A 72089-nucleotide genomic window follows, 5' to 3' on the forward strand; every position below is an offset into this window, starting at 1 on the left:
TGCTTGTGTTCTTTTAAAAAAAATTGGTTATAAGTCAGAGAGGTGTTATGTGATATCTCATGATTTTCTTTATATAAAATCCCTGATAGATAAATCTATAGATACAGTAAGTGGAGGAGTAGTTTATTAGGGTTATGACAGGGGCAGTTGGGGGAGGGGGATGTGGAGGTAAACCAAATGAGTACAAGTGCGAAAACTGCCCTACAATTGATTGTGGTGATGGTGGCACGACACTTTAATACGTTTAAGCCATTGACCTGTAAGTGATGTGAAATACATGTCAACAAAACAGTTAATTTGGACAATAAATTAGTAAGTATTTGCACTTAATACCCAAACCTCAATAGTTAATATAACTACTGAGGTACTATAACTGCCCATATAGATATATGTAGCCCAGATATAAGTAACATGTGTGGCTTACATTAAAATGGTAGTAGGACCTAAGGGTAACTTACTAAATTTTATATACTTCCCATAATTTCCATTAGATCTTCTTTCCAATGTATATTTTCCCAATGTTATACAAGGTACATTGCAAGCATATCTAGCTGAGCCTCTCTGCCCCGACTCATTCTATATCTTTGTCACAAGTATTGTGTACAGGATCTACTCCAGGAGAAGAGTTGGAACTAAGTAAGGATGTAAGTAAACTTCAAAAACAGTGGTCTAAGTTGTATATCCCCCCACAGAAGGGTACAGGAAGGGATGATTCAACCAAAGTGCAGCATAGCACCGACAAAACACATATCATTCCTCTCGTTCCTGAATGCTTCCTCCCTCCCACTACCATGACCCAGTTCCACCTTACAAATCTGACTAAACTAGAGAACACACCTTGGAACAGGTAAGAGTTCCCAACACATGGCATTCAGGACAGACAGACCCTTCAGGAGCAGTAGTGGAAGTAGTGATATAATGAAGGTAAGGGTATAGTCAGTGAAGGAGCGGCGGGAGGATGGGGAACCCACCACAAGGTTGGATATATAGAGCCCCAAAAGGTGATGAATAACGGACATGTGGGTGAAGGGAGACAATGGACAGTGTAAGATATGAAATAATAATAACAATATATATTTGATCAAGGACTCACAAAGGGGGGGGGAGAGAAAGGGGAAGGAAGGGGCTTATCTCAAGTGTTCAAGTAGAAAATATTTTGGAAATGGAGATGACAACATATGGACAAATCTGCTTGATACAATTGATGCATTGAATATTTTAAGAGCTGTAAGAGCCCCTAATAAAATGATTTAAAAGCAAAATAAACAAAACAAAACAGTGGTCTAGTGAAAGGTGAATATTTTTCTTTGGAAAAATATTGTGAAAAGGTTCAGACCTGATTATACAAAGTCATACTAATTAAAGTCTTGGGAGATAATCTTTCCAGAACATTCTCCCAAGAGAGACTCAAGCCCTCAATTAGCAAAGGTATGGGTCATGCCAACTGCTTCTACCTCTGACCAGCACCTTCAATTTATATTTGTGCAATTTATTAATGATCACGTTTGGGGAAATAAAAATGAAAATAAGCTTCTAGCTATGCACCTCTCAGTCAATCCTTGGTCTTAGTTCTGATGCAGAGAAGAAGGACCTAATGTTTCTCCTCCACGATTTCCAAGTGGCCACGATGACGGGAAATCATGGAAATTAAAAGGTAGCCAACTTTCACATTACTGTGGCACAGAGATCAAAACAGTCACTGAGTGTTTTCTGTATTTCTGAAAAGAGATTACTCATGTTAGCACATTGAAAGTAACATAAATATGATAACATCTGAGATATTCAGAATATATTTAATCATCGACAGCTGCCAGAAACTGCTCGTCAAAAGGGTAAATACCTTCTTCTTTTACACAGAAGTGAAATTGTCAAATGCGACTGCCTGTGTAGATACCCCAATATGACTGCACAAAATGCTAATACACTGACTCCTCTTCTTTTCCTTCTGTGTAAGGGTTTTCATTTAAAGGTATGTTTTTCATGTAACAGTATTGAGTCTCAAATCTAATGGTTCATTTTCTAGGATAATTTATTCTAAAAAAACTGCAGGAAATTATGTGCCTCCACTTATTCAATTGTGAGGATTTACCAGAATTGGATTAGAATTTTAGTCTCACTACCTATGTGCTCTTAAACCTTGAGTAAATAATACACTCATCTCTTAAGGTTGTCACTAGGATAAAATACAAAATTAGAGGGTGTTTAAAGAAATGACCACATAAATGCAGTACTTTGAGTATGTTTAAAGAACTCACCACACAACAAAATTTAACAGTGTCTATAACTTGTTTTATTTAATGAAATATACATTCACAGAATAGTATCAATATCACTTCCTTCTAATTTCATCTAAGTTATCTATTTTATAAAGGGAAAATTAAAACATGAAAAATCTATTAAAACTTATATCCAATAAATTAAAGTATGAACCAAAATATATGTATTTTGAGCATATATTTTAAACATATAATTACTCAATGTGGTAGAAAATAAGTTACTGGGTTTTTATAGCATAATAAGTGAAGCATGCACTGCACTGGCAGTTCCCGCAGAGTTTGCAATCATCCAGCACATCAGTTCTTTTCTGACAGAAAACCTTTGGGAGGGAATGATAATTCCAGTGCTACTCGGGGTGCTATAGCCATATTTCTACTTTATTATTTTTCACTCACTGTCTTAACCAGGAGCCTTGGTGACCAGTGGTTATTAGTTGGGCCGTGGTCCACACGGTCAGCATCTGAAACCACCAGCCACTGTGCACAAGACACAGAGGACTCCCTATTCCCCGGAAGATTTCCAGTCTTGGAAACTCACAGCAGTTGTCCTCTAGGGTCACGAGGAGTCGGTGTGATCTCCGTGGCAGTGAGTTCGGTTCCTTTGGTTTGTCTTATCCAGGAGTGAGGAAAAGTAATGTATTGTCCTTTCTGGAATCGTGGAGATGGTGAGAATTCTGTTTCAGACTGGTTCCTCTGCTTTAGGATTGCTGAGGCTGCTTTGAACTTGAGCACAGGCAAGGCTGTAATCACAGACGGCAAGGACTGGATGGCTGCCACTCGGTGCTGAGCGTCTGTGCCTAAATGCTCTCCTGCTCTTTTTTTTAAATCATTTTTTGGAGGATTCTTACAACTCTTATTACAAAGAATACATCGATTTTATCTGACATATATGTACACACATTCTATCACTCTTTTCTAGACATTTACTTTCCATTAAGCCCTGGGATTAGCTTCTCCTTTTTGCCCTCCCTCCTACACCCTCCAACCCGAAGGGCCCCTGATAGATTGTAGATTGTTAATTATTTTCAATTCTCACTCTGACTGCCATCTTCCTTCTCCTCTGGTTTCTGTGGTTCTTCCCCGACTGGGGTTGTGTAGTTATGTACCATTCATTGCAATGAGTGGCCCCTTCACTCCCCCCCTCTCTCACTTCCCCCTACCTTTTGGTATCTCTATTCCCATTCCTGTTTCTGGGTTCCGTGTGTTCCTTATACCTATGTACATGCCTATACCTATGTACATGCTCCCATCTAGTCTAGATTGGGAGGCGGCACTGAGGTCGTGATAGCTGGAGTTGAGGAAGCCTCCAGAGAACAGAGGTGTACTGTGTGACCCTTTAGTGTGCCCTGATTGACTCATCCCCTCCTTGCAACTCCTCTGTGTGGGGGATGCTCCATTGTCCATAGATGGGCTTTGGTTCTCCACTCCAACCCCCCTCAATTCTCACCAATGCAATTTTGTTTATTTGTTTACTGTTTGTTGTGAATCTTCTGATGCCTGTTTCCAGTGATGCCCATTGCCCAGTCTTGACAGCTCACAGTTGCACTGGCTGGTGTGCTTCTTCCATGTGGGCTTGTTGCTTCATGGCTGGATGGCCGTTTGTTTACCGTCAAGCCTTTAAGACCCCAGACTCTGTATCTTTTAAAGCCGGACACCATCCTTTGTCTTATCCACATCTGCTTATGCATCCATTTTGTCTTCAGTGATCGTGTGTGAGGGTGTGTGTGTGTTTGTGTGTGTGTGTGTGTGTGTGTGTGTGAGGTGGGGCAGGAGTGGAGAGAGAATGCCAATTTCTTAAAACTGTCATTTTGCCAATTTCTTAAAACAGTGTTCTTGTATTGGGAGGTATGAGCAGAAGCGCAAGGCCCATCTGCAGCTTCAGTGTATTGCCTTATAAATATATGTATACAGGTCCATACCACCATTGTTATGGATTTATGCATTTGCATAAGTGTACACCAGTTAATCTCCCTATCTATGCCTTTGCTTCCTAGAGCTTGCCTCTGTTTCCTTTTGCCACCTCCTGCCCCACCATCACTTAATCCCTTCTTCTTCCTCTCAGTGCTTCCTCTCCACTAGCTTGGTGTTGCTCTAATACTTACAGGCTCTCTACCCTCTCCTAGATGCTGGTTCCACTTCCCTTGTTATTCCCCTGTTCCTGGCACTGTCCACTTACCACACCCATCTCCCCACTATCTTCTTCCCTCTCTATCTTCCCGGGCCACTGGCCCATTGCCTTCTCCCTGGGTTTCCCTCCCATGGTCCAACCCATATAATTAGGCAAACCATCCATGTCCAAGTCCAAACAATAAGAAAACCTATGGTTGAAGAAAGAAAAGGGAAGAGAAAAAGATGAGAAAGAGAAAAAATAAAAAATAGCCTAGATAGGCCCAGGTCTGTTTTTTGGTCCCCATGGGACCCTCTCCCCTGATCCTGAGGGAGATATGGAGGCTGAACCTCCTCACCCGAAGTCCATTCTTGGGGCTCCTCAGGGGCTCTGTGGCTCGGCTTTACTCCAATTGCTGATCTGTTAGGCTCCATTCCCCCATGTCTCCCCACCGTGTGTCCCCATCATTGTCCCATCTCCATGCTCTCCTGGTTATTTCAAGGGAGAGAATGCAATACATTAGGATGTTTCATAAAGCTAGGAGGACATAATAATAAGCAGCATGTTTATTTTCAGGTGAACCAACAGCGATCAGGCCATGCTTATTAATCAATTCTAGAAAGATAGTAGGAGGGAGATGTGTGTTTTTCTACCTGGTTCTCTTATCTGCCATCTTCAAGGAGGAGGATCTGGAGGAAGCAGAGATACAAAGGAGAGATTCAAACAAGGATTGTGGTGAGTGAAGAGGTGCCTGTATTCTCTGAAACATGTGCGTAGTACATGACGTCGAGGCATTATGAGTTCCTGAAGAATTCCTACAGGTGTCTGATTTTTGAGAGTCAACCGTTAAAATTCTAGCCTCATCTAAATAGATATTTACTGGAATTCAAAAAATTGTATCTTTTAAATTCTAATATAATTTTGGGAAACATAATTTGTGTAAACTGAGGCACTATAATCAGACTGCTGAGGATCACCTTGTGACTTCTATACCTTAGGGAAATATTACAATTCCTCTAAGTTTCAGTAAAATGGGGAGGCAATTCATTATCACAGACAATTATATAATTACATAACAATTCATATAAAGAATTAGCATTTGATGATTAAACAATTATCATCATTATTATTATTGATGCTAGTATTATTTTGTTGTTAAGGCTCTACCCTTGTGAGCTGTACAAAATAATTTTAGATGAATTTCAGTGGACAAAGTAGTAAATCCAATCGCTGTAACTAAAATACTTTAAATGCTGAGCAAATATTACCATGTTTGGAGTTAATATCCCCAAAATGTCTTGGCTACTAAATCTTACATTGAACAATGACAAACAAATCTGTGGTTCTCTTTGAGTAGAAACGGATCCATGTGATATTGATATATATATATATATATATATATATATATATATATATATATATATATATATATATATATATATCCCTGTGTCCATATATTATATATTTCAGGGTTTTCACCATTTTTCCTTCTAAGTTGAATACTGATTGGTTGACTAAAATCATTAAAACCAGAAAAACATAAACAGGTTCTGTGCTTGACTCTGAGCAGACTATGGCAGGCCTATATACCAGGCCTATATAACCGAGCCTATAATTACAGAGAAGAAGTCAAGGTGTGTGTAAGAGTCAATTTTGGAATGAGAAGAAAAGATGATAACAAGAGGGTGAAGAAAATGAAAACCGAAAGGCATGAAGTTAAGTAAATTTCAAAATATGAATTGACATAAAACAGAGAAATTGGGGGAAAGTAAAAAGCAGAGGTTGCTGTCTGGGCTCCATCTGATTGGTAGATTGAGTAGGTGGCTGCTCACACGCAGATCAGCATGGAAGCAGCCGAGAAGGAGCCGCATTTTCCCACGACTTTGACTCTGGTGCTTGTCATGCTGGCACTGGAGGCCTTTGCAATGTCCTGAAGGCTTTGCCCTTGCGAGTCTGGAATGCCACGCCAACACACCAAGCACCAGGTTCAATATCAGATTAATAAGCGTCACTGGTCCATTGCTGGGATCACATTTTGACCATTATAAAAATAGTCTAGAACCCTGAGTAGCTGAGGTGGGCGGAGGAAACCATCTGAGAAGGAAAGACCCAAACAGGAGTTATAGTGACTTTATTGAAATGGATTAAGTAGGGAAAGTGACCAAGATTATTGCTAGCTGGTTCTCATTATACCGACACACGCACATGCGCGCGTGCACACACACACATACACATGCATACACGCAATCGGAAAACGTAAAGTTATCATGACTGTTTCAGTTGCATGAAGTACAATTCTCTGAACAAGGCACCAATCACTTGTGTTTTGTCCAAAAGCTATGTGAAATACGGTCTCTAGGACTGTGAGACAAACCAGAACTTGGCTACATAATATGTTCACAGAGAAGTATACTACAGATCCTCACCAGTCACCGCAGTGCATGCATGAATTGCATCGATCAGTGCACCTGACATGAAAGTCAGGAAGTCATGAACATGCACTGAACATCTGTAGTGTCCCAAGTGTTGGCTGAAAGTTGGCCTCCTAAAACTGCTATTAAAGCCATTGGCCCCCTTCTCTTTTCAGCATAGCAATCAGCATAGCAATGTGCATTGGCCCCCATTCCCACCCAATATAGCAGTTACTTCCAAGGCTGCTTACTTCCTCCCCATTTGCTGCAGAAATTGTGAGCCACAAACATGTCAATTCACTCCATTTCCCATCTCTATGCTATTCCCTCCTTCATCATACAAGACACTCCTACCAGCGGGAATGCCCACGCTGACCAGAAATACATACTCATCACTTAAGAAACAATTAATTGTCACCTGTACTATGAAGACTTGCCTTGCTGCCTTGCAGTTGTAGGACAAGCCTTTACAGTAACAAATCTGGCATTTTATTGAATTAATGGCATGCCTTTTGCCTTAAAATTACTAAAGTGAGAGGTATGTTTCTACTTATCGCTGAATCTTTATGTTCTAGACTAGAGTTTGACATTGATGCACGCCTCAATATGGGTGTAGAGTAAAAGTAACTGAGTACATGAGTAAAATGAGTCTGGAAAAAAACAGAGAATGAATACACAAATACGTTAACACAGAATTTTGAATTCACATAATAGCCCATAAATATCAGAAATATTATTAGATGTCTGTATACTCTTTGAGAATGCATAATTATTTATGTATCCTGTAAAAGGGGAAGAAACCAATGGAAAATAGTAGCTTCTTTATTTTTCAGGAATAATTTATAATAAAGTACCATATGTAGATCAAAAGACACATCAAAGTTATTCACTTTTTGCCTCTTCTATTGCATGACATACAGCAAGCCGCTTAGTCTCTGAGTCTCATTTCCTGCATTTTTCTTAACTTGTATGATTATATGAATCTGCATAGAGTTAATGGCAGTGAGTTTGATTTGGTTTTAGTTTATCTGCTTATAAAAATCACCTGAAGACTCATTCTGTAGGTCAAGAATCGGGTACAGGAGTACATTAAAATATTTTTGACAAGCATCCCCACATGATTTTTTTTTTCATAAAACAAGTTTGGGTAATTTTGCAGTGGTTTGATTTCATGAACCTTATCGTTCATTATATCTTGATAGTTCATGCCAAGAATATGCACCTTCCAAGTGCTATTGTTTCCAACTATTGTTGTAAAAAAGTTTTCATAGGACATTTATGAAAATGCCTTCTAGAGGGAAAGAGCATTGGCAAAGAAACACAGAAGGCATGTGTTCTTTATATAAAATATGGTATTAATCTTTTGAAATATATAGATCTATAAACATGTCAACTCATAGCACAGTAATTGACTATCTGTCCCCTGATGACCCAGACTAGACAGTCTTGAATGGGGGTTCTATATTTATAAACGAAACAGGTAGAACTCCTTTTCTGTGAGGATTAATAAACTATAGGGGTCAAGGATGAGATTTTAGTTCACAAGCAATTATGATATAAAGCAGAGTGCTACAAACAACTTCACAGATGATAAACATAGGAGAAGAGAAGTGGAGAAGTTAAGTCTAACTGGGAAAACCATGAAAGTGAAGACATTTCATCAGAGTCTTTGAAAGTGGGTAATAACACATTCACAATTAAAACAAAATGAAATGGTTGCTCCTCCATCCACTGTTGTGTGTGTGTGTGTGTGTGTGTGTGTGTGTTTCGTTTTAAGCATCTCACAATCTTATGAATCTACAGCATCAATTAGAACCTCGGGTTACATGAATCACTGGTTTCGAGTTCAAACAGAAAAAAGCAACTTGTGTGAAACTGGTAGTCATAGAACTTGTCAGGTCTCTGAATGCTCATGTCATGGTTTTGTCCTTGTGGTGTAGGGCAGCTGTCATTGTGATCAGAGCAAGAACCAATGGACAAGTAGTCTGAACACTCAGTTCTAAGAATGCATTTCTCTCCTCAGGCCTCTACACCTCCTATGATAAAAAAAAACCTCCCCCAGTATGCCCAAAGCTTCACAAGACCAAGGAAGAATGTTATTCTCACGAAATATAAAATTTTTATGACATATCTACTGCACTTGTTCCTTTAAGTTACCTCAGGTAATAATTGGATTGGTTCATTAATAAATACATATGGTAAATTTTCATCAGATGAAATGCTTATTAATAGGGTATTAGAATATATGTAAGTTCTTAGTTTGCAATTTGCAGCAAAATTTATATGAATTTAATGATTAATTAAGTATATGATTAATGAATTAGTCCATGATGGCTGTTTGCAACAGTAAATATATAAGTTTAATAATTGATCCATGAAAATTTTTTATGCTAAAAAATTATTCAGAGTATTAAGACCACAACAAAGAAAGATGGGAAGAATAAATTCAAAGGAGTCATGGGAGTGAAGGTAGACCAGTTATACAATAACGTCATCTGACAGAACAATGTTTTTGCACTTGCGTTAAGGTGAAGATGGTCAGCCATGGAAATAGATAATGAGACTCTCACCACAGACTTCATCCTTCTGGGGCTCTGGCCTGAACTGAGTCATCTTGTGGTCCTCATCTGCATCATTCTTCTGGTCTACTTGGTGGCTGTGATGGGCAACTCTGTTCTCATTCTTCTCATCGGGTTGGATTCTCGACTCCACTCCCCCATGTACTTCCTGCTCAGTCAGCTCTCTCTCATTGACTTGGCCTTGATCTCAACTTCTGTCCCCAAAATGGTCACAAACTTCTTCTCAGGGAAGAGAACCATATCTCAGATTGGCTGTGGAACCCAGATCTTCTTAAGCTTAACCCTGGGGATTGCTGAGTGCCTCTTGTTGACCCTCATGTCCTATGACCGCTACGTTGCCATCTGTAACCCTCTGCGATATTCAGTCATCATGAGTCACACAATCTGTACACAAATGGTCATTGGCTCCTGGGTAGGAGGAGCAGTTACTTCCCTGATCCATACAGCCTATGCCATGCACTTCCCAATTTGTCGCCCACGAAAGATTCCTCATTTTTTGTGTGAAGGCATGGCCCTCCTGAAGCTGACTTGTGAGGACATTTCAGCCTATGTGAAATCAGTGGTCGTCTCGAGCTTTTTGGTGGTCCTTATTCCACTGAGTCTCATTCTGACCTCCTACACCCTCATCGTCCTCGCTGTACTCCGCATGAACTCCCCAGAGGGCAGGAACAAAGCTCTCACCACCTGCTCTTCCCACCTCTGTGTGGTGAGCCTGTACTTCGGCCCCGCCATATTGGTCTACATGAGGCCAGGTTCCTCTAAGACTCCCAAATTAAACCAGTCCCTCTTTATGTTTAACGCCATCTTGACCCCAATGCTTAACCCTCTCATCTATAGTCTGAGAAACAAGGACGTCATAACAGCTTTGAAGACTATAATCATCAGTAGATGTCCCCAGGGAAAGTTGAAAATCTGTACCTGATTATGATCTCAGGTTGGCAAATTAATTTCCTTTGTTTTATGAAGCCTTTATGGTTTTACAGATTTGGTCATGAGACTCACAGAAACATTAGCGGCTTGTGCTTCCACCCCCTGGTTTAGTAGAAATACACACGAATAAAACTGTGCTAACTTAGTTCTGGCCTCAAGGCACCATCACAAGAACCAGATGCAAAATTCTGAACACACACCATTCCCTTTTAAATAATGATGTCACTTTACCTAAAAATGCCCACATTACAGTTACATGCATGTGCCTGAACACACCTGTGGGAAAAAAAGGTATTGGTTGTTTTTCTGAGCACTAGGAGAACTCACAACCTCCAGGTGGGCTTTAAAGACCAGGATTTTCAATTGACAGTAAATTAGTCTCAACCACCATGAATTATCTAAGACTACTTTAAATTAAGCCAAACACCTGCAATAGTCGTTGGTGTTATATTTCATGAGATGCAAAGAGTAAACCTAACTTCTTTGACTTGGCTCCACACTTTTTCTGCCCCCACCCCACCCCCACACACTCCTTCTGAATTCATACCCATTGTGCAAAGCAAATAAGATTGCAAAATTTCTTCTGATGATCTGAAAAAATGAAACAGTAATTAAAAAATAACTTCCTAGAAGTGCTAAGAGGAGTAAATCAGCTAGGGTAAATAAAGCACTGAAAACCCTGTGGGAATGGAGGCAGGAAGTAAGTGCTATGTTACATGGATACAGGGATCTCACACCCGGAGCACAGACTCCTCTCAACACGGGTGTGAGAGAACACACTCTGTTAGGGCTTCCTTCTAGGCATGCCAAATGGGCCTTTATTTTTATATATCATAAAGTGCTGTTATAGTCACTTTCATATGAATATGTATTGAAATTAGCTTTAATTTAAAGCTACAAAAACCCACTTTCTTCTAGAATAAAAAGGCAAATCAGAAATTTTAGAAGAGGATTATTATTGTTATTTATTCAATTTATTGGTCATATTTGAAGGGCAGTAATTGTGGTGGAGAGCAATCATTCCTCTGTGCTCTCAGTTGTAGGTTTACATTGCAGTCGCTGACTTGGACATTTGTGATTTTAGAAAGAGGCTTTCATTTGAGGGCCATGAAGAACAGGGTGTTTGGGCCTCACTTGACCGGAGTCACACAGAGTAGCAACAATGCGGGGCTTTTTGTGCTTTACTTCCTCCTCTCTTTGAATAATTCTTGCCCTCATGGCTAGAGATCTGGCTGCTTATAGTAAACCTCTTGTTTGTTTGGTTGCTTTGCTTTTCTGGTTTACCATGCTGGAACAAAATGATTTATGTATATGTTTAGAAACAAATATAATTTTAATCACCATTTATATATATTTCCAATATGTGCAGGTGTTTTCTTTTACTCTTAGTCACTCATGAGAAATTTGACCTTCAGTTATGGTACTGTAACTGTGACAGGTAACTAGTTTTCCAATAAACAAATCAACTCTGAATTTCTAGTCATGCTCTAGTGGCATTCTTGTAATGGGATGTCAAATTATATAATAGTAAACCTATGATGTTTAAAAAAAGTGCCTGATCTTGCCCCATCCTCAAAATCACTATTATGTTTCAGCCCCTTTTTTGCAGGCAACCGTGAATCCATTTCCTTGAAGCATTTACTCTTTTTTGATGACGCTCTAACAAGAATGATCATGAGATGAAGTCTTGTCATTCTCATTTCTAAAGACCCTGTGGTTGTTCCTCTTCTAACAGGGAATGGCTCATGCCTCTGTCAGGGCACGATATATTACTACACCTTCTTGGCCAACACCATAATTCAAAAGCACCAATTATTCCTCAGTCTTTTTTTCTCCAGTTTAGCATGAATGTGAGATGACTGCAAACACCATGGTTTGAGTCAGGAGCACAGTAGTCCTCAAAATGGCATCTTTACTTTTTTAACATTTTTCAGAGATTTTTTTTGTTTTTTCAGAGATTTTTTAAGGATAATTAAATTTTCTTTTAAAATATCTTCTTTTTGTTTTTCCCCCAGCAGTTTTATTCCCAAGTAATTTACATGTCATATAATTCAATAGTCCAATCATTCAATCATGTCACAGAGAATTGTAGAATCAGCCCCACATCAATTTTAGAACATTTCCCCTCCCCCGTGGTCAAATTGTCTTGAAGACACATTATGCAATCAGACTCTGATCTAGTAGTCTCCCTCTCCATTCTTCATTAGTTACTCCTGAAATGCCCTCCCCCCCTTATCATCTACCCCTCCACCCCTGAATTCCCAGTATCCCCTTGTCTCCATTATTCTCATTGTACATCCACCCCTCCGGGTGCTTCACAACTGGGAGACACAACAGAAAACAATACAAAATATTGCATTCAACATAACAGTATACAGACAAAAATACTATGTGAGAAAAGGAAAAGACCCCGAACAACAATTGAAAAGCCAGGGAAGAAATTTCTGTCTTGCAATCAGTAAGAGCTACTTGCGCGCTGCACAAATTCAGGTCCTGTCTATATGGTGATCAACTGGCCAAGTAGTGGCTTTGATCCTGCCTAATCAAGGTGACAGTGTTCTTTGCCTGATAGGCAGGCGACTCCTGCCTCTAGGGCAGATCTGCCATTGGCTCAATCTGACCAGACACGCCGCAGATGGGTTTTGTGCTCTGTGAGAGTCTGGGTGCTTTAGAGAAACAAATCCACAGAAACCCATGTATAAGAAAGAATTTTATATAAAAGCGAAGTGCGCATCAAGAAAATATCCGTACTCAGTGCTGGCCAAGTCCACAAGTCCAACAGTAACCCATTAACCCATATGTCCAACACCAATCCACAAAGTCCTCCTCCATCTCACAAAACACATGCAATGATGCCGACTGCAGGAGGAAATCCAAATCAGTGAACATGTGAACATCTCAGTGCTGGCAGGGGTCTCCACAAGGCTGCTCCAGCACCCAGCACTGCATCGGGGTAGGTCCTTGTGGCTTCTCCTCAGGGGTGTCTTGCAGGAAGTGAGCCTTGCCAGCTGAAACAGGGAACTGGCTAAGGCAGCTGCACCCTTGTCCGACCATCAGAAAGCAAGAGACCTGAGAACTAGAAAGGCAAGGCTCACTGAGTCATTTATCCCTCCTCCCTTCAATTAACCCCACATGTGTTTACTGGCCAGATTGGCACAATAAACTAACTACCTCAGGCTCTCACTGTCCCCCTGAGCCCTTCACAATTGTGCAATTTCTTCCATAATCACACATTTTACAAAACATACTTTTTCTCCCTAGACTTCTTGGCATCACCCAGCCCTCTGTATCACCCTTCCCCCAGACCTGTGTTATAGTTCTTTCCCTGTAGGCTCAACATCCCTGAGTTTCATTTACTGAAGAATAAGGCAACAAATAACAGTTTCAAGAGGCTGAGCCCCACTGGTGATGCGCCGCTGAGATGCATCCTAATATAAATAGGCATAAGCAGAATATAAGCGCCTGGCCATCACAGGATTTCCAGGATAATACGTGTCTTAATACAGCGTACAGAGCGTGGATGCAGCGAGATCCTTGTTTGTTCTCAAACCACAGCGCACAGTCTTCGTACTGCTTTCTTCTTCTACCTCAGACACCGTGCGTGTGCCGGCTTAAGTCCTCACACTACAGGTGTGTCTGGGATAAAGCCCAGCTCCGCGCTGGAGTTCCCATTTGGGGTCTCACCAATGCAGCCTCTGGAGCATGACATTCACCCCAAAGATCCAGGATTGAGAGTCCCAGTGTTGTAAGGCACTCGGCGGGGGTTCGAGGAATACCCCCTGAAGCTCAAGGTCAATTCTGCCCTCCCCCTGCATGCCACTAAAGACCGTCGACCCAGTGATGCAAGGGCATACTCAGACTCCCCTTCCCCCACCTGGGGGTCAGCCCTCCTTCCCCTTCACCTACAGACATGCACCTATGTTCTTCCAGACTTGAACATTCCCTCTCCCCTCTCCTGCTCTGCCCCTCCCATCAGTAAGCCTCATCCCTCTGACAGGGCTGCCAGGGAACCTCACCCCAGATGAGCATGGCACCAACTCAGCAGGCTGCAAGCCCCCACCCCCTACCATTTGATCCCAGCTGTCCTGAGGTGCCCTCTGGCCAGGTGACCTACATTATACTTACCTCGAGTAGGTGATGATTGGTTCATTATCACTAGGCCAGCTCTTAAAGTGATTTTTTTGTAATAGATTTGTCCAGTGCATTAGGACATTTAATTTCCTAACTGCTGTTTCCATGAGCATTGATTGTGGGTCCAAGCAAAAGGAAATTCTTGAGCATTTCAATGCAAGGATTTTCTCCATTTATTATGCTGTTGCTTATTGGTCTAGTTGTGAGGATTTTTATGTTCTTTATATTGATGTGGAATACATACTGAACACTGTAGTCACTGATGTCCATTGATAAGAACTTCAAGTCCATTACCATTGCCCACCACCAATTTTAGCAATACGGTGGTTGGCAAAAATGAGGAGGAGAGAAAAAGAGAAAAGATGCTCACATTAGTTCGCTCTTATTTTAACCAGATGGTAATGTTTTAGTCTTACAGCGATAATATATTACACTTATGCTTCAAATGGGAGTCCTGTTGTCAGGTAAGCCTTGTACAACCACAAGGCTGTCAGTCAAAGCCACCAGCTACTTCATGGGAGAAAGATTAGTCTATCCTTTCTATATGTATTTGTGGTAAAAAAGGTATTGGTCTTGAAAAATTCCATCATATGATTTCCAGCTTCATTTCTACCATCAAGGTCATATTTTTCATATTTATTTTTCCTTCCTCTTTGTTTATAGCTTCTGTATTACTATCACCAATAATTATCAATGCTTCTTGAGTGCATCTTTGATCAATTTCAAAGTGTCTGATTCAAAATGTCCAATACCAGTCCCGTTCAGCTCACTAATTCCTAGGATAGCTATCTTTATGCAATCATTTCATTTTGAAAACTTTAAAATTCCCTAGATTCATACTTCATGCATTCTAAATTCCAATGATTAATAGATGTTTGAAGCTGTTTCTTTTCCTTTTGAGTTGTGCCCCATCAACTAATGTAGGTTTGAAAGGTTTTACTTCAAAAGTTTTCTCTGTGTTGAGAAAGCAGCTCTTTCTCAGTCATATTTTGAGTGCATTCTGGCAGTACAGTCTCAAAAGTTCACTGCTATTGAGTCCATTCTGATCCATAGCCACTCTATCCTACAGGGTAGAAAGGAGTCGAAAGTCCAGTTGTTCTCCCACAGATTGGCCGGTGGTTTGGAATTTGGACCTTCAGGACCGCAGTTCAAAGTGTAACCCCTACAACAAGTTGCTGTTCCTTTATTCTAACAGGACCAGTTCTAAAACCTGCATGGTTTACAATCCAGGAAGGTGTGTGTCAGGGTTTTGTCCTCTCACTATAAAAATTCAAACTGTGTGCTGAGCAAATAACCAGAGAAACCAGATTATATGAAGAATAATATGCCATTATCATTAGGGTAAGGCCTATTAGCAACCTTCAATAATCAGATGAAACAACCTGACTTGCTGAAAGTGAGGAGGACTTGAAGCACTTGCTGATGAACATCAAAGATTATAGCCTTCAGTTTGGATTACAACTCAAAGTAAAGAAAACAAACATTGTCACAACTAAACCAACAGGTAACCATGATAAATGGAGAAAATATTGAAGTTGTCAAGTATTTTGCTGCTTAAATTTCCAATTAATGCTCATGAAAGCAGCAGGGAATAAATAAAAAAATGTATGGTGTCTGGTTAATCTACTGGATAAGTAGGCCTAACCCTAGGCCCAACCCAAGTCATGATAATTTCAATAACATCATATGCATGTGAAAGCTGGATATTAAATAAAGAAATCTAAAGAAGAATTGCTACATTTGTATTAGCTGCTATTGAAGACTATGGAGGTTACTGTGGGCTACAAATCTGTCTTGGAGAAGGGTTTCATGCTTGGCAAAGTGCAAGGGCAGCAACAAAGAGGAAGATGCTGAAGAAGATGGATGGACACAGTGGCTGAAACAATGGACTTCAGTATAGAAACCATTTGGAGGACAGTGGGGACCCGGGGATATTTTGTTCTGCTGTACACAGGGTCGCTATGCATCAGAACCAATCCAATGGTACCTAACAATACACGCAAATGACACAGCATTGCTCTGTTTACATATAGGGAAGCTGTGCGAAAGGCACAGGGCCAGGCTGTGTTTTCTACTGTTGTCCTTATGGCTACTGACCTGAAGACTCTGACAATACGGCAAGAAACAACTCAAGGCCAGTCGGTATGGTTTTCATTGCGGTATACATCAGATGACTAATAAACTTTAATAAATTTTAAGATGCAGGAGAAAAGAGTTGAATGATTAAAAACAAAAAGCCATTCATTCTGATCCTATAGGGCAGACCCAAACTGCTTCACACAGCTTTCAAGGATGTAAGCGTACAAAATACAGAGATTCCATTTCGGGTCAGAGGAGTGCTGTGAATTGTTCATTGTTCAAAACAAGGTCATTTTTTTAGAAGAGCACATCTTTCTCCCACATACAAATGAGTTTTCACCACCAACCTTTTAATTCGTGTGCCAAACATAGTACCTCTGAACCCCAATAAAATGATGTTTTAAAAATCTTAGTCTTCTCACAGTACCCTTTGAAAACTTCTACTCAGCTATTTTATTTCATCCTTTCTTTTTTGTTTTGTTGTTTAAGTATAACAATTAAAAATAATTTTATTGGGGCATAAACCATATATCATAGTATTGTAAGTACAACCATGTAAAGAAGAGTTGGACAATTATTATCACCACAATTCATTTCAGAACATTGAACAATTATTTCCTGTACTATGTGTTATTAACTCCCCTTTCCCTCTAAGCTCCCCTGCCCTAACCACAGGAACCCATTATCAATTTAGTCTTTTCTTTTACCACAACTACTCTACATTTGAGAGAAAACTTCAGTCTCCTCTCACTTCTCGTGGGCTTTTCATTCTTTCCCATCTTTTTCACAGCTGTTTAGTTTCTTCATGTGTCGTATGTTTGGTTTCTTCACCTGTGATGTCTTTCTTGCCAGCCCTCAATCTGTCTTGTCTTTAATCATTAGTGTTCAATGCATCGAATCCATTGTTTGAGATGGTCTTTAAATTCAGGTTGCATATACTCTTGGTTGTACTTTGGTTCACGTTGACTTGTTTGAATTGCCTTCCTCTGCGTATTGAACTGGTACTAAGTAATCTACCATCTGTGCCATATCTGACCCTGGTTAATCTCTGATGACATTGACCTTCTATCTTTCCACAAATATAATTGTTTTGATGCCTGTGTATTTCAATGGCAAAATCAACATGTATAGTCAACATTTGTGATCATATATATATATATATATATATATATATATATATATATATATATATATATATATATATATATATATATATATATATATATATATATATATTTGAGAGATAGGAGACAGAAAGCTCTAAGCAGATAGAAGAAAAAAAGTCCCAGCTGGAAACTTTGGAAGTGGCAGGAAGTCTGGAGAGATAGTTTCAACAGCCTAGGATAATTTTAAATCAGCAGGCAACATACCTCTAGGCTGATTTTAAACTAAAAAATCAGCAGATCTCATGACTCTCTTTGGTGACCCATTACCTGTTTACTACTTTGTCCTTATTCATGCAAGACCCCAGCATGGACAGAACATAATGAGGTTAATGATTGAATCTGAGCAATGTGACCAGACCCAGGATTGGTCCATTCATAACTGGCGACCCAGCCCCCGCATCTGATACAAGCCTCTAGACACTCAAAGCTCTACCTGCTGTGCTGGGTGCTTTTCTTTCCTTTCTGAATAAACTTTGCTTCTCCTAGCCATTTGTGGTCTGTGACTCTGTCCTTTGGTTATCCTAACGAAGGACCCTGGACACTCCAAAGCAGGTACAGCACTAGGAAGCTACCACCTTACAGCCATCAAATGAATTTTCACTCAATGTAACCATCTAAGAGAAAATAGAGCTCCTCCTTAGGGTTTCTGAGATTTACAATCTCAGTAACTGCTGAATTTGTAGATTGTAGTCTAACACTAATCCACTATGACACGAGGGGCCTTTTCTTATGACTGATCTTGCAAAACTTTACTATGAGATCTCCAGTGTCATAGCTATATCATCAAAACCATGTTTTCCAACTGCTGAGCTTTTTTCTTTGTTTCCAGTGTTCACATTCCAATCACTAGTAATTGTCAATACAGATTTGTATTGGGGTTTTTTTTCTTGCTGTTTATTGTAAGCTAAATGAAGTTTACAAGAAGATCATCATGTTTACATCCAACAATTCACGCATATTGTCTCTGAGCTCTTCCATGGCAAGCCTCTCCATGGACTGTTGCTTTTCCCACTTCCTCCTAGTGTTTGCTCTTCCCATTCCTCCCTCTTTCTTAATCCTCCGCACATGATCCTTCAGTGAATGCTGCCTTTGGATCTTAAGTTCGGCACTAACCAATAAACATGTTGGTGCGTCAAATGTTAGACTTGTTCTGAGTATATTTTTCCAGTTGATTCCAAAAATAGTACCAGTTTCCACCTATCAGCTCTAGTTTTTAGATACACAACATAAGTCATATCACACTCTTCACTCTGCTGCCCCATGGAAGTAAGGATATTTGTTGTAGTGTCAGCTTTGCTGAGCTAAAGGGAGTGTATGTTGGCTTCATTTAAAGTAGTTTGTGCTCTACTAAGAATTTGGATCAAGTTAGACTTCACATGATGCATCTTGATCCAAAGATATAGTTAGTGCAAATTACATGAACTTAGAATCTTTTCCAATTATTAGTTCACCTTTATTAGAAACCTAATGGCAGGCAGTTACAATTTGTAATATTAAAAAGGGGAAGAAATAGAAGTTCTTATGCAATAAATAAATACCCCTGCTGGTGCAGTGGGTTATGCATTTGACTGTTAACCACAAGGTCAGTTATTCAAGCCTATTAACCACTCTGCAAGAGGAAGATGAGACTTTCTACTCCCGTGATGGTTTACGGCCTCACCAACCAACAAGAGAGGCTCCATTCCATCTTAAAGGGTCACTATGGTCATAATCAATTGAAAGGTAGTGAGTTTTGTATAATAAATGTAGGTGTAAATATTCTGAAACCAAAAATAAGTTTGTTATCGTTGAAACGTCCTTATTAAAATTAAAACGATATTCTTTTATAATGTGGCACAACCTCACTACCTGACCACAGAAGCTCTTAAAACTTATAAAGATACTGGGGCTCAACCTCACCTCTAAAACATTTAACATGAATTATCCATTGACTTCTATATATTCAAATGTGCCCTGAAATCCTTACGGAATAATTTGAAGAAGAAAAATATAGATCTTCAAATTATTTATGAAAGTTACTATGAAAACTCAGAGGGCAGTTGTAGCCTGTCCTTCAGGGTTGCTGGGCATCACCATCTGCTTGGTGGCAGTGCGTGTCTCTGTCTCAGGGAACTGGGAGAGAACAACAGGTGCACCTTCTATGACTTCACATGAGCTTTCAAGACCCCCGTCACTACTGGCAATGGTAGGAGTTAGGACACTGTCATGTGAACTGTTTTATACTCATTGACCATGGCAGCCCTGAGACTATGCCCTTGATCCTGCAGGCCCATTAACGCATTCCTTTTAAATATTTCGCTATATCTAAGATTTTTCATAACATTGCCCCCTGTTCCTCCACCACATGCATGGATCTATTTGTAGTAATGTAAAGTATCCAAATACACTGTTCAGTCTGCTTTTTTTACCCAAGCATCTATCTAAAGATCACCACTATTGCAGGATTGTGTATGTAACATTATTTGCTTCTATTTTCTTTAAATTCTTACAAACTTCCCTGCCTCTATCATTTTTCCTAATCTCCATCTTATTGTGCATTGCCTTCCACTTCACCCAACTTAACTACTGTCTACCTTTGAGCACATGACTTCCCTTCCCATCCCGTTCCTGGTAAGCACCAATTAATCTTCCTTGTCTTTCTGTAGTTGACTAATTTTACTTAACATAATGTTCTCCAGGTTTATTCATGTTACGTGTTTTGAAGATTCATTGTTAATCTTTAATATTGCATATTATTCTACTGTGTGTATGGACCAAGTTTATTTCTCCATTCATCCCTGGACATTATCCCTAATGGGCATTATCAATACACAGTGACTGCTCGTTTGATCAATTTTACCATGTAGACATTAGTAAAAACTTCATTTTTTCAACTTTGTTATTAGTATTTGGTACATAAATTTGAATAATATTCATATTATTTACCTTATAGCCATAGAAATACTATCCAATAACTAACGGTGTCATACCTCAAGCTAGATCTTGAAATGTTCTTTTCATGGTTAAGTTAGAATAAATCAATATTAGCTATTTTTGCTACATTTATCTTCTGATGATGCAACAATTATATATTAGGTCAAGTATGTTGTTCACATATACACATACATCATTTACTATATCCTCCACAACAGCCCTGTGAGGAAGACCTGTGATAATTTATAATTCGTATATGAAGAACCAGAAACTCCGGAAGTATAACCATATGGCCATAGTCTCACAGTAAGTAAAACTCCAGTGTGGGTTCAAGCCTAGCTTTCTTCAGCCACCACACCGCTGAACAGCAGGCCTGAGTGTGACTTTCTCCCCGCTGAATTTCAGCTTGGCCTTTTGACACTTCTCAAAGCTGGCTTGAGCCAGCACACTCCCCAGAGAACCCACATTGTCTCTCACTTGGCAGTCGTGTATATTTATTCTGTGCTTCATCGTCTTTACTATCAGAGATACTCTGGTCTAAGGTGAACTGGCAGTGTCAACATTGCCAAGATCATGAGCAGTAGAGGTTTTTCATGACACACAGAGCCTAATCCCTCACTTGATGAGCTCCAGAAAACAAAAGGAAGTGTAGACAAATCAGACTCGCACCCACGAGCTAACAAGACTGGACTGACACCCAATGACAAGGTACTGAGAGGCAATAGCCATTGTTTCCAGACTCATGCTCAGGCGTACATGAGTTTGAAAAATTCCCTACTGCTCTGTATTCATTGTGGGTTTTTGAGGTTATTATATTTGTGTGCAGTCATGTCATTTTTTACTTCCAGCAACAAAGCAGAATTTCCCACAGACGTTCTTAACTCTGAGAGAAGACACCCAGGTCCTTTCTCCCACTGACCTTCTGCTAACCACTGCGTATCACCAGGACTCCTTTCGATTTGGTAATGTCCTCCAAGTGATTTAGATACAAGCGTCCACATCTCTGTTACAAACATCATTGGGAGTGGAGAAAATGAATGATAATTAAGTGGATGCTCAGATCCCATGGACAGATTATATTTGATCATTATAGAAAGATCATCTGTCTTATCCACATAACATGCTCACATACACAGTTCATAATGGTGCTGAAATGTTCAGATTCTAGTCAATAACAAGTACTAGTACTAGTCAAATGAAGCAAAAAAAAAGAGCAAATTGTGTATAAACATAGATTAACTCTTTGCTTCCTCCAGATGGGTTGTAGAGAAATTGTTGGTATTATCTAGACTCTGGAAAGAGGGTCTAGCCAAGCCAAGATTCAAAATTAAGCATCTCTGATTATTCTATAAGAGTCAGAGTATTTTAAATGTTGACGGTATATTAATATTCAGTAAGTTATGCTCAATTAATATTTGAACTTTTAAATCCAACATATACTTACAGAGACCACTAATGTTCCAGGTCAACAGTACATAAAATTCTCTTCCCACTTACTCTTCTGTGAGTGAACTGAGCTCATTTGCTCTGCTTGACACATGGAAAATATCTCTGAAAATCACTCGTTTCAATCTTCACACTGACAAATCTTACAGTGAGTGGCCACCAGTTCCAGAGTTGGAATAGTTGAAGTCTCCATTTGCACTAGCCACCTTCAGGCCATACAAAGTCTTGTATCTTCTAGCTGAGTTGCAAGACTTCAGGTGTTTGCAGAGGATACAAGCTGGAGTTGAGAACAGAGATTAACATAGCCCTGGGAATTTCAGTAGCACTTGCCAACATGCAAACGGTTTCTTAAGTGTAAAACATCTGAGTAAGAAACAGGTACATAGGATCAAAGTGATTTCTATAATAATATATTTGGTTCAGAGCCCATGGTCTCTGTTCTCTCTTTTACCCACTCTCTCCAGACACATTGAATTTGCATGCTCCCTTATCATTTTCCCACTCAGTTGTTCAATAACCACAGACTGGATACTGTTATATGTCACCCTCTGAGTGCCAAGGACACAGTGGTAAACCAATTCTTTGCCCATGTGGAACCTACATTCTTATGGGCAAGACAGACAATAGGCATATTTACATGCAAATGTATGTTTCATATGATTTCAGGTCATGCTAAAGAGTGTGAAGGAACATAAAACAGAGGTGAGTGCATGAAGACTGCTAACAGTAGTGGTGAAGGAAGGATGCCAAAGACAGACCATTAAAGAAGAGAGTGGGACAATGTGATTTCTCTTTCCTCACACCCCTTCACTGGCGACTCTATTGCTGCTGGTCTTTGTTCCACATTTCCTTCTTACACTTTATTATCTCACCTTCTCTTTTCCTCAACATCCTTCCACATAATTGGCAGCAATTTAAAATAAAATTACGCATTTATTTTACTCAATTTAATAATTGTTGTACTTCTTATAATTTATATTTAAAGACAATTAGTATTTATTTTAAAGGCAGAGCAATTAAAATATCAAGACACCAACAAAAAAGCTTTAAAAGGTTCATTTTGTGCTTATTTATTCCTCATTGTTTTGGGTTGGACAGTTCACTCTTTTTAGAATACAGGTTGTTTTGCTTCATTTGTTTCATTCTAGGACTAGCCAAGCCCACTTCAATGAGTAAGTGTGAATAATCTGGAAAAATCACATTTAAAAATTTCATCATTAAGTTTAGAATTTCTAAAATAAAAAGAACAATCACATTTAACTTATAAATTCCTGAGCAAAATCCACCTTTTGTCAAATACTGAAATTCAGTAAGTTTAACTCAACATTTCCAAAATAATGTTCCAGTAAAAATAAAAGATCCAATACTTGCCTGGCAGGGGTGAGCCCATGATCACTTTGATGGCTTTCCCAGGGCGAGGCTTATTGATAGCACTCCAGATGTGCTAACGCCTGTAATTTCCTCAAATGTGGGAAACTTGACTGCATAATTCGTGATAGTGGGGCACTGTGTTCACGTTAACAACAACAAAAATAAATAACTAATAAAAGATCCAGAGTATTAATTAGTGTGGTGGGGAGAAACAAGCTTCATTTCAAGCAGTAGAGAATTCTAGCTTTAAAACAGAGAATATTTTAAGTACCAGATTTTCCAGAATCTTTAATATGTTAAATAATTGCAAGGATTTAGTAGAGTAAGCAATGTTTTACAAATCTGTACCAAACTATCCTGCAGAATGCCTTCTTCAATAGTTCTTTTCTGTCTTAATTGCTCCAATTACGTTCCTCCAAGGTGATCAGAGAAAAGGGTGACAGCTGAATATTCAATACCATGTATCTAGTTTACAACTAAAGACTGATCAGAATCTTACAGATATTCAGTGCTCTATTTTTTAATGCAGATTACTCAATAGCCTATTTTTTCACGTTGGTTTTCCATCTGTGCTATATATAATTGCTGTATGAGTTACAAATTCTCAAGAACCATATTTCTGAAAAGACATGGTAACAACACAGGGAGGACATTGGTGGTCCCGTGGGAGAATCCCCATCTTCCGTGCATTAGACGTAGCTGTCATCCCGGGCAAGTGCAGGTCATGTGCAGCCACCACCCATCTGTCAGTGGTGGCTGTGTTGCAATGATGCTGAGCAGATCTCAGTGAGCTTCCAGGCAAAGCAGAATAAGAATAAAATCTTGATGATCTTCTTCCAAATATCATTCAGTGAAAGCCCTATGGACAGTAATGATCTGCCCCGCAGTCAGGCACGAGGAGGGCACAAATCATGGCAGCCTTTGTGCTAGTAGGCATGTGGTCACCATGAGTCCGGGGCTGACTCAGTGACAGCTATCAAACAGCAAAAAAAAATTCTATTAAGGTTCTACAAATAAAGATATTCCTAATTCTACACCAATTCCCTTTTAGTGTCATAAATCTTTCTCCTAAATTACTCTTGCATCATCCCTAAGGAATCGTTTAATGACATATCAAAGAAAAAACAAACCAACACATAAGATGAAGTGATAAGGAATGCTAAAGAAAGATTCACTCCAGTTGGTTTATTTTGCAGGGAAGAAAGTAACAAGATGGCAGCTTTGGTAGAACTAATCAGTTCCAAATTGATGTCTGCTACCCAAAAAGTGACACTGTAATTTCCAAAACCAAAACTGTAAAGTCTCTGATGAATCTACTTTGACGACTGTATCATGTGGACCATAAGAGCCAGTGCAAGTCACCTTCAGGGCCCTGAGGAATATGGTCCTAAAATCACACACACGGTTGCTCCTATGAGTCCCCTAACAATGGATCTAGAAACCATGCCATGAAGCTTTCCAAATATGTTGAAAATTTGGAATCACTTAATTAGTAAACATTAAGTTTGAGAAAGTGATTTATAGCAGTGATGCATTTCTAGGGAAAGTAAGGAGTTCTCGTTCTTGTTTCCTTCTGCAGTGCCCCTCCGGTTACAGCCAGTAACCTGAGCTATGGGGCGAAGGAACTTTTCCGCCAGCCCAGACTTCACTCTGCTAGGCCTCTTCGCTGACTCCCAGCATCCTGGTTTCCTTGTTGCCCTTGTCCTCCTGATTCTCATGGTGGCCCTCACTGGGAACTCCATCCTGATGTTGCTGATCTGGGCTGGTACCCACCTGCACACCCCCATGTACTTCCTGCTCAGCCAGCTCTCCCTCATGGACCTGACGCTCATCTCCACCACGGTCCCCAAGGTGGTGGCTGACTTCTTCTCAGGACACAGAAGCATCTCTCACATTGGCTGTGGAGTCCAGATCTTCCTTTACTTGATGCTGGGAGTTGCCGAGTGTGTTCTCCTGACCCTCATGGCCTTCGACTGATATGTGGTCATCTGTAGCCCCCTGAGATACGCAGTCTTCATGACCCCCAGGGTCTGTCTGCAAATGGCTGCCAGCTCCTGGGCTGCAGGGGTTCTTGTCTCTCTGATGCACACCATGTATGCCATGCACTTTTCTATCTGTGACTCCAGGAAGATTCACCATTTCTATTGTGAAGTCATAGCCCTTCTGAAGCTGTCTTGTGAGGACACTTCCACGTATGAGAAAGTAATATTGGTGTCAGGCATTGTTTTTCTTCTTATTCCTTTTGGGCTCATCCTGACTTCCTACATCCTCATTTCCTCACTGTTCTCCACATGAACTCCCCTGAGGGCAAGAACAAAGCTCTGGCCACCTGCTCCTCTCACCTCGGTGTGGTAAGCCTCTACTTTGGTCCAGCCATGATTATCTACATGACCCCAGGCGCCTCTCTTCCTCCAGAGGTAGACCAGCATCTCTTTGTTTTTGATGTTCTCATAACTCCTATGTTGAACCCCTTAATTTATAGTCTGAGAAATAAGGAGGTGATAGGGGACTTGAAGAAAGTTTTGGGGAGACAGTTGATAATTAAACAGAAAAGGTGATAGACATTTGCTTTTTTAAAAAAAACCCTAATTTTTGTATTGTTTTCCCACTAATGTTAATGCTATTAACAAAAATTAAAATTTGCACTTCTTTTTCTCTACCTCAAAACAAAAAATTATTTATTTTTCCTTTTCTTCTTTTTAATTTTCCAATAATGTGAAGTATACCTCAAATGGGGTATAAAATTTAAAATAGTATTCACTGTGAATGTTAGTCACAGGTTTGTAGAAATAATATGAATTTTAACACATCATATGGAGCATTGATGTAGTAAAACCATGGTTGTCTGCCTACCAACAGTTCAGCAATCTTCGTACAGTTGTCGTTTGCTTCCTCAGAAACCATGAATTTTCCGTCTTAAGTCATCAGGTTCAAGTGTGTCTGAGGTAAAGCCCAGTTCACCTGTGGGTTTACCGAATCAGATTTCACTGAAGCAAACTCTGGAGCGTGCTATGCACCTTGAAGATGCAGCATTCGCTGCACCAGTGTTCCACGGCACCTTGCCTGGATCCTCAAGGAGCACCAAAAAGGCCGGGTTCTCCATATTTGCCCTCAGGAAAGGCACACAGAAGATATGAATATGCTGTAGCAAAGGGAGGTGAAGACATTCAATAGTGTCCTTCCATCTAGATAAAAGTGTCTGGGGTCCTGAAGATTTGTTTCCAAATAAGCAGCTGTCTAAGTGAGATGTCAAATAAGTCCATATGGAAGAAGCACATGAACATAAGTGACCAAAGGATTGTAACCCACAGAATTCACAGCTGAATGAGGGAATTGTATCAGAGACTAAACCGTGAGATTTTGTTTTGCAGAAGCCTATGGAAGACAGTGGAAGCACAAGATATGTTTGTGGGATATATAGGAACAAGCCTCCGGTGATTGCCCTCTGTCCACAATGGAGGGATGGGGAGAAACTGGTCACCAAACAGTGCTTTGGAGAGATGACTACAGAAGATCAAAATGACAAACCTGACTTGAAGGGTTAAAACTGTCAGTTCCTCTCCCCTTGGATGCATGCTACACCTGCTCTGGTTTTCAACATTTTCTGTATTTTTTGCTTTTTGTTTGTTCATATTGGGGTTTATATCAGATGTAGTATGTCATTGGGGGTGACCATCTTGAAATTTTATTATATGTTTGTCTGTTTTTGGTATATGAAACTCAGATTGACAGCAAACAGAATAAGGGTTTCTGGGGGATACGGGGTACAGCGGTGAGGTAGAAGGGAGCTGATATCAAGGAGTTCAAGAAGGAAAAGAATGTTCTGAACCTGATTGTGGTAGGAATTATACAATACTGCTTGATGAGATGGAACTATGGAATGGTATTATAGCTGTATTAACTCCCGATAAAGTCATTTTGGGGGGGAAAGTGGGCAGTGGAAAATAAATATATTCCTGATACCTTTGAAGAAGCTCCTGTTTAACAGTATTACCCAAATTTACCCATCACAACATAAATGTCTAGTTTCCTGAACATCCCCCTAAATCTTATGACTTAGACTCTTTGGGAAATGGGTCAAGGTATATGAATTTATGATCCCAATGTTCCTTTCAACCCTGAATTCTATAGTCACCTTTGATTTACTCTATACTATAGCCACACTGGCTTTTTAAACTATTTCAGCTAATTTTATCAATTGCTTTTGGTTGTTGGCATTGATTGCTTGCTTTCAACCTGGATAACATCTGCCGCACACACCCATCTATTGAAATGCTATCTCCTTGATGATCTCTCCATGCTCTTACTTCAGTTTATTGGTTATGTCCTGGTTGCTTTCAGCGAAGTTTCCGTCTACCTTCTTACATGTCACTTTTTCTACTTCAGGTACTTGTTTTTTTTCTCCACATGTAACTCGTAATCTTCCTGGGAAACAAAACTCAATCCTTATCAGCTTTAATGTTCCATATATTCTTTTAGACTTCTTAACCTTTAAATAAATGTTTGTGGGTCTCAAATTACTTTAATTCTATTCATATTACTTCATTTAAAAGGGAAAAAAAACTCTCTTGTCCTCAGTCTCTAAATATGCAATTCAAGACTCTCAGGAGCAGAATAACATCTAAGTTAGCATAAAATCCACCTCTGACTCAGTTTTCTCAGGTTTAGACAAACTACAAAATTAACCTATGATAATTTCATGTATCTTCTTGTTTATTGCAAAGATACCTGGTGATTTAGTGGCCTGCTAATGACCACAAGATCAGCAATTCAAATCTGTCAGTCATTCAGCACAAGAAAGTGGAGGCTTTCTGCTCCTGTAAAGATTTATAGCCTCAGAAAACAAAAAGACAGTTCTGTTCTGTCCTATAAGGTTACTATAACTGCCCTCCCCCGAGACCCCAGGACTCAGAATCTATGGGAAAGAAGTCTAAGCACATGGATTTTAACAAGTTTTAGGTGACTCGACATACTCCAACAATAATAAAATCGCAGGGTTTATTTTCAAACCTAAGTTGTATAGTCATCTTCAATATACTCCCCATTGGGCACCTGGGTCTGAATAGACTCAATGACAGTGAGTTTTTGCGTGTTTGTTACACAACAAAAAACATACTTGTACATCTGTAATACATTCCCAAGTACTAACTTTGCATTTAAGTATATTTTAAATATTTATTAAATTATATCTTGGACAGTTTGCCAATGATGAAACTATATTGGAGACCCAAATTAAAACAGAAGAAGCTTTTGAAAATGGAGTTAGAGAGTTAATTCAATTCAGACACAAACAAGAAATAAAAACCCTTCATCAAAAAATAATATTAAGCCACATAAAAAAATTTTAGAATCCAGAACCAGACTCCAGCGCTCGCCATGGCTCAAAAGAAACCCAAGAAAGGAGTCAAGAATGAGAAAAATGATCTTATTAATTTGAAGGTGGCAGGGTAGGATGGTTCTGGTGTGCAATTTAAGATTAAGAGGCATACATCACTTAGTAAACTAATGAAAGCCTATTATGAATCACAGGGTTTGTCAATGAGGCAGATCAGAGTCTGATTTGATGGACAACCAATCAATGAAACCAGTCACACCTGCACAGTTGGAAATGGAGGATGATGATACAATTGATGTGTTCTAGTGGCAGACAAGAGGTGTCTTCTAAAAGGGAGCCTGCTCTCTACCTCCAGAGCTCTCTTCCTACCGACCAAGAATCCAGTCTCAACAGAAAACCACAATTAGATTCCACCACATCATGACTACTTCTTTCATTTCCACTCGCCATTCCTTTACTGCACATACAGTAACTGGTGCATGTGCGCAGGCATACTGTATTTTTCCTCTGTTTTGATGTTTTACTAAATGGCTAATGGCATAGTTTGATCGCATCGCGTGGAGATGGAGGGATACTGGGTGTTGTGAAAACCCTTCGCCGTTAGCGGTAAGCTTGTTCACCTCTTCTCTTTTCAGTCCAGTGCGTTATTTCGCTCTCGCTGTTTAACAACAACAATAAAAATTTAAAAATCTATACATGCCTTGTCTGATTTGAGATTTTTAATGTTCTTCATTTATCGTTGTAAAATGAAGGACAAGTTTTTAACTTTCTTGTACAGAGCTGTCTTTAATAGGAGTAAATTACTCTCAAAGAAATGAAGCCTAGATAGTTTTCCCTATAAGTCAAGTGTCTCATTGTTTAAGTAAACTTCTTGTTTAAAAAGAGAGAGAGAGAGAGAGATTTACAATCTCAGAATCCCTACAGAGGGTTAGTATTAATTGGAATCAACTCAGTAGCAGTGGGTTTGTAATTATTTGGAGTCAATTCTATGGCAGTGGGTTTGGGGTTCTTTGTAATAAAAAGTGATATCAACGTTTATGAGGCAGTCAGGGTTTTTTGCACAAAGATACTGAATGTATTCATTTAAAATTCATTAATGAATTAAAATTAATTCAATCATAGTTTTCACATGTTAGTTAATAAAAATCACTTAGTGAATGTATTTAATATACATATTCTACGCACCATATTACAAAGGGATTTCAAAAAATTGTGGAAAACTATAATTGAAACATAATGCTGTAGTACATACATACAATGGAGGACTACACATCGCTAAAAAGCAGTGATGGACGTACAAAGCATATCACCACATGAGAAGAACTGGAGGAAATCATGCCAAGTGAAGTAAGCCAAGCACAAAAGGACAAGTACAATTTGAGTCCGCTCAGGGAAACTTAAAAAAATGCAAAAGGGGCATAGGGAAAAAGTTACTGTATGCAAACATTCCTGGGGTGAGGACCAGGTAGTATGGCAGGAGTCAGACCAAATCCAGGGGTACATATGGTAGCCAACTAAAAAGGATGGGGAGGAGAAGAAATGGTTAGCGGGGGAACAGGGCACTAACCCACCCAAGGGAGGGTATTGTTTTATATCGCCACAGGGGAAAAGGGACCAGACTTCAACCCGGTGCTCTAAGATGTGAATGCAACACGCTGGCATGGAGTAGGGAACCACTGGAGAGGTCTTAGGGGTCAGACCTAACCCCAACTACGTGGACAGCTGCCCCTCCCCCCAGAAGAATTTATTTTAGAGGACAGCACTGAAGCTGCAGCTCAGGGAGAGGGACATGTCTGATCAGAGCACACAGGTGCAAATGAAGCGGGAGGAAGAGGGAGTGGAACACATCCTGGCCCACCAAGCCTTTAGGATGATATTCCTGCTCAGAGCAGCCAATGCACAGAGAGAACCATATGGCCGGCCCCGCTATGAGACACGACATCCCTCACTGACCCATAGGCCTACAGGGGACAACACTGGAGACACAGTGTAGGAAGTGCGCCCAATCTGACACCACCTCACCAAGGCAAAACACTAAGGGCGTGGAACAGAACAGCAAGGAGAGCAGAGCAAGACAGTCCCAAGGGAATATCAAAAATAGACTTTGGGGCCAGGGCGTGGCACCGCATCAGACTTGACCTGAGAACACAGACCTTGAACTATTTACAGGTTTTTCTGTTTATTTTTGTCATTGTTTTTGGTTGTTGTTTTCTTTTCTTGCTTTGTTTTGCTCTGTCCTGTTTTGTGCATATTATTATCTCTATAGGTCTATCTAAATAAGATAGGCTGGATAAACCATCTGGGGGAGAAAACAATGAGACTGATGGTTCTGTGGAGAACAACGGAGAGGGGAGATGGGAGAAAGGAAGTGGTGTTAGCTAACCCAGGGACAAGGGAACAACAAGTGGTCCAAATTCTGTGGTGAGGAGGGTGTAAGAGGCCTGGTAAGGTTTGATCAAGGGTAAGGTATCCTAGAGGAATTATTGAAACCCAAATGAAGGCTGAGCATGATAGTGGGATAAGAGGAAAGGAACAGGAAATAGAGGAAAGAACTCAGAGACAAAGAACATTTACAGAGGTCTAAATGCAGGTATGTACATATATAAATATATTGATATATGGTGATGGGGAAGTAAGATCTATGTGCATATATTTATAGGTTTAGTATTAAGGTAGCAGATGGACATGGAGCCTCCACTCAAATACTCCATCAATGCAAGAACACTTTGTTCTATTAAATTGACATTCCATGATGCTCACCTTCTCAACACGATGATCGCTGAAGACAAAGCGGGTGCATAAGCAAATGTGGTGAAGAAAGCTGATGGTGCCTGGCTATCAAAAGATATAGCATCTGGGGTCTTAAGGGCTTGAAGGTAAACAATCAGCCATCTATCTTGGAAGCAACAAAGCCCACATGGAAGCAGCACACCAGCCTGTGTGATCACGTGGTGTTGGAGGGATCAGGTAGCAGGCATCAAAGAACAAAAAAATCATATCACTGTGAATGAGGGTGTGTGGAGTGGGGACCCAAAGCCCATCTGTAGGCAATTGGACATCCCCGTACAGAAGGGTTGTGGGGAGGAGACAAGCCACTCAGGTAGCAATGATGAAACATACAACTTTCCTCTAGTTCTTTAATGCTTCCCCCCTCCCCACTATCATGATCCCAGTTCTACCTTACAAATCTGGCTAGACCAGAGGATATACACTGGTACAGATAGGAAATGGAAACACAGGGAATCCAGGGTTGATGATCCCTTCAGGACCAGTGGTGTGAGTGGCGATACTGGGAGGGTGGGTTGGAAAGGGGGAACTGATTACAAGGATCTACATACAACCTCCTCCCTGGGGGATAGACAACAGAAAAGTGGGTGAAGAGAGACATCAGACAGTGCAAGATATGACAAAATAAAAATTTATAAATTATCAAGGGTTCCTGAGAGGGGGTGTGTGGAAATGAGGACCTGATGTCAGGGGTTTAGGTGGAGAGCAAATCTTTTGAGAATGATGATGGCAAATGTGCTTTACACAATTGATGTATGTATGGATTGTGATAAGAATTGTATGATTCCCTAATAAAAAAAAATTTTAAGTTAGATTGGGGTTTTGAAAACTGCTTAAAAGTATAAACTCCCAAATTTTAACAGAACATCAAACAGTCCAATTAGAATATTGAAAATATATATTTAAAAAAAGAAAGAAAGAAAAAATATATTTTACCAACAAATAATAGAGATGACAAGCACATGAAAAGATGTGTAACATCATTAGTCCTCAGGGAAATATCAATTGAAACTACAATGAGATGCCACCACACATCTTTCAGAATGAGTAACAAAAAGTAATGAGAACACCAAATGCCGTCAAGAATGCAAAGAAAATTGGGTCACTTGTATATTCATTTTTGGCAAATGCTTTGCTTTTTTGTGACTTTATCTTAACTAACATAAATTTTCTTTAACTTTCTCCCTATCATTTTAGCAAAGATTAGTGCTCTGTGTTCTCTGAAATACTTGTTTTAATGAACTTTTGTCTTCTGAAGATATTTGTGATTAGTTGCTAAAAGCCAGGCACAGAAATAATAGTGGTTTCTTGGTAAATGAACCAAATGTGTTAAATTTCCACATACAAAACATGGTCTCTGAGCCTGGTGCTGCCCAGTTGTGAAGACTTTTCAAACCTCTGTCTAGGACTGAATGAGATGCTAAATGCAGTCAGTTTGGGCAAGTTTCCTTTAAAAATGGCTGAAGAACAAGTGTAATTGTCCTGTGTTCCATGAATGCTTTATTTCTAGTTTGGGCCAATGGCATGTGGTAAGTCTGAGATCTTCCCCTACTGAAAATAGAGTAGAAATGACCCAAAAAGTGTGGGTGATCAATGCGCACTGCCACAATAGTGCTGTGGGATAGTCAGCAACAGCACCTCGGCGTTGCAGTTTGAACACGCACTAGAACCAAGGGAAACATGCCTCGTAAAGGCTTAGTGTTGTGTGGTCGTCCTTCCCTCTGCACTATACTCCTGGAGGCTGAATATTTGTAATATCAGATTTGCCTGTCTCAATCCCTCAGACAGCTGCATGCTAGGTTTTCCAATGGGAAGTTGTTAAAAGAACCCATATGAATCCACTTACCTACTTAATACAAGAGCCATTTAGCAGCCAATTGAAGATTACCAGCCTTAATTGTATTAATCGGTGACATGTGAGCTCATAACTCTATACTTCTTTACTGAGTGTGAATAATGCAATGAATCACCCCTCAACTTGTTGCCAAGGAAAAGCTTTGTTTGTGTTCGTGTTTAACTATGCACAAGTTGAAGTCTCTATCCAACCTTGTTAGAACAGGAATTGATAGGCTCTCTTATTTATCAGTCAGAAAGCTAGAATTCCAAAGAACTCATGATTGTCTCCAGCAGGAAAATCTGAAATTAGATGCTACACTAGCAGTGGGTCTCAACCTTCCCAATGCCGCAGACCTTTAATACAGTTCCTCATGATGGGGTGACCCCAAATATAAAATGATTTTCATTGCTATTTCATACCTGTCATTTTGCTACTGTTATGAATTGTCATGTAAATAACTGACATGCAGGATGTTACAAATGGAACATAATTAAAGCATAGTGATTAATCAAAAAACAATATACAATTATATATTGTGGAATATTTATTTCTAATTACAAATTAATGAAATTTTGGCTTGAAGCATGGTGCGGCATGCATAACAGTCTTCACGCAGGGAGTATCATGTGTGGGAGTATCTGCATGTCCCGCCTGGAGACGCATAGAAGAGCAGTGTCTCATATTTCCGATGGTCTTAGGCAACCCCTGTGAAAAGGTCATTCGACCCTCAAAGAGCTTGCGACTCACAGGTTGAGAACCGCTGCTCTACAGGTTAATTGGTCCATTCAAGATTCTTAAACTCCTCTGGCCTTTCAGGGACTATGACTCCCCCCCAAGGGCCGCCCCGCAATGACGACAAGGAAGCCTGAGAGAACCAATTGGGCCCTACCTCAAAACTACCTGTAGCCCTGAATTTAGGACTGAAAACCTCTCATGGGAGATGCGGTAAAGGATGACCACCAAAAAGCTGTGGATGGCAATCATGGGACCTTGGGTGGGCCCTGACTCAGTGGGTGTCCAATGAAAGGGAATCCAGAAACAACATTTATACTGTAATGCTCTCCCTGCATGAACATGACAGGCTTAAACCTGAGAGGCAAGGATCTGTCCTTGTAAGAAATGATACAGGAAACTTTCCCCGAGCAATGTGGACAGAGCTCCATCTGTACAAAATCTGTACAAAGCAGCAACTCGTGGACTGCTGCTCCCAGATTGACTGTACTCGTATAAACTCCTCAGAGTAACAGTACTTTAATTTCTACACCACTGGTTATCAACCCAGTTGTGTTATACCACAGGGTATATTGATGATGCTTTTCTTTTTTGTTTCTTTTGTTTGTTTTTTTGGCCAAGGGGGGGATGTTTGCTTGTTTTTGTTTTTGGTGGTGACTTTTGTTTTTGTCATATATGACTCCAAAAGTAAATCAGAGTAGCTCACAACCCATGGACATGCAGATAGATTACTGGGCTCCCATGTAATTCTAGCCCCAATCCGAAAAGAGTTAGTTCTTCTAACATGGCCCTCCTCGATACTCACCTTTAGACAGTGGTGCTACAGCAAAGTATTGTAAAGAACGCAGATGGCGCCAGACTATCTACTGGAATAATGTCTGAAATCTTAATGGCTTGCAGTCATAAAGCCACCCTCTAAGGGATGCTTCAATTAAGTCTACATGGAAGAAGCACACCAGTTTATGTGATCCGAAGATGATGATAATAAAATCCAAATATGATGAAGGGAAAAGTGTCAGAGTTAAAATTGTGAACACCCAATTTGTAGAAGGCTGTGAAGAAGAGCGGGAGCCCAAAATCCATCTGCAGAGTATGTGGTCCAATTAAGTCTCTGACAGATCCCTTCCAGCCACAGGCGAAGGACTCACAGAGCCTTACTCTCAGACAAAGATTATAGTAAACTTGATTATGGTGGTATAATATTATCGTATAATATTATGATACAATATGTTATTTGGTCAGTTGACCTCCCTCTTGACCCTACCTGAATTTCTCTAGACTCAACTATTTCTCACTTGGTCCATGACAGAAATTTCTGGCCTTTTAAATATTGTTGGTAGTCTTTTCTTACGTACTCTTTATTTTTATCTTTATATTACTATTTTCTTTGTGTATCCATTTAATTTTGTTTTTTATTAGTTCTGTTAGATCTCCCACTTTGTGAAGTTCAGAATGAGTGATGCAGAGAGACAATAACTGCTACAATGTTTTATCAGGAACAGAGAGGAGGAAGGAAATTGGGGAGCAAACAATGAATGTGGGAGTGGGGAGTTAACATTAGAACTGATTGTAATGATGTATATACAACTCTTTTTTTTAAACAATTTAACCACAGAAGTGTATTACATGTGAATATTATATCAAGAAAACTATTTTTAAAACAAACAAAACACCTGAACTATGGTTACCATGGCTGAAAGAGGAAAAATGTTTTTACTTAGGGGGCATTGAGTTTATATTAACAGTGGTGGAAGAATTTGGAAAAGAATATCAATAATGGTTGTGCAACACGAAGAGATGGCACTGATTTATACACGTAAAAATTGTTGAATTGTTGTGCAAATCTTTGCCACAATAAAAAAATAATTTCATGAATAACAATGAGTACAAGGGAACAAATATAACATATTTTTCTAAAATTATGTAACATGTATTTTTACCATTTGTACTATCCATTTATTTCTCTATTTTAACATTCTTCATAATTTTTAGGAATTCTCAAATACCGTATATCACTTTTCTTTCAATAACATTAATTGATATATTGCAGAAAAAAAAATTTTAAGTGAACTAAAAACTTTCTTTTTTAAAAATTACATTTGATATTTTGGTTTAATGGAAAAAAACACAATAGACCTACACAATTAAAGTGAGAAAAATAAATATTTTCCTCTAATTCTGAAATGATCCTGCCATTCAAAATGTACATATCCCAGGTAGGGTCACAGTACCATGTTCTTCATCCGTGACCCTCTGAGCTATGCTAACCAAGGTCATGAAAATTGGCTCTTAGGATGACAGAAAAGTCATTGATATTACCTGGCCAGAAGTAGACTGAATAATTAGATTGAGTAATTTGGTAAGAGACATCAGAAACAAAGGAGTACATACTTAGTGTACAGTCTGCCATTAGTGGTAGTAGTAGTAGTAGTAGTAATAGTATTCACTCTCTGCTCCGTAGTGTAAAGAACAACGAAAAAGACCAAATCCCTATCCTCAAAAACATGACATTTTATTAGAAAGATAGCATCAGCAAATGTAAAAAATATATATATAGTTACATATGGTAAATTTGGGTGAAGTTTAATAATATAGATATAATGTTAGATTCTGTGACAGTGTGCATTGTTTTCAAATAAATTCAACCAGCTCATTAGTGTCCGTATCAAGATTATTGTCCCTCTGACCCAACCAATATTCATCACACTATGGAAGAATTTTCCTTCCTCTCACCTCCTCCCTCTAGGAATAATACCTGGAATTTTTCTCTCCTCTGTAGTTGTAGTGGCATGTAAATTAAGTTGGTAACTTTCAAATAGAGACATAAAATCAAGAAAATATTTTTTAAAATAACACAGACTTTTCAGCAGCTAATTCGGTGGGTGGCCATAGCAAAACAGAAGGTTCTTATTACATATAAGTCATTTTTAGTACAGGGGCATTTGCATTTGTCTGTTGTAAATTGCTCCGTTATTAGTTTGATATGAGTGATATCCCCAGAACGGTCTTTAGAGCCCTCGTTACCTCTTTGTTTCGAAGGCTATAGATCAAAGGGTTCAGGAGGGGAGTGATTATGGTGTCAAATACAAAGAGCTGCTGATCTAGTTCTGGGGAGAGAGAGGAGCCTGGGGTCATATAGATAATCATGGCTGGTCCAAAGTAGAGACTCACCACAGTCAGATGGGAGGAGCAGGTGAACAGGGCCTTGTTCTTCCCTTTGGGGGAGTTCATGCGGAGAACAGTGAGGAAGATGAAGACATAAGAAGCCAGAATGAGGCCAAATGGGAGGAGGATCAATATTGTGCCTGTGACTAGCACCACTTTTTCATATGTTGATGCATCCTCACAGGAAAGCTTCAGGAAAGCCATTACTTCACAGAAGAAGTGGTGAATCTCCCCGGATCCACAGGTGGGGAAATGCATTATGTAGATAGTATGGGATAAGGAAGTAAAAGCACTCCCAACCCAAGATACGGTGACAATTGTCAGGCAGATGCTGGGGCTCATGAGGACTGGGTATCTCAGAGGATGACAAATGGCCACATAGCGATCATAGGCCATGAGAGTCAGGAAGACACACTCAGCTATTCCCACAGTCAAGTAAAAGAACATCTGGATCCCACAGCCAATTTTTGAGATGTTTCTTTTTCCGGAGAAGAAGTTGGAGGCCATCTTGGTGACAGTAGAGGAAGTCAAGGTCAAGTCCATGAGTGCAAGCTGACTGAGAAGGATGTACATGGGAGTGTGGAGGTGGGAATCCAACCAGATGAGGAAGATCAAGATAGAATTTCCAGCAACGGCAGTAACATAAGTTAGAAGGATGATGCAGATGAGAAGCTCAGGATACTTTGAGTCAGTGAAGAGGCCCAGGAGAAGGAAGCCTACAGGTGCAGTTCCATTTCCCTCCCCCATCTCTGGGATCTGATTTATCTGATTTTAAACTGGAAGAGAGGATGAAAGTAAACTGAATTTTATAAGATGGTACAAATACCTCACTTACTAGTTCTCCTTGTGCTCTAGTTAGCAGTAAGGAGCCTTAAATGAAGCAAATGGTCTAGAATGAAAGGAAGTTCTGATGTGGGTTTTTATGTTAAATGAAAGTGAAACTGACACAACAAGAAGTTAGCCATTTAAAATGTGACAGTTAGTACTTTGATGGTGTTATAAAACCACCACCTCTATAGAATTCCAAAATAATCCCAACATTCCACAAGGAACACCTACACTCAATAAGCAACGGCTCTTCATGACTCTCTCCGCTACATCTCTGACAACCACTATGTTCACTAATTTGTTTATATATTTAATCATTATTGAGGGTTTACAATAGATCATTTTATGGCACCACATTTACAATGCAGACATTGAAATTGGGGGTGTTTTGAAGCATTCCACCATTGCTGGGACCCCACTTCTCATCTCCCAACAAAAGATAGCGTGTAGACACTGACTAAGGCAACAAGATGTTGATGAGAAGTCTATAAATTTCACAACTTCTGACCATGTCAGCAATTCTGGATTACTCACTGCAATACAGTTGGTCTACTTTAGGCAGGTAGATGATGTAATAGCAGCCAGATTACAGGAATAGTAGCAAGATCATATTTATAAATGAGTGTGTTGCATCTCATGAACTGCTGAATTTTCACATATAACACATAGCTTAAATCAAAAACTAACGTATAAGGGGTTTGTAGGGTTTGCAAAAACACATAACCCGTGCATTGTTTACATAAAAATATAGTAAGATTTGGAAATATAGCTATGGTAAACAAATATCAGGGAGTAGTTTTTCCTTACTCACAAGAATCTACATGGCATGGTAAAAGAGTATCTTGGGTTTTTGTATTGTTAAGCAAAAATATAAATTTATTGAACTAAATTCATTGAAACTTTACTTATATCTGAGCCTTCTTTTTGTATATGGAGCATATTTTTTCATCCCGTCCCCAATATGTTCGTTTTCTGGCCAAATATTTTTCTCTCTCACTGTCTTATTGGGGCTCTTTGAGTTCTGCTACTCCCTGGTCCTAACCTAAGCCTGAACGTGTGCTTCCCTTAGAAATCACTGACCAGGACTTACACGTTCTGGTGTTGCACAGAGAAAGAGGCATCAAGGGAGAATATGGGTGTCACCGTGCATGATTTAGTATGGCTCTGGCTTATCCTATTCCTGTGCACTTAAGTATTTGCTAGGTGTGTCCAGGTAAATAGATCCTGCCATTTGAGTGTGTCTAAGGGAACCACAATGAAGAAGAGAACTCTATTCACCACCCTGAGTGATTATATTCTAGCAGATAATAGATAATAAGCAAGTCATACAACAAATAAATGATCACCGTTGAGGTAGCTATTATGATGGAAATAACTGAAGGTTTCTGATGCAGAAATGCCCTTACTTTAGTTAAGGAAACCAGGCAAGACTTATTTTAGGAACCATCCATGCTATCACATGAAGGAGGACATAAACTGGTTTTCTCGTGGTCTGGAACAGCACCGAGGCAGGCAAAGGAACTAGGACAACGACCCTGATCAAAGACCTCTGTGACTGATGCCTGGGAATGAGTGAGAGAGGGCCATGCCATTGGTGAGAGCTGTATTCACTAACCAAACATAGCGTAATGAAGTTACTGATCGTTCTAAGCCTCACTTCCCTGTCTGAGAAACAAATAAAACAAAACTGTTCATACAGTATGTATGAACCTTGAAAATATTACTTCGTGAAAATATTACTTCATGAAAGATAATCACAAAAGACCTCATACTTTATAATTCTATTTCTATGAAATGTCCACAAATTACAAACTTAGGTAGAAAGCAGAATAGTGACTGCCATGGGTTGGAAATAGAATAAATTGAGCAAAAATAGGAAGTGATTGTTATGCAAGTGTATGGAGTTCCTCTTGGAGGTGATGAAACCCTGCTAACTTTGCTGATGTGGCGAGGGTTGTACAATTCTGTGAATATACTGAAAGCCACTGAGTGCTTAAATTGTATGGTATAGGTGTGGAAATATCTCTCAATAAGGCTGCCATCATAAAACTTGAGGGAAAATAAGTAATCCAGGTTAAGAAAATTGAACCTCTCTTTAGTGTCGGGTTTGGCTTTGGAACATTTAACACTTAAGTACTTCTTTATTCATCACAAATGATCACATATGAGAACATTAAACTTAAACAGTTTAAGGCACTTAACTAAAGACACAAAGCTCCCAAGCAGAGAGGCAGGATTTGAATCCATTCCATCAGGCTCAGGAGTGCATACATTCTATCACACTACAAAACACCTGGTTAGTTGGTCTGTTTCAAGGACGACATGGGAAATGCACAGGAAACAGTTAACAGAGTGCCTGAAAACTGGTGAGCACTGGATACGTTTAAACAGTTATTGATCATCAATCCCGTCGCTGTTCATTGCTAACACAAGGGAGGTACACATAGATGCCCTATTAACTTTGACCCGGTGTTTAGGATATTCAAAAATGGCCATCACCGTTCATGACACTGCTTATGCAGTCACTCGTCAGAGGTTAGCCATGGCCAAAACTCAAGTGGAGATGGTGACCTCCTCTGTGCCAAAGGGTCTGTGCCTGGGCCCCGACATGGGGTGCTTCAATTTTTTTTTCATTTTTCTTCTAGAAACAAAGAAATAAAATTATAGTGCTACTTTCTTGACACCCCGTTTCTTCTCACCTCTCCTGCCTAAACAGCTGCTCTCTTAAGCATGGCTCCATGCCATCTGACCAGCAGAGCTCAGGGTTTCCTTAATCCAGAACTCCAACAAAGAGCTTCATGTGAGTGAGCCAAAACCACCTGCCTCAAAGCACAACTTCAGCTTTCCGTGGTCAGAGAGTGAATATTCTAAGAGCAAGACAAAGGAGCCTAAAACATCTGACTTCTGGTTTCTCAAACCCGCAGGTGTGACTCATTCTGTTTTGAACAGCTACTACCTTAATATACCAACTGCCCCTTACCCAAGAGTGACTCCACCCAGAATGAGATAGGTGTACTTGTACATGATACAGACCATTATCTCGCCAGTAAATTGAGTTGTTAGCTACATGTGTGAGTCTTTCCAGGATTGTATCTCGGACTGGTGATCTCACTCTTCTCCTCTAGATGTTGCTGGGGTCCTCCAAGCAGTGAGTATGTGGCTTAATTGAAAAGACCACCCAGAATGACGGCCAGGGACTGCTAAAAGTGAAGACATTTCCACCTTGACTGTTCTGTGATGCATGCTTCCAATAAAGAATAGGGACTAAGTACAGGGTAGTGACAAAGTTGGAGACACTGAATCTCAAGGGAGTGTCCTGGTTCTGTGAAATCCCCAGACTTTAATTAATCTGCATCTCCAGACCAGAACAGAGCGCCATCAGGCATAAATATGTAGATCAGTATGTGTGGAGAGAGAAAGAGGAAGAGAGACTTAGACATTTGTAAATCATCATATTGTCAGATTTGAACAAAATCAAGTGTGGCAACATTCCTGGGGTCCTAGTAGTCCTGGGTCCTGTCCCTCTGACAATATCAGATTACTGAATAAGCAAAGTAAGCATGTGATTGATTGTGTTTTCTTTCAAATCTGTAGTGTACAATTACACATTTTTAACACAGTAACGGTTCTGCTTCTAGGTATGGCTGACATCTGTTCCCCTCTCAACCCTATAGCACCTTCCTACAGAATGAAAGTCTTTTCAAATGGCACTCCTTGACAGGGGTGAAGTCCTCATTAAACAAGGCAAGCACGGGTTTACTTATGCTTACTTACTAACCTGTACTAAACAGTCTAGCAAACATTCAAGACAGACACCTTGAAATTTATGTGGAACCTTTCATTACAGATTAATAAGTGGCACAAATAAACCCATGCTTACCTTTCTTTTTAGGTACTATCCCTCCGGTTAACTTTAATCAATATTTCAGACTCCAATAGGGGATACCTGCTCTAAGAAGTCTGGCCTAAAATCTTAGATAAAACTGCTTGGCCCTTTCCTGATTTCTCTGCTGTCCTAAATGCAGTCCCATCCTGACATTGTACATTTTACCCTCTCTGTATGAACTACTTGAATCCACGAGTTAGTCTTCTCTGTATTCCCAGTTTCTCATCCAGTGCCTGATTCTACCTGAATATTCACTAACTCCTTGCCACCAAGTCAATGCCAACTCATAGAAACCTTAGGGGAGAGAACTGAACTGCTTCTTCAGGTTTTAGAGGCTGCAAATATTTACCAGAGAAGAAAGCCTTGCCTTTCATTTTTCTTCTGAGGAGTGGCTGGAGGGGTTGACTATTGACCTTGTGGTTGGCAATGTAGCTCATAAACCACTACACCAACAGGGCCTTAGTACAGTTCAAACTGAAAGATAAACTGATGCCAACACATCAAAGAACAAAAAATCATATTCTGTGTGCTCACCTTCCCATTACAATCTCAGAAGAAAAACGGGTGCATAAGCAAATGTGGTGAAGAAAGCTGATCGTGCCCGGCTATCAAAACATATTGCATCTGGGGTCTTAAAGGCTTGAAGGTAAACAAGCAGCCATCTAGCACAGAAAAAACAAAACCCCCATCGAAGAAGCACACCAGCCTGTGCTATCATGAGGTGTCGAAGGGATCAGGTATCAGGCATCATCAGAATAAAAAATCATATCATTGTGAATAAGGGGAAGTGTGGAGTGGAGAACCAAACCCCATCTGTAAGCAATTGGACATCTCCTTACAAAAGGATTGCCAGGAGGAGACGAGCCCGCCAGAGTGCAGTGTATCAAACAATGAAACATACAACTTTCCTCTCATTCCTAAATGCTTCCTTGCCCGCTGCCCGCCCCTCTCCCCGCCACTATCATGATCCCAATTCTACCTCACAAATCTGGCTAGACCAGAGGATGTACACTGGTACAGATAGGAACTGGAAAAACAGGGAATCCAGGACAGATGATTCCTTCAGGACTAGTGGTGAGGGCAATACCAGGAGGGTGGAGGGAGGGTAGGGTGGAAAGGGGGAAGCAATTACAAGGATCTACATATACCCTCCTCCCTGGGGGACAGACAACAGAAAAGTAAGTGAAGGGAGACATCGGACAGTGTAAGACATGACAAAATAATAATTTATAAATTATCAGGGATTCATGAGGGAGTGGGAGCAGGGATGGAGGGGGGGAAATGAGGAGACGATGCCAGGGGCTTAAGTGGAAAGCAAATATTTCGAGAATGATGAGGGCAACAAATGTACAAATGTGCTTTACATAATTGATGTCTATATGGATTGTGATAAGAGTTGTATGAGCCCCTAATAAAATGATTTTTTTTTTAATGATGCCAACAAGGGATGGATGTCTGAGCTATCAGGGAGCATATCATTTGGCCCAGTCTTCTACTGTGCTCTGCCTTCCAAGAAGGGCAGATTATTCTTCAGGGTGTTCGTGCTTGCCCTCTGCCTAAAGTACCCTGCCTCTTCCCTAACCCTCTTGTTAGACAAATGTTAACCTGCTTGACAAAATTGAACACAAGCCTCCTCTTCTCCAGGAAGAAGCCCCAATGTCAGCATGTTCAATGTTATTCCTCCCCTCAACCAACCCTGTGCATTTCGCCCGCGTGGCAGCTCTAGATCTTAGAATCTAGGACTTGAAAAGTCCTTGCTATTTCTACTGTCATGAGGCTAAGGTCTGCCTCTTCCTGTACACTTCTTTAGGAATGAAATACTGGATAAATTACATTTGCAAAGAGTAAAACTAGACCTCAGAGATTGTGCCCTTAGAATGTTCTTGTGTGGCGAGGAAGCAACATTCTCCAAGTTCATTAACCAAATAAAATAGCAATATAAAATTCAGCATAATAAGTAGGTGATAACTATTCTAATGTAGTTTGTGGACCACATGTGCTGTGGTTGTTCAGAGATGGGATAGTGAGCAGAACTTTATTTTAAAGTATACAAGTAAAGAGAGGTAAGGAAGAATTTGGATTAGCCAAGATTAGTCCAAATTTTCACCTATTACATTCCCATGAAATTGATTAATTACTAATCTCTTCCAGTTACTAAAACCTTTCTGATAACTTTGATTTGGTTAATTAACATAGATAGATGCAAAATTAGAATATTTCACCTGCACGGTTATTTACACAGAGAAAATGGTTATTGAGTAAAACCAGGAAATGTGTGCACTTGGGTTGCACCTTTTCACAATCTTCATATGCTGAGCAAATACTACAAGAAGCTAGGCTGTATAAGGAAGACTATAGCATCAAGATTAGAGGAAGGCTGAGCCCACATGGAAGAAGCACACCTGCCTGAGTGCTCCAAGGACTACATGATGAAATCCGAAGGAAGGAATGGTATCAGAACTTACATTGCGAACACCTGGTTTGCAGAAGGCTATGGATGACAGTGAAAGCCCCCAATCCATTTGCAGGATCCCCACCTGGATTAAACCTTTTGTGAATCCCCTCTGACCATAGTGGAGAGTTATAAGTAGCCTAGCTATCAAACAGAGAGCATTGTAAAGTCAGTTCTGGAATAGGTAGTTAGGTGAAAATGCAATATCTTGCCATTTTATCTCCTTTTGACCCATTCTGAAGTTGTTTCAGGTTTTAATATTGTCTGCTTTCTTTTTCATTGAGGTTTTCCTATATTTTGTCTAGTTAATGTCATTGGGGGCTGGTATGTTTGTTCGCTTCCTATCTGTGCTTTATATGACTTTCTGGATATGAAATCCAAGATAGGTAGATCTATAGATACAGTAACACGGACATGGCAGAGGAGAATAAGAGGAAATGAGAAAGCAACAGCAATAAATACAAAAAGCAACTGTTCTGAAATTGACTGTGGTGATAATTGCACAAATTGTCTTAATATGGTTGATTGATTAAATTGTATGATACATGAGGCATATGCCAATATTTTTTAAATTATTTTTTTAATTATTTTATTTTTTTAAACATTTTATTAGGGGCTCATACAGCTCTTATCACAATTCATACTTATACATACATCAATTGTATAAAGCACATCCATACATTCTTTGCGCTAATCATTTTCAAAGCATCTGCTCTCCACCCAAGCCCTTTTCATCAGGTCCTCTTTTTTTTCCCCCTCCCTCCCCACTCCCCCTCCCTCATGAGCCCTTGATAATTTATAGATTGTTATTTTGTCATATCTTGCCCTATCCGGAGTCTCCCTTCCCCCCTTTCTCTGCCGTCCATCTCCCAGGGAGGAGGTCACATATGGATCCTTGTAATCAGTTCCCCCTTTCCAACCCACTCACCCTCCACTCTCCCAGCATCGCCCCTCACACCCTTGGTCCTGAAGGTATCATCCACCCTGGATTCCCTGTGCCTCCAGCCCCCATATGCACAAGTGTACAACCTCTGCCCTATCCAGTCCTGCAATGTAGAATTCGGATCATGGTAGTTTGGGGGAGGAAGCATCCAGGATCTAGGGGAAAGCTGTGTTCTTCATCGATACTACAGCGCACCCTGACTGACCCATCTCCTCTCCTAAACCACTCTATAAGGGGATCTCCAGTGGCCGACACTTGGGCCTTGGGTCTCTACTCTGCACTTCCCCCTTCACTCAATATGGTATATATGTATATATCTATGTATATATACATATACATAGATATATACATATACACATACACATACATATATATATTCTTTTTTTTTTTTTGCATGATGCCTTATACCTGGTCCTTTGGCACCTCGTGATCGCACAGGCTGGTATGCTTCTTCCATGTGGGTTTTATTGCTTCTGAGCTAGATGGCCGCTTGTTCACCTTCAAGCCTTTAAGACCCCATATACTGTCTCTTTTGATAGCCGGGAACCATCAGCTTTCTTCTCCACATTTGCTTATGCACCTGTTTGTCTTCAGTAATCGTATCATGGAGGTGTGCAGCCAATGATATGATTTTTTGTTCTTTGATGTCTGATAACTAATCCCTTCGGGACCACTTTGCCACACAGACTGGTGTGTTCCTCCATGGGGGCTTTGTTGCTTCTGAGCTAGATGGCCACTTGTTTATCTTCAAACCTTTAAGACCCCAGTCACTATCTCTTTTGATAGCCTGGCACCATCAGCTTTCTTCACCACATTTACTTGTTCACCCACTTTGGCTTCAGCAGTTGTGTCGGGAGAGTGAGCATCATAGAGTGAAAATTTAATAAAAGAAAGTATTCATGCATTGAGGGAGTGCTTGAGTAGAGGCCCAAGGTCCTTCTGCCACCTTAATACTGAACTTATAAATATAGACACATAGATCTTTTTCCCCATCCATATATATATATATATATATATATATATATATATATATATTTGCATGTACATGTCTTTGTCTAGTCCTCCATAAATGCCCCCTGACTCCCAACTCCTTCCTCCATCTCCCTTGACTTTCCTCCTGCCCTACTACCATGCTCCGTCCCCACCTGGGCTACAGCTATACCTCTTCTCTACGCAACCTTACCCTTGATCATTCCCCACCAGGCCTGCCACTCCCCCCTCTACCATTTTGGGTCCCATGTTGTTCCCTTGTCCCTGTGTTTGTTGACACCACTTCCTTACCCCCCTAACCCCCCCACCCCAAATCCCCCCAGAACTGTCTGTCCCATTGTTTTTCCTCCAGATAGTTCATCCAGCCTGTCCTATTCAGACAGACCTGTGGAGACACTAACATGCACGAAAACAAGACAGAGGAAAACAAAGCAACAGTATACAACCAGACAACAAAACAACAAAAACAAACCACTGAAAGAACAAAACAAAACAGTTCACAAGAGAAAAGCTTGTAGTTAGTTCAGGGATCGTTTGCTGGCCCTTAGGAGCGTTTTCCAGTCCAGTCTGTTGGGGCACCACGCCCTGGCCCCAAAGTCCACTTTCAGCATTCCCTGGGGACCTTGCCACTCCATTCCCTTGCTGTTCTGCTGCACTCCCCCAGTGCTTTGCCTCGGTGTGGTGGGATCAGGTCAGGTGCAATTCCCACACTGTGTCTCCGGTGCTGTCCCCTGTATCACCCTTAGTCACTGAGGGGCAACATAAAATTATTTTTTAAAGATGAACAGTCTTCAATATGCAAAGAACAGAACCTTACTTGCTTAAAGCATAGTAGATTTAAAGCATCTACTAATGAAAATAGAAAAGTACAACCTTCAGAATAGATTACACTTCATTGTAAAAAAAACAAAAATTATTACACCTGGACCAATAAAAATATTATGATAAATGGAGAAAAGTTTTAAATTGCCACAATTTCATTTTACTTAGATACACAATCAACACCCAGGGAAATAGCAGTTAAGAATCTGGTTAAGAATCATTCCACATTCCACATATTTACTGCAAAAGCATCTTTAAAGTGTTAAAAAGCAAAGATGTCACTTTGAGGACTAAGATGCACCTGACCCATTTTCAGTCACCTCATAATCATGTGAAAGCTGGACAATAGATAGGAAAGAACTGAGAAGAATCGATGCATTTAAACTCTGGTATTGGTAAGGATATTGATATTTCCATAGAGTGCCAGAAGAGCAAATAAATCAGTCTTGGAAGAAGTATAGCTAGAATATTCCTTAGAGATGAGGGTGGCGAGACGTTGAAAATGCTTTCAGGAAGTGCCATCTACCGAAGGATGGCATCATACTTAGTAGCGTGTCATCCCCAAAGAGAAGGCTCCTCAATCAGATGGACTGACAGAGCGGTTGCAACAACGGGCTGCACACAATACAGTTTGGGAAGGGGGGCGGGGCAGACAGAACTTCTGTTGTACCAGGGCTCACTGTGAGTTGGAACTGACTCAGAGACACCTAACAGCAACAGCAATGGTTTGAACATCTCGATTTTCAGTGCTGTTTTACTGTGTGACAGTTGCGGGACCTGTTCATGCTTTAATTTTTGACTGACTCCATTCTGTGAAAAAATATTTCATTCTCAATTTCCATCATAAACCTCATCAACAGATTATCTAACACCAACTTTCATTATTATGCTAAGTCTGTTGCATTAATTTAAGTATTCAGAAAGAGAAATCCATGGCTAGGATGGTGGGGTAATCAGAGAGAACTTAACTCTGCTGGCATCTTGCACTTGTGACCATGTGATGGGTCAGTAGTCTGTAGGCGGTTCAAACACTTCGTGTGCTCAACTGGCAACCAGAAGCTGGAAGTTCAAGTTCACCTAGAGACTTCTCAAAAGAAAGTCCTGGAAATCGACTTCCAAAGATCAGTCACTAACCCTAACATAGCAAATTTGAGGTTAACTAGAATTGACTCAAGAACTTGTGTGATACACATTATACTGTCATTGTAATATGTAAGGATAAGTAGGCATATGGGAAAACACAAGAATGGATTCAGAACAACAGAATGAGTGGGTGAGTCTAGTGAATGTTATTCTTATCTTGCTCAGACATTTTATATTCTCCCACATTTTAGGAAAAAAACTTATGTAAGAGTGGTATATATCAAAAATTGAATTGTGTCATCTAAAATGCTAAGTGTATACCTTAATTTCTCATACCTGTGAACATGGCCCCATGTGGATATGGGATATTTTAAGATGCTATCAGTTAAGTTAGCATACTGTGTAATAGGTCTTAATCCAACCTGAATGTTACCTTTATAAAGGAAGAGAAGAGGCACAGAAAGATTGACAAAGTGAGAGTGGCCATGTGAAGATGCATCTATAAGCCAATGAATGTCTGGTGCTATCAAATGGCAACTGTGGTGTTGTAGGAGACGATCTTCTAGAGTCTTCAGATAAAACAGCTTTGCTGACACCCTGAATTCCAGCTAGCATCCCAAATTGTGACAGTAAATTTCCATTCTTATAGACCATTCCCTCTGTGGTGTGTTTTGTTGTTCTGGTGGTAGTTGGTTTGCATTTTATCTGTATTTATTCATATAATACTAAATTCTCTTATATATACATATTATATAATTAGAATTTCTGTAATTAAATTTTTGAAATTGTATCATATTCCCTTAATGAAATGAATATACAGAAGTTCCTATCAATACTTTCCTGGTGTTAGATGCTTAGGTCATTTTGTAAATAGCTTTATTGACATGTAATTCACATATAATATGATTCAATAGTTCAATTGTATTAAAAAGAATTGTATAATCATCAATAAGCTTTAGAAAGTTTTCTTAATGTTCGTACTCATTGTTATTAGATTCCCATATCTCTCCAACCTCCCCTGCCATACACTAAGGAACTATTAATCTGGTTACTCTCTCCAGAGATTTTTCTATCCTGGATTTTATAAAGAGAAAAAAACACACACACACACACCAAAAAAAAGCAACAAAATAAAACAGATAAAAATTGAAAAGAATTATCGTAGCCCTAAGAAACAAATACATAGAGGTAAACTGTTACATGGCCTAGGAATTTAGATTTGCTAAAGGATTCTATGTAACAGTAGACAACTACTATAATAATTCAAGAAATTCGGTTTAACAAATCATTTATTTGCCATCTGCAAATACAAAAATCAGTGGGGGACCTCGGGATCATGCAGACTCTGTTGTCAGGAAAAGGCCTAGTGGAGACAGATGGGCATGTGGAAACATAGTTAGGGGCTGGCTATGCAGGAGACACAGATGAGGTCTGTGCACACAGAGAAGAGCTGAGCGATCTAGCAACGGCCTGGGGAAGCAACAGCATCTAGGTGGATGGCCAATGTATTCAAAGGTCATTACAGCCTGAAAGAAAACAAGAAAGAGTACATGGGATACCTCTTGATAGGGTTTGAATATTCCAGTCAGACTGCATTGCAGAATACAGAGAGGAAGACAGAATCAAAAATGCTGGAAGAGTGGATTAAACCATATCACACACCAGGGCTCCACAGCAATGCATGATCATAAAATTGTCCACGTTGGTCTTGTTAGGTGTCATCGAGTCTGTTCCAGACTATAGCAACCTTATGCCCAACAGAACAAAACCCTGCCTGGTCCTGCACCATCCTCACAGTGGTGCTGTGTCCGTTGGTGCAGCCACAGTGTCGAGGCATCTCCTCGATGGCCTTCCTCTCCTTCACTGCCGCTCTGTCAAACACTTGGGAGTTTTCCCACATTGTTGTTTTTTTTTTAAGACTAAATTTTTCTCTAGAGGTTCTGATTCAGTGTGGAGACAATTACAACAGGTTTTTAACAGAATTCCCAAGTGAGTATATTGATAAGGCTCAATATTAAACGGTTCACAAAGAACTTCTTCCTGGGCAACTAGCAAACCATGTATAGAGATGGAAACATTTGAGTTTAATCGCCTCCTGATGGTGGCTGGTAAAATATAAAAGAGAAAGGCAAAAGTTCCCCACTTGTCCTGTGCATGCTTTGAAGAAGCAGTAAATGGGAAAGCCGACAGTATGTCTCCTAACCTAGATCATCTGCTTGCTCTCTGTGCAACTGTGGGCAAATCACTAATATCCTGTTCTCTCCGTTTCTAACTCTGTAACATGGAAATAATAATGGGACCTACCACAATGGACCATGCCTGGTAAAGTCGAAGGGAAGTCAAAAAGAGGACGATCTTTGATGTGGTAGTTTGACACCGTGGCTGCCACAATCATGAGGCTGGCACTGGACCATGCGGCACTTACGTCCTTCTGTTGTTCACGGAGCCACTATGGGGTGAAACTGACTTGATGGCACCTAACAACAACAACGACGACGACATTGGTCATTGCGATGATAAAATGAGTCCATCTTCAGATGGGTGTCCAGTCAGTAGTGAATTACATTTAAACAAGATTGGGTTTTAAATAAGGAGCCCTGGTGGCCCAGTGGATTACATGTTGGCTTGGTAACCTCAAGGTTAGTGATTTGAAACTACCAACTGCTCCTGGAGAGAAAGATGAAGCTCTCAACTCCAATAAAGAGTCACGGTCTCAGAAACTATAGTGGCAGTGTTATACTGCCCCCCAGGGTCACTGTGAGTTGGAAACTTGAAGACAGTGAATATTGTTTGGTATTTTGAAATGTAAAACAATCATCTCCTGTTCTGTCTAACAATCACCTTTCTCCCCAGTGCCTTCCTCAGGGCCCCCGCTACCTCCTTGTTCCGCAGGCTGTAGATTAGGGGGTTCAGCATGGGAGTGATGATGGAATCAAACACAAAGAGACGCTGGTCTACCTCTGGAGGAAGAGAGGAGCCTGGGGTCATGTAGATAATCATGGCTGGACCAAAGTAGAGGCTTACCACACCGAGGTGAGAGGAGCAGGTGGCCAGGGCCTTTTTCTTGCCCTCAGGGGAGTTCATGTGGAGAACAGTGAGAAAGATGAGGATGTAGGAAGTCAGGATGATTCCAAAAGGAATCAGAAGGAAAACTATGCCAGACACCAATATTACTTTCTCATACGTGGAAGTGTCCTCACAAGACAGCTTCAGAAGGGCCATGACTTCACAATAGAAATGGTGAATCTTCCTGGAGCCACAGGTAGAAAAGTGCATGGCATACATGGTGTGCATCAGAGAGACAAGAACCCCTGCAGCCCAGGAGCTGGCAGCCATTTGCAGACAGACCCTGGGGGTCATGAAAACTGGGTATCTCAGGGGGCTACAGATGGCCAAGTATCGGTCGAAGGCCATGAGGGTCAGGAGAACACACTCGGCAACTCCCAGCATCAAGTAAAGGAAGATCTGGACTCCACAGCCAACGCGAGAGATGCTTCTGTGTCCTGAGAAGAAGTCAGCCGCCACCTTGGGGACCGTGGTGGAGATGAGCGTCAGGTCCATGAGGGAGAGCTGGCTGAGCAGGAAGTACATGGGGGTGTGCAGGTGGGCATCCCCACAGATGAGTAAGGCCAGGATGGAGTTCCCAGTAAAAGCCACAACAAGAATTAACAGGACTATGGCAACAAAAATCTCAGGATGCTGGGAGTCAGCGAAGAGGCCTAAGAGAATGAAATTTGTGCTGGTGGATTTATTTCCTTGCCCATGTCTTAGCATACCTGTTGGATATGGAGTGTCATCAGAGAAGAACACAAAGTGAGAACTCCTCACTTCTCGTGTAAATGTATCACTAAGTTTAACCTATTTCCAAATTGCAAGAGCTTATAAAAACCAAACCCATATATGTAACAAGATAATTTGAATAAAGGATTGCTATCCCTGTTAATTATCTATCAGAAACTAAGACTATTAAGTGATCTCCCGCTAGACTGCATTGCTTGGCACAATATCTGAGTCTTTCCATGTGGATTCGTCCACGTGTGTGTCAGACTGGGTTATTTAGAGGATCAAAAGCTCACACACTTCCAGAAGCTGAGAAAACCCAAATCTGTGGGCCAGGTTTCAGGCTGAGGCGTCACCTGATTCACGTGGTTTCAGGGACTGATGGATCCAAGATTGGGAGGACAGGTAAAAAGTTATTCGCTTATGAGTTTGCAGGAGTTGGTGAATCTCAAAATCTGCAGTCAGGTGGCAGGCTTCTGTCTCACATCTCAAGAACTGGAAGTAAGAAGAGACAAGTCAGAATCAGGGTAAAGAGGGAAAGTGAGGGAAATTTGCAAGAGGATCTATAGATACGGGCCACACCCCCAATAAAACACCTTTTTACTGATTGGCTGCTCCTTTCAGACCATGAAATGGAGGATGTTTACATAATATCTGCCAAACCACCGAGAAGTATGGCCATTTGATACACAACTTTAAATGTCATGACATGCTAACCATATGCATTTCTGGTAATAGCTTAACTAGAGCATGCATTCATGTTCTAGTAAGCATGAGGTTCTCATGAGCAAGCACAAGGATGTCCTGGCATTCCTGCTGAGCCTGTTTCCTGATTCACTCTCTAGAGGCATTCCTGTGGGCAAGGTTGCCTGCACAGAGGCCCTGCTCAGGACGGCTGGGGATTTGTGGCTTGGTAGGTGGTGAATCAGGCTGCTGTGTGCAAGACTAGCCATTCAAGGCCACCAGGTTCTCCTCGGGAGAAAGAAGAGGTTTCTCAGCCCATAAAGACTTACAGCCTCGGAGACCCAAAGGGGCCATTCTCCTCTGTTCCACTGGGTTGCTATGAGTGGGAGTCCACTCCGTGGCAGTGAGTTGGGTGGGCGCAACAGAGTTGGCTAAAACTATTTGCAAGTGGCCAAGAATAATACTCGCTGTCCAAAGGATCCATCCGCCAATATGATTAGCTCACACTGTGTGCTCAGAGTTAGTCCGTTCCTCCTAAATTACAGATTCACACCTTTCTAAGGAAAGGTTTCCAAAATATCTCATGCCAAATATTTGCTTTTTAATTGTTAATCACAGGTGCCATCTCTATTAATTAGAGTTTAGCAAGTAAAAATGAGAGCAAATAATTATGGTTTTTTTAAAGTTCTCATGTATAACTGAAAAAAAAGTTGGTGAAGAGTTGAAATATTAATTTTCTTGCAACTGGTTGATTTTCAACTCATTCTGTCAGTGCATAAAAGATAAAAATAAAACCCTCTAAGTATCTAGCGGGGAGAGTACTCAATTTTCTAGATTTTTTTAAATCTACTCTCTAACATGGTTCAGGACAGCTGGGAATTTGTGGTTTGATTGATTCTGAATTGAGCTACTATTTGTTATACACAGTTATGGAATTAGAATTGTTCAGATTTGAAACATTCTGATGATAAGGCACCAAGGACTTAAAGATAAGTTGCCTTTAGAGTTTTTGCTCTCTTTTTCAATAATAGGTCATAAGGACTTGAGCTTTTTTTTCCTAGAAGACAGCTTTTAAAACACAAATCCCAGAAGAGTGTGTGTAAATCACCTTCTAGTCTCCCGCATTAATATCCATGTGAGTGTACTAAGCAATTGGGAGCTTCTGCTAAAGGAAATACGGCTACTTAACTTCTTGTGCTAACTTTTTCACACATATATTGAACCAGTTTGGCCTATCATACACATCACATCCCTCTGAACTACACAATTCAAGTAAACACTGTTTGGTAAATGGTGTTAGATACAGGGGAACAACTTATGCATAGGGATAGACTGGCACAGAATGTGAAAGAGGAACCTAACCAAAGTACCCCCTGACCTGTAAATAAGAAGACCCTATGATCAGAGATTCCTTCCCCAGCTTTCTTCCCTGTAATAGCATTTATTTCTGCCAATAGTGCCTCTGAGAGTTTATAAGATATATTTTTCTCGAGTGTTCATTTTGCTCTTCTGTCTGCCCAGCAGATGAGGAGCTCATGAAGGTAGAATTTGTCTGCATTGTGCTTCACTGAACTTAGAGGCCTACAATCAATGTATTTAGGGGGAGTGGGGTGGGGAATGACCAAGATATCTACATGACCGAAGATCTGATGAGGGAAAAGGCAAAGAAAGGGGAGGGGCTTACAGGAAACAGCTTAGATACAGAAATGGAGAATTTGGCCCACTCGGGTGGATTGAGAGACAAAGAGTAGGGAAGGTGCCTGAAGGATCACCGTGATGGAAGGGCAGGAAGGGAGACAGGGTAGAGCTAGCTGTGATGCTCCTCCGTTCTGACCACGGCAAAGAGCTGTGGGCTTAAAGGAGTTGACCGACTGCAGCTGCTGCTCATGTGAGAAAACCTCAGGTGTCGCTCTCAGCACCCCGTACTCTACCCTTTATCACCAGCTCATGGGTCTACAGCAGCAGCCAGTCAGTAAGAAGTATTCTGCCTTAGGGTAGAGAAAAAGTACCAAACCAAGACTTAAGTTTTAGCCTTGGCCACTGTGGTATCAGCCCTTCCAGGTTTGTGTCCCAGTTAGGATGGATCCTGCAGATTCCTCTGTGGCTCTGGACTGAGTCTAGACCAATGCTGGTCCTATGCCTTGTGCTGTCAGCAATGTGTGAATCCAAATACTCTGTTCACGTCAGAAAGGTTGACTCTGTCCTCCAAATTTCCAGAACCTATTATAACAGGTTTGATGGCTTTTATGCCACGTTAGTTGTTTCAAAGGAGCTGGGATCACAAAACCTAGTTTAATGTTCAGCTCTTTGAAATAGATGTTTTGAACACCTCTGTTTAACAATTATGCCTGAAATGACGAGTTATCAAGTGACCATCCGTTGAACAAATGTTCAGGCTACAGTACATGCATGCTCATGTTGTATGTTGTATGTCATAAACATTCTATGTTCCCCCTCTCCCTGGATCTAGATCTTCATTACTTTTCCCAGTGACTTTGCACATGTTTACTTTTGTAATTGAATAGATTACTGATTTGGGTGGTGCCTAAGACAACAAATCTCATGCATAGTACCTATTCCTCAAATTTTTACATGTAAACTACCAAATGTGGAATTATTTTTCTAATGTTTAGCTACCTTTTCATCATGTATTAGTCCGGTCCTTGTCACCTCCCAAAGCTCTGGAACCTGCTGCATTTTTCCTTATAAACTGGAGCTGGTATGCAATGAAACATAGAGCTCTTTTCATGGAAAACAAACTCCACAACCAGTTGATCCTGAGGAAATTGGAACATGACCTCACCTTGGACATTTTGCACAATGAACAGAGCTCAAGTACAAGATCAGTAACTTGTATTTATTTATTTATTCTCTGGGGAATGCAGTCTCACCCAAGTCCCTAGTATATAATTAGCATAGGCTCCAGGAGGCTGGAAGGGTAAGGATGTATGAGAAAAGTAATCAGTAACTAGTCATCTGGAGTCCCTAGTGGTGCGAAAAGGTCAATGAATTTAGCTGGCAGCTAAGCAGAAAGTTTGAGGTGCAAGTGCACCCAGAGACAGCATAAAAGAAAGGTCTGGTGATCTTTTCCCAAAAAATCAACCACTGAAAGCCCTCGGTAGCACAATTCTACCCTGACACCCGGAGACACCAGGAATCAAAACTGCCTCAAAGGTAGTGGTCATGACCACTAATGGGTTACCAGTGCTAAGTACTTAATTCTGCAGTCAGCATCATGGGCCCTACGAGGGTGACCCACAATGGATTTTTTTCATGCTAGCCTAGTGGCAAAGGATAATACAGATCATTAGGATGCACAACTTTACCAATCATGCCCATCGAAAACAACCTTTAAAGCAATGGAGGACAATGAAAGTCAAAAGTCCATTTGCAGAGGCCCCAAAGTCATTAAACCTCCATGGAATTCACTCAGGCCCTTGGCCAGAGATGTGAATAGCCTTGCCTTAGATAGGAAGACATCCTTAGGCTAAATTTTAACATCTTGTCATTTGTCCATCTTTATTATTTTCTGATTTTGGGGGGATTGAGTTTTCTTCCCTGTGGTTTACACTGTTATTTGTTGTTGGAAGAATGCTTTGTATAACTTTCTTTCTATGAAATCTAAGATAAGTAAACCTATAAAGACTGTAACCAGAATAATAGTTTGAGTGATCGTGAGGGAAGTTGGGGAATATAGGGAGCTGATAACAATGAGTCGTCTTGAGAATGACTACACTGCCACTTGGATGTGCTATAAATTGAAGAGCACAGGGCTAGAGAGGTGGAAGAATTGGAGAAGAGGAAGTACTCTCTCCATATGACTATAAAAATAGATGGAGGTTATGAGAAGCAGTAGCTTTTCACATTTTGATGCTTTCGTTTCATGCTTCTATGATTTGTAGCAACATGATAACTTGGCATAATTGCCATCAATGTTTGGTGCCATCAAATACATTCCAAATCAGTGTGACCCTATATAGACGACACAATGAGACATCACTTAGTCCTGTATCCACTTCACAATTGTCCTTATGTTTTAGCCCACTGTGGCAACCACCATGCCACTCCATCTTATTGAGGACTTTCTGTTTTTCATTTTCCCCTCTACCAAGCATAATGTCCTTCTCTGGGGACTCATTTCTCCTTACAACATGTCCAAAGTACATAATTGTAGGGGGATTCCTATTTTACTTATTCCAAGACATATTTCTTTCGGCAGTTCATGGTACTTTCAATACTCTTCTCCAGTAACATCATTAATATGAACCAACTCTTCTGAAGTCTTCCTTATTCAATATTCAACATTCATATGAATATAAGATTATTAAAAATACCATGGCTTGATCCAGATATACGTTAATTCTCAAAGTAACATGCTTGCTTTTCAATACTTTCAAGAAGATTTTATAAATATGAATCGCTTTGGGTCAGTTGGCCAAGCAGCAGTCTTCAGAATGTCGTGACATAGATGACTAAATGTTTCCAGTGCTTCTACAGTTTGTTAAAACCTTTCAATTGGTGTTTCAGCAGTTTCTGAAGGCTTGTTTTTAGCTAATGCTTTTAGTGCAGCTTTAACTTCATCCTTCACTACCATTGGTTATTGTTCATATTGATTAGTCAAAGCTATTAGACTGGGTAGATCATAGTAAACTATAAATAGCCTTGAGTCGAATGAGAATTACAGAACACTTCATTGTGCTCATGCAGAACGTGTGCATGCATCAAGAGGAAGTTGTGCAAACAAAACAAGGGAATAATTCAGGGTTTTATATCAGGAAATGTGTGTCAGGGTTGTATCTTCTTATAATACGCATTCAATCAATATACAGAACAAATCATCACAGAATCTAGCTTATTTAAGTAGAATATGGCCTCAGGATTGGAAGAAGGCTTATTAACAACCTGTAATATGCAGATGACACAACCTTGCTGAAAGTGGGGAGGACTTGAAGCACTTACTAATGAAGATCAAGGATTGCAGCCTTCAGTGTGGAGTACAACACAATGCAAACAAGATCAAAATTTCCACAACTGGACCATTAGGTTACATCTTGATAAATGGAAAAAAGCTTGAGGTTGTCAAGGATTTTATCTTACTTGGATCCCCATCAATGCTCACGGGAGTATCAGTCAACAGATCAAAGGACAGATTTCACTGGGTAAATCTTCTGCACAAGACCTCTTTACAGTATTCAAAAGTAAAGATGTTACCTTGAGGACTAAAATGTGCTTGACCCAAGCCATGGTATTTTCAACGGCCTCATATGCATGTAAAAAATGAACACTGAATAAGGAAGACGGAAAAACTAATGTATTTGAATAGTGTGCTGGTGAAGAATATTGAAAGTGGCAGGGACAGCCAAAAGGACAAACAAATCTGTCTTGGAAGAAATAAAACCAGAGTACTCCTTAGAGACAAGGATAGTAAGACTTTCTCTTACATGCCTTGGACATATTATCAGGAGAGACCAGTCCCTGGAGAAAAAAAATGATGCTTGATAAAGTAGAGAGGCAGTGAAAAAGAGGAATGCCCTCAATGAGCTGGATTGGCTCATTGCAGTGGCTGCAACAATGGGTTCAAACATAGGAACAATTGTGAAGATAGCATAAGACCAGGCAGTGTTTTCTTCTGTTGTGCACAGGGTCTCTGTGGGTTGGAACCAACTCAATGACACCTAACAATAGTTTTGCTTCTCCAGAAAACCTAAACTAACACAAGGCCTAAGGACATAATATAAAGGGCTTTTGAAATATGGAATCATGGGTTCTTTGGCAATACAATCTCATTAAATTTAGCATAGGATCTGATGTGTTTCCAGCCAACTCTAGCCAGATCACAACTAGAGTTCTTCTCAGACATAATTCTCTCAAACAAGATTTATTCTTTATGTTCTTATTCTCAGGCTCACTCCACTTCTCTCCTTTTCCATTGCCTCTCCTCCCATCTTATCTCCTTTTTGTACCTTCTGGTTCCTTCTTGCTACTACTTTCTCCTATGTATCTTTCAATTCAATGGAAGCCTTGGGTTATTGGAGGCTTTGTGGGAAGGTCAAACCTTCATATGAGTTTCTGACAATAGATTGATTATTATTATGCTTATTAGCTTATACTTATCAACAGTAGGTATATTTCTAAACTTCTGTCAAATTATATCACCTACTTTTAGGGGCTAAAAAGTGGGCAGCTTTTCTAGTACTGATAAGTCTCAAAATTCTAGAATCAGTAGCATCATAAAGGGGCTGCATAGAATCATACAGGGTGACATTGTCAGAGGGGCTAAAACTAAAATGACTGTCTACAAAATTTTCTGAAGTGTTTCAGCAAAAACCTATTCTTTTTAATAAATATAACCTTGTTATGGGCTTCTGGTTCAAGAAGCCTGAATAGACAGATGCACAAAATGTTATCTCTACGGCAATCAGGAGAATATCATCATGAAAGAAAAACTAGGATCCATGGAATTGGACAATGGAATTGGACATGGAATTGGACAATAGACCATGTGGACCATGGTCTCCACTCCCCGCAACTGTCGTGTCAGGCAGAAGAAGGGGAGGCAAGAGAATTCTAATGTCCCTTAGCAACTTGATGCTGTGCCACACACCCACCCACCTACCTGACCACAGTACAGGTACACACCCTTCTCCTGGTGGCTCCATGTGCTCTCACCTACCCTAGCTTCAAAGGTCCTGGTTTGAGAGAAGATACCAACTAAGCAGAGTGTTGTTGCTGTTGTTCTTGTTTGTGGGGGATTTTGTTGGGTATTTCGTATATTTTTAATACTTATTCATTTTTAATTACCCCCTTTCTCTAGCTTCTTTATTCCTCCTTTTTTGCTCTCCTTTCTTCCTCTGTTTTATGGTTTTTATAATTCATCTCCTTGTAGACTTTATGAAGTCAACTACCCACACACAACCAAATCTCTCATCGGATCAAAACAGCAATATCTTAATGCCACAGAGACAGGAACCAAGTTAACAGTACCCAAAACCAAAGGAATATTCTGAAGAAGAAAAGGCTCTGGAGTTACAAAAAAATCAGAAGAATGATGATCATACACTTCCAAAAGATGAAGAAAGGGACCAAGAGAACTAAAGAAACATAGAAAAAAACTATAAACCTCACAAAACAGCAACAAAATAGTTGAATTTTAATATAATAGAAGTAAACAACATTTTAAGAGAACATAGTAACAGAATTAAAGAAAGGGGAAACTAAATTGACTTGAAGAACAATCTCTTGATTCCAACAGCTGAGAAGAACAATCAACCAAAAAAAAGTTTTTAAAAAATCCTAGGATTTATATGAAACAATAGCTAAGGGGAAAAATACATTTCAGTTAGATTTTAGGGCAGGAAGAAACAAACAAACAAACCCACAGAGAAAATAGTTCAGGAAATCATGGAAGAACACTTCCCTAGTATCATTTTATAACAATAAAATATCAATTCAAGAATCTGACATAAACTAAACAAGATAGACTCCTCCTACTTCACACCCCCACCAAAATATTGCCACATATAGTCAATTTTTCCAATATTAAGGACAAGGAGGGAATCGTGAGAGTAGTACGGGGGAGCGGCACAAAAGAACTGCAACTAACAAGGGGAAAGCAATATTAATAGGTTCAGAGTTTTAATCAGAATCCCTGCAAGCAACAAGACAATAGAATCACATATGTAAAACCTTAAAGAAGAAAAAACTACCAACCATGAAACCTTACACCCAGCAAAACTATCCCTTACGTCTGAAGAAGAAACAGGGGTAGTTCAAGACAAGGGGAAACTAAAGGAATTTTTAGAACCAAGGCCAACATTACAAAAAAATACTAAGGGTGGCACTTTGAACATACAGAATCAATAACAACAGCAGGTTTACAAACAGGTTTATACCTGAGATCAATGTGTAAGACAGCACCACCCCAATATCAAAAACAATTAAAACAGTATTCAAAATTTCAAAAGTGCAATCTGTAACAAATACAATCACAGAGAAAATAGAGGAAAAACTACAGAGGCAAAACATTCAAATGGAGAGAAAGACAAGAAGTTCAGAAGACAGGAACGGACCGTTTTAAATATGGGGATAAAATAACAAAAATTAAAAGGTACCAAAAGAGAAAACAAAATCACAAAACTGGAATGAAATAAAATAATCAACAAAGGAAAAAAACACTCATGAACAAAAGCAATTAAGCACAGACATATAGGAAGAACAAAGAAACTAATCAAATGATACAAAAGTACACACACAGCAAAATGACAGCAAAAAAATCACATATATCAAGAATGACACTGAATGCAAATGGATTAAACAGAATTAATCATTATAAAATAAGCCTCATGCTGCTTAAAATAAATACACCATAGACCCAAAGACAAAAATAGGCTAAACAACAAAAGATGGGGGGGGGGACATACCAAGCAATGATAACCAAAAACAAAACAGGAGTGACAGTATAAATCTCCAAGAAATTAGACATCGAGGCAAAAACTACCCCAAAACGCGCACTACATAATAATTAAACAGACAATATAACAAGGAGACATAATTATAATAAACATATGTGCACCAAATGAAAGACTCAGTAAATATGATAATAAAACTCTTATAAGACTGAAGAAATTGGAGGGAGCGGAGAGGGAGGGGAAAAAAGAGGACCTGATGCAGAGGGCTTAAGTGGAGAGCAAATGCTTTGAAAATGATTAGGGCAAAGAATGTACGGTTGTGCTTTACACAATTGATGTATGTATATGTATGAATTGTGATAAGAGTTGTATGAGCCCCTAATAAAATGTAAAAATAAAAAAGGCTGAAGAAATAGACCATACAATGATAACAGTTGGAGATTTCAATATAACCTTGTCAAAAAATCCCATCACTGTAAAAGAAACTGAACAATACAACTAACCAGCTGGACCTCCTAGATCAGCGTTCCTCAACCTGTGGGTCGCGACCCTTTTTGGGGTAGAACGACCCTTTCACAAGGGTCACCCGATTCATAACAGCAGCAAAATTGGTTATGAGGTAGCAATGAAAATAATTTTATGGTTGGAGGGTCACCACAACATGAGGAACTGTATTAAAGGGTCGCGACATTAGGAAGGTTGAGAACCACTCTCTTAGAGATATACAGAGCACTTCACACAACAGCAACACAGTATACATTCTTTTCTGATGCACATGAAACATTCCCTACATGGGCCATATGTTAGGACACAAAGCAAGCCTTAATTTTCACATATTAAGATTTTATGATTCACTTTCTCAGACAATAATGCTATAAAATCAACAATAGGACAAGCAGGGGTAACAAATCATACACATGGAAATTGAACAATAATGAAATTAAAACCTTTCTCAAATTTTAGACTTGCTCTTAACCATCATAGACCTAATCTAAGAAAAATTAGTTCTTATGGCATGGACCTATTCGATATGCAAAATATGGTGCAGATGTGATGGCAAAGTATGGTGAAGAAAGCAGATGGAGCTTGGCTATCAGAAAGAATAGCATGTAGAGTCTTAAAAGTCTTGTCGGCAACAAGCAGCTATGTAAGTGAGGCATCAACTAAGTCCACAGGGAAGAAGCACATCAGCTGGTATAATCTAAGAATTATAAATCATAAAATCCAACTCTGGAGGAGGAAATAGTATCAGAGCTTAAATTCTGAATACCCAGTTTGCAAAAGGCTCTGAATGCCTGTGGAAACCCAAAATCCATTTGAAGGGTCCCAATGTAGAAATCCCCTGGTGATTCTCCTCTGACCATAGTCCAGCGATATGAATGGCCATGCTATAAAGCAGAGAGAATTGCAAGCTCAATCATGCCAGATGTAGTTGGGTTAAAATGCATCACCGTATCATTTCATCTCTCTTTGGACCCATTTTACAGTTGTTTCTGCTTTTGATATTCTCTGTTTCCTTTTCAATTGAGGTTTTTCCATGTTTTGTCTAGTTATTATTGTTGGGTTTTGTTTGGTTGCTTCCTGATTGTGTTTTGTGTGATTTTATGTATGTGAAAACCAGGATAGGTTAATCTATAGAGATAGTAACTGGATTCATAATTAGGGTACATAGGAGCATGGCAGGGAAGTTTGGGGAGAAATGGGCAGCTAACAATGAGTACAAGAAAGGAAAAACTGTTCTAAAATTCATTGTGGTGATGATTGCATATTTCTCTTAATATTATTAACCTATTGGATTGTATGATATTTGAATTATATGCTGAGTTAGATTGAGTTGACTAGAGAAGCAAATCCAGTAACACTCAAATATATGTAAGAAATAGTTTTATATCAAGAAGTAATTGTATATCAACCAACATCCCAGCCCAGTCCAGATCAAATCCTTTAGTCCAGTACTAGTCCATAAATCCCTCTTCAGACTCATGCAGCCACATGAGAAGGCAGGAATATCACAGTCTGCTGGGTGCAAACCATGCAGATAAATGGCTTTCGCCACATCAGAGGCTCACAGTAACCAGGGTCCACCTGCAGGAAGTTGAAGGCAGAGAGGGGGAGAGAGGTTCCCAGGCCCTCCTTATGAAAAGGCTATGCCCACAAGAGGTCACCATTAGACTGTGACTTGATTGACAGGATAAACTCCACCCCTACATTCTTATGTATCTTCAAGTGGACATTGAAATAATGTAACTACCAAATAAGCCAAGAAAACTATTATTTTTTAAAGCCTTCCTTGAATCAAATGAGAACAAAAACAGCATACCAAGACCTTTTGGACACTGCAAAAGCAGTACTCAGAGAATAATTTATAACAATAAATGCACACATGAAAAAAGAAGAGAGTGTCAGAGTCAGCATATTCAACAACTAGAACAAGGGCAATAAAATAAACTGTCAATCACTGAGAGAAAAGAAATCATAAAGATTAGAGCAGAAATAAATGCATTGGAAAACAGAAAAAAACAAGAGAGCTGATTCTTTGAAAAAATAAAATTAACAAACCACTAGCAAATTTAACTAAAGAAAAGATGCACATATCAGAATAAGATCTAAAAGGGTCAATTACCTGACCCTTCTAGCCATAATTCCTTATATGATGTATTCTAATTCTGGACTCTATACCTGTAGCTTGAATTCCATTTTTGGAGAGTGTCCTGTAATATATTAATGAACAGAATTAGGGTGGTCTTAAGACCTGGCTTCAGTAGACGGTACGAGCCAAGTCACATCATTTGTTTGTTGGGGCATCTTTAGACTGCCTTAGGGGAAGATCTGAAAGGGTGTGAACCAAGCCACATCCTGTCTTTCCTTGGGGGTATCTTTGAAACTGCTTGACTTGCAGGTGTGACTTAAGACACCAGCCTTTAATTTCCTTGGATGGTGTATAAATTCTGGGGCCATTATACAGTTCTTTGCCACATCATCTTAAAACCATTTCTCTATTTTCTGACTGAGCTTTGGTAGAAGGAAGAATTGCTGTGATTTTTTGACAATTTTTATTTCTGTCTACAGATTCTGCATTTGGTTCACCTCTGCCTGACCTCAGTTTTAAGACAGAACAGCAACTTTAACCACACTCATATATCCTTAAAGTCTTGTAAGTTTTTGTGGAACATTGTAGTGGATCACAGAACCCAGAAATGTGAGGGAATGGAGCAGAATAGTATCTTAGAAGAGTTGGATAAGGGAACAAGAGATATAAAATTGATGGCGAGGAGGGAGTACAATGCCTGGTTGGGGGGGGGTGTGAGACGGGGTTAGGGGCTTGGGGGAGGGGGTTGACCCAGTGCAATGTTTCCAAGAGGAATTACTGAGAGCCAAATGGACAGTGAGCATGATAGTGGGATAGGAGGAAGATGAAAGAAAATAGAGGAAAGAAATAGGAGGCAAAAGACATTTATAGAGACATAGATAGAGGCATGTATATATGTAAATATATTAATTTATAATGAAAGGAATAGAGGCCAATGTATATATATATATTTATATGCTAAGTATTAAGGCAGCAGACAGACTTTGGGCCTCCACTCAAGGCCTCCCATGAGACATGTGCGCTTTGTTCTAATAACCTGGCAATCAGATACCTTCCCGACATGTTTGCTGAAGACAAAATGGGTGCAAAAACAAATGTAGTGAAGAGAGTGGATGGTGCCCAGTTATCAAGAGATATAGTACCTGGGGTCTTACAGACTTGAAGCTAAACAAGCAGCTATCTAGCAGGGAAGCAAATAAGTCCACATGGAAGAAGCATAGCAGCTTGTGTGATCATGGGGTGTCAATGGGATCAGGTATCAGTTAGCAAAAGATCCAGAACAAAAACTTACATCGATGCAAATGAGGGGGGTTGAAGTGGAGACCCAAAGTATATCTGTAGACAATTGGATATCCCCCAACTTAAGGGTTATAAGGAAGGGACGATTCAACCAAGGTGCAGTATAGGACCGAGAAAACACACATCATTCCTCTAGTTCCTGAACGTTTTCTCCCCTACCCGACTCCACTACCATGACCCAGTTCTACCTTATAAATCTGGCTAGATCAGAGAACACACAATGGTACAGATAAGAGCTCTCGACCCATGGAATTCAGGCCAGATAAACCCCTCAGGAACAGTAGTGAGAGTAGCGATTTAATGAGGGTAGGGGAAGAATCAGGGGGGGGGGGTAGAAAAAGGGGGAACCCATCACAAAGTTGGATATACAGCCCCCCCCAAAGGGAACAAATAGCAGAAATGTGGGTGAAGGTACACAATGGACTGTGTAAAATATGAAATAATAACAATACATAATTGATCAAGTATTCGCAAGGGAGATAAAAAAAAGAGGAGCTTACACCAAGGGGTCAAGTAGAAAGAAAATGTTTTGGAAATGATGATAGCAACATAATGTACAAGTATGCTTGATACAATTGATGTATGGGATGTTATAAGAGCTGTAAGAGCCCCCAATAAAGTGATTTAAAACAAAAAGAGTAGGAGATTAGTAATATCTTTAATCTCCAACTTGTTAGGCTAGCCTGGCATTAATTAATTTAAATATATTATTACTTATTTATAATTAATATAAATCACAACAGATACAAATGAAATAAAATAAAAGAACATTATATAAAAGGTGATACTCCAACAAATTTGAGACCTTAGATGAAATGGACAATTTTTCAGAACTGCTATATCAACCTGAATTAACAGACTGAAGCAGAAATCCGCAAAGGACTTTTTAACAAATAAGTAATAGAGCAAGTCACTAAAAAACTTCCCCCAAATAGTCGATGACCTCGTGGTTTCATTGGCAATTCTATCAAATTCTATCAAGCGTTCAGAGAAGAATTGACATCAAGTCTAGGCAAACTATTCCGGAATATAGGAAAGAACAGAAGGCTTCCAACTTCATTTTATGAATTAAGCATGAGTGATATCAAAATCAGGCAAAGACACCACAGAGACAGAAAACTGCAAACCAGTATCACTTATGAACACAGATGCAGAGTTTCTCAACAAAATCCTGGCTAATAGAAGCTAACAATATATGATCAAGTGGGATTCATAACAAGTACAAAACGATGGTTCATGACAGTTCCCTCGGGGTATGGCAGGGAACATGTTGGGAGGAGACAGCGATGAACTAATAAGAGTACAAGAAGGAAGAAAACATCCCAAACTGATTGGAATGATGATTGTATGACTCATCTTGATTTGATTGAACTATTGAATTATAGGGCAATGAAACTGTTGGGAATATAATGCATTTAGAAATATTTCTAAAAACAAAAAATGATGGTTCAACATTAGAAACATAATCAATGGATCATCGGAGAGGAAGAAGATGGTGATTAGTTATGATTCACTGACCCAGAGCTCCTGCTATCAGACTAGAAAATTGGGAGGTAAGGTGAAGGAGACTGGGAGATGGAGTCCTGAAATTACAACGAGGGTACATTGGTCTGCCCATAACCCCGCTTTTTTGTGATTTCCACTCACAAAGCGAACCAAGAGCGCACAAAATCACTCTAGGTTCAGCATGCTGGGCTCATGGGCTCCAGCTGAAGAGCTGCCTACGCCCTAGTTTTGCACTGAGTAGCGATTTATCCAGGCTGACGCCCTAAAGGGGACATGATCCCAGACACTAGGAGAACCCCACACCAGAGCTTGCAGCGCTGTTAACTGCTTGAGCTCATAGCCTGGGGAGCAGGGTCGGCAGGTACCATGGATTTGGAGTAGAAGAAAAAGCAGGAATTAACCTGAGCTGGGTCACGGTGTGGCAGAAAAGAAGTGGATAGTCAGAGTCCAGAAGATGACTTTAGTTCCAGTTGGCCGAGAAGAAAACAACCTCTCTGAGAAGCTGGATCTCCCCCTCTGGGGGTCAGCATGCCAGTCCCCCAATTAGGGAACTTCATAAACCCAATATAAAAAAGAAAAATATTATTGGCAAAAACTGCAGATCCAAGGCTTATTGGTCTATTCTAAGGCATCAGGTAGAAGGAGACCCTTAACATACAATTACATAATAAGGAAGCCCAAGTTAAGGAATGCCAGAAGATAGCCTCAGTGCCTGGAGACTTTCACCATAACAAAAACCTCTGGAGCAAGTTTCAGTTTCTAGCTGAGCACAGATCCAGAGCCCAGAGCCAGGGAGCCAATTTTATTTAATTCTATTCTAGCTGGCCAGGAGGGAAAAATAAACACTTCTGAGCTATTAGGTCACCAGAAGTCTAGCTAGGACAACAAGCCCAGATCCCCTCTCAGTAATTCTACACACAGCTGGGGCAGTCCTGCCTGTCCTGGAGGCCTACGCAGGGCTGAGGGAACACCCTGCCACCCCCTGCTGTGGTGCTACATAGAGCACAAGGCAGATATGCCAGCAAATGCCACCCTCATGGGCCCTAAACTATCTGACCAGCATGCCAGGAGTGGACAATCAAGCTCACATTCCAAATAATGGAATCCTGCTTGGCCAGGGTAAGAGTGAAACCACAGGAAGATTCAATGGCACCCCCCACCCCAGTGCAGCTACCTGAAGGTGGTTCATAGAAGCACTCATACAAGTCCCCCAAGAGAAATACCATTGTTCTTTGACTCTGGAAGGTGGCTCCAGGCTCCTCTAAGACAACACATAAACAGCAGCAACCAGCCCAACAACCTCAACAAAAAAGCACATCCCCAGAAACGACAAGAAACAAGCCACAGCCAGACATCTGTGTGCCAGTGCTCATCGTGGCACAGTTCACAATCACAACCCAAATTTCCATCAACATACAAACTGATTAAAAACAGTGGTCCATACATACAATGGAGTACTACGCATTGCTAAAAGGCAGTGATGAGTGCATGAAGCATATCAGTGCATGGGAAAAACTGGAGGAAATTATGCTAAGTGAAGTAAGCCAAGCACACAAGGACAAGTACAACATGAGTCCACTGAGGTAAGCTTAAAAAAATGCAAAGGGGCATTGGGAAAAAAGCTACTGTATACAAACATTCCTGGGGTGAAATCCAGGTAGCGTTTCAGGGGCCAGACCAAATCCAGGGGTACATATGGTAGACAACTAAAAAGGAGGGGCAGGGGAGGCAAAAAGGAAAAAGAAAGGACAGAAATGTATAGGGGGGAAGAGGGCACTATTGTTCATATGTCCACAGGGAAAGAAGGACAGGACTTTAACCCGGCGTTCCGGGGCGTGGATGCAACATGCTGACATGGAGCGGGGAGCCAGTGGAGGGGTCTGGGGGCCTGGTCCCAATTCCAACTACGTAGACAGCTGCCCCTTCCCTGAGTAGAATTTACTTTGGAGGACAGCACTGAAGCTGCAGCTCGGGGGAGATGGACATGTCTGATCAGAACACATGGGAGCAAATGATGGAGGAGGAAGAGAGTGGAGCATAGCTGGGAGCAAATGATGGGGGAGGAAGAGAGTGGAGCACAGCTTGGCCCACTAACCCTTGAAGATGATATCCCCACTCAGAACAGTCAATGCACAGAGTGGTCCATATGGCTGGCCCCACTATGAGAGACAACATCCCTCACTGACCCATTGCCCTACGGGGAACAACACTGGAGACATAGTGTCAGGACTGGCCCGGTTTGGCCCCACCACACGGAGGCAAAACACTAAGGACGAGCAGCAGAGCAGCACAGGGAGCAGAGCAGGGAGGTCCCAAGAGAGTGCCAAGGATAGATTTGGGGGCCAGGGCATGGCACCTCATTGCCTCAACTGGAGGTCACTCCTAGAGGTCAAGAAATAGACCTTGAATTATTTACAGGTTTTTTATCTTTTTTAAATTAATTTATTTTTCGGTCATTGGTTTTTTTGTTGTTGTTGTCATCGTTTTGTTTTCTTTTGTCTCTTTGTTTAGCTATGCGTTGTTTTTTTGTGCATATTACTATTTCTGCAGGTCTATCTAGATAAGATAGGCTGGATGAATATAGTCTGGAGGAGAAAACAAAGAGACCAATGGTGCCGGGGGACATGGGAGAAGGAGAAGGAGGGGGAAAGGAGGTGGTGTTGATCAACCAAGGGACAAGGGAACAACAAGTGATTCAAAATCAGTGGCAAGAGTGTGTAAGAGACCTGAGAAGGATTGATCAAGGGCAATGTAACCGAGAGAAATTACTGAAACTCAAATGAAGGCTGAACATGATAGTGGGACAAGAGGAAAGTAAAAGGAAATAGAGGAAAGACCTAGGAGGCAGAGAACTCTTAGAGAAGTCTAAATATATGCATATTTACATATGTAAACATATTTATATATGATGATGGGGAAATAGATCTATGTGTATATATTTATAGATTTAGTATAAAGGTAGCAGATGGACATTGGACATCCACTCAAGTACTCCCTCAATGCAAGAACACTTTGTTCTATTAAATTGGCATTCCATGATGCTCACCTTGCCGACATGATCACTGAAGATAAATGTGTGCATAAACAAATGTGTTGAAGAAAACTGATGGTGCTTAGCTATCAAAAGATATATGGTCTGGGGTCTTAAAGGCTTGAAGGTAAAGGAGCCATCTAGCTCAGAAGCAACAAAGCCCACATGGAATAAGCACACCAGCTGTGTGATAATAAGGCGTCGATGGGATCAGATACCAGACATAAAAGAACAAAAATCATATTGTGAAAGAGGGAGAGTGCAGATTGGCATCTCAAAGCCCATCTGTCTGTAGGCAACTGACCATCCCCTTACAGAAGGGTTGCGGGGAGAAGAGGAGTCAGTCAGGGTGCAGTGTAGCAATGATGAAACATACAACTTTCCTCTAGTTCTTAAACGCTTCCTCCTTCCCCCACCCCCTTATCATGATCCCAATTCTACTTACAAATCTGGCTAGACCAGAGGATATACGCTGGTACGGATAGAAACCAGAAACACAGGAATCCAGGACAGATGATCCCTTTAGGACAAGTGCTGAGAGTGGTGATACCAGAATGGTGGAGGGAAGGTGGTATAGAAATGGGGAACCAATTATAAGGATGTACATATAACGTCCTCCCTGGGGGGTGGACAACAGAAAAGTGAAGGGAGACATCGGACAAAATAATAATAATTTATAAATTATCAAGGATTTGTAAGGGAGTGGGTGGGGAGGAAGCAGAAAAATGAGGAGCTGATACCAAGGGCTCAAATAGAAAGCAAATGTTTTGAGAATGATGAGGACAACAAATGTACAAATGTGCTTGACATACAATGGATGTATGTATGGATTATGATAAGAGTTGCATAACCCCCCCATAAAGTGATTTTTTTAAAAGAAAAAAGTAGTCAATGTAATCCACCATATATACAAAAGAGGACTACATGATCATACCAATCAAAACAGAAAATGCATTTGACAAGTGGGTTCTGCATTGGACGGCTAACCACAAGTTCAGCAGTTTGAAGTTACCATCGACTCTTCAGGGGAAAGATGAGGCTATCTACTTCTATAAAAAGTTATAGTCTCAGAAATCACAGGGCAAGTCTACCCTGTCCTATGTGGTTGCTGTACATCACTGTAGATAGATAGGAAAATATTGGACCTGATACCCAATTAATGAAATATATGGCTTGAAGCCTATGTCATGAACTAATTCAACAAAGTGGCAGTTTATGAAGATATTGCACCTCAATTTCTCCTTTTATAAAACAACTCATATTGATAATACCACATCTCAGGCCTCTGTGAGAATACAATCATTACTTGTAAAGAACCTGTACTCTCAGAAAAGTGAATGAGATATGTCCATTGATTTCTTTTTATTACCTTTATAAATAAAAGCATGATTGGTAGATAGCTTAGAACAATGTTTGTTCCACTTGTGTGACTAGAGAAACAGAAGTGTCTTTGTTTTTTCTTCAGTTTTATCTAAAATTTTCAAGCTTCCCTCTAGTGAATATAATTTGTTGCCACTAGGTGGGGCTAAATGTGCATCCAAAAATGTAAGGTGAAAACGAAATACGATTGCGAAAGATGAATTTTCAGCTGTGTAAAATAAAATCCAGTGACATGAAAAGTGTCTTCTATGATATAGTAATGAGGAGCCCAGGTGGTAGTCTCTGTAAAGCATTGGGCAACCAATTGCAAGGTCACCAGTTCAATCCCACAAGCCCACAGGAGAAAGATAAGTCTAATGACTCCTCTACAATCTCTGAACCCCTATATAGCATTGCTGCGAGTCAGAAATGACTAGAAGGTCGTGGGTAGATGGAATACATAGTTAGACGTTTTGTTATATATTTTAAAATAGATTTCCCTGATTCTACCTCCAAGTTACCACAACCTGTCACTTTATAGTAGCAATCTGCCTTATAGTTGGTTGCTAGGATGCTGGAAGCATCTTTCTTGCTGGCCCTCTACAAAATATTGTGACCTTTTACAAGAACTACCCCTTCCCCCCTGACAACATGCCCAAAGTACAAGCAATGAGGTCTCACTATGGGGGCTTCCAAGGAGCATTCTAGTTGTATATCTTACAAGACAGATTTGTTTGTTCTGGCAGCCCAGGGTACTTTTAATATTCTTCATCATAATTCAGGTACATCATCCTTCTCTGGTCTTTCTTATTCATTGTTCCACTTTCACATGCATATGATACCAGTCAAAATCCCATGGCTGCAGTCCAGTGTACTTTAGTACACAAACTGTTATCTTAGTCTTTTAATTATTTGAAGAGGTTTTATGCAGCAAATTTGCCCAGTGCAATATGTCATTTGATTTCTTGACTGCTGATGCCATGAGCATTGATTGTAAATCCAATCAAATGAAATCCTTAAAATGTCAAAATGTTCCCAATGTATCGTGGTGTTTATTGTTCCATTTGTGCGGATTTTTGCTTTTCTCACATTCGATTATAATCCATAGTGAGACTGCAGTCTTTGATTGTTATCACCGAGTGCTTTTCAGTCCTCCTCACTTT

At 40.2% G+C, this 72089-nt stretch overlaps 3 protein-coding genes, 1 non-coding gene and 1 pseudogene across 4 annotated transcripts; 3 read left to right on the plus strand and 2 right to left on the minus strand.

Moving 5' to 3' along the window:
• The first annotated feature begins 9338 nt into the window (after positions 1-9338).
• Positions 9339-10295, plus strand: LOC142440323 (olfactory receptor 2AJ1-like). Its single transcript, XM_075542792.1, has one exon. The coding sequence runs from the start codon at positions 9339-9341 to the stop codon at positions 10293-10295; it is 957 nt and encodes a 318-aa protein (XP_075398907.1).
• Positions 10296-23401: 13106 nt separating this feature from the next.
• On the plus strand, positions 23402-23565 carry LOC142441791 (U1 spliceosomal RNA). Its single transcript, XR_012783127.1, has one exon. It is a non-coding gene; the product is annotated as a U1 spliceosomal RNA (small nuclear RNA).
• A 1455-nt stretch (positions 23566-25020) lies between these two features.
• Positions 25021-25967, plus strand: LOC142440324 (olfactory receptor 2M2-like; annotated as a pseudogene).
• An 11106-nt stretch (positions 25968-37073) lies between these two features.
• On the minus strand, positions 37074-38012 carry LOC142440325 (olfactory receptor 2AG2-like). Its single transcript, XM_075542793.1, has one exon. It carries the CDS (start codon positions 38010-38012, stop codon positions 37074-37076), a length of 939 nt encoding a protein of 312 aa, XP_075398908.1.
• A 13071-nt stretch (positions 38013-51083) lies between these two features.
• Positions 51084-52043, minus strand: LOC142440326 (olfactory receptor 2V2-like). Its single transcript, XM_075542794.1, has one exon. The coding sequence runs from the start codon at positions 52041-52043 to the stop codon at positions 51084-51086; it is 960 nt and encodes a 319-aa protein (XP_075398909.1).
• Positions 52044-72089: the final 20046 nt, after the last annotated feature.

This window comes from Tenrec ecaudatus, chromosome 2, assembly GCF_050624435.1.
Source record: "Tenrec ecaudatus isolate mTenEca1 chromosome 2, mTenEca1.hap1, whole genome shotgun sequence".
Lineage (NCBI taxonomy): Eukaryota > Metazoa > Chordata > Mammalia > Afrosoricida > Tenrecidae > Tenrec > Tenrec ecaudatus.

Excerpts from the sequence above, each read along its gene's own strand:
- LOC142440326 (XM_075542794.1), bottom strand. The coding sequence starts at position 52,043 with ATGCTAAGACATGGGCAAGGAAATAAATCCACCAGCACAAATTTCATT.
- LOC142440323 (XM_075542792.1), top strand. The coding sequence starts at position 9,339 with ATGGAAATAGATAATGAGACTCTCACCACAGACTTCATCCTTCTGGGG.
- LOC142440325 (XM_075542793.1), bottom strand. The coding sequence starts at position 38,012 with ATGGGGGAGGGAAATGGAACTGCACCTGTAGGCTTCCTTCTCCTGGGC.